This window comes from Pleuronectes platessa, chromosome 7 (assembly GCF_947347685.1).
Source record: "Pleuronectes platessa chromosome 7, fPlePla1.1, whole genome shotgun sequence".
NCBI classification, from domain to species: Eukaryota; Metazoa; Chordata; class Actinopteri; order Pleuronectiformes; family Pleuronectidae; genus Pleuronectes; species Pleuronectes platessa.
This window is the reverse complement of record NC_070632.1, coordinates 20,409,023-20,469,970: the sequence shown is the minus strand read 5'-3', so window position 1 is coordinate 20,469,970 and position 60,948 is coordinate 20,409,023. Positions and strand designations below refer to the sequence as shown.

General features: G+C 40.5%; 2 protein-coding genes across 6 annotated transcripts; one reads left to right on the top strand and one right to left on the bottom strand.

Moving 5' to 3' along the window:
- Positions 1-572: 572 nt before the first annotated feature.
- On the top strand, positions 573-35,585 carry shisal1b (shisa like 1b). Of its 2 annotated transcripts, XM_053427303.1 has the most exons (5): positions 573-917; positions 18,909-19,116; positions 21,319-21,532; positions 24,164-24,466; positions 33,205-35,585. In XM_053427303.1, coding segments are annotated over exons 2-5 (585 nt in total). In that variant the 5' UTR covers positions 573-917; positions 18,909-19,049; the 3' UTR covers positions 33,206-35,585. The 2 variants fall into 2 exon arrangements, with proteins under 2 accessions (XP_053283278.1, XP_053283277.1); XM_053427302.1 differs by lacking the exon at positions 33,205-35,585 and having other exon boundaries at positions 24,164-24,470.
- Positions 35,586-46,648: 11,063 nt separating this feature from the next.
- Positions 46,649-58,676, bottom strand: parvg (parvin, gamma). 4 transcript variants are annotated; one of them, XM_053427298.1, is made up of 14 exons: positions 58,451-58,676; positions 57,891-57,979; positions 57,636-57,740; positions 55,876-55,940; positions 55,128-55,230; positions 54,821-54,964; positions 53,324-53,439; positions 53,143-53,204; positions 53,023-53,057; positions 52,847-52,908; positions 51,844-51,912; positions 51,654-51,755; positions 50,468-50,540; positions 46,649-48,031 (listed from the first exon to the last, which is right to left on the bottom strand). In XM_053427298.1, the coding sequence occupies exons 3-14, from the start codon at positions 57,697-57,699 to the stop codon at positions 47,958-47,960; spliced, it is 969 nt and encodes a 322-aa protein (XP_053283273.1). In that variant the 5' UTR covers positions 57,700-57,740; positions 57,891-57,979; positions 58,451-58,676; the 3' UTR covers positions 46,649-47,957. The 4 variants fall into 4 exon arrangements, with proteins under 4 accessions (XP_053283273.1, XP_053283270.1, XP_053283271.1 ...); XM_053427295.1 differs by having other exon boundaries at positions 57,636-57,755; positions 58,451-58,675; XM_053427296.1 differs by lacking the exon at positions 57,891-57,979 and having other exon boundaries at positions 57,636-57,755; positions 58,451-58,675.
- Between the last annotated feature and the right edge of the window lie 2,272 nt (positions 58,677-60,948).

Below are 60,948 nucleotides of genomic sequence, written 5' to 3'. Positions count from 1 at the left end.
GCACTGTCTCTACAGTGAAACTGTTTCTGTTCATTGAGTTGCCACTGAACATATTCTAACACAACAGTAGAACACCACATCCTGCGAAACCACTTTCACGAGTATGACATGCTGCATATAGGCACCATGATTAAATCATTTTTATACAGTTTATTTTACAGTAGTGTTGCTGATGCATGCACAGTGCGTCTGTCTCTGCTGAAGAGAGGGAGGACTGCTCGTGTTACTGCTTATAATTCTGCACAGTTCATATTTGAAATGAAATTGCAGCCCACTCCTTGTGGAATAACCTCTGGACAGGAATAGAGAGATAATGTGTCTGTGTGCAAAAGAGAAGGATGATACAAAGCCTGAAATGCCGGGTGATTTCACTCATGATGGAAGTTGAGTGGCGATAACAGGAAGTCCTTTCTCTCCAGAGGAAACCGAGGGTTGTTGCTGTAGAAGCAGCTGACCCCGTGGCTTCTGTCGGGAAGGAATGCATGCAGAGCAGACAGACAGAGAGATAAACAGGAGCTCATACAGTAGAGAGGATCACCCCCCCCCCCCCCCCCCCCCAGTGCACACACACACACAAGCTGGCTCTCCCTCCCTCTCTCTCTCACCCACTTACTCAGTATCGTTTCATCTCTCTCTCTCTCCCTCTCCCTCTCTCCCTCTCAGTCGCCGTGCTTAGACGGATGGGGATACACTGCCAAGGAGGACTCTGGTGCAAGAAGAGTGTGTTTCTTTCCCTCTCTTCCGCCTGGCTTCCCTCATGAGCCGCTCGTTCCAGCCCCCGGTCCCGAGGATGAGGAGGATCTATTTGTGAGGAAGACGCAGCAAAGGAGGAGAGAACAAGGAGCAACAGGGTGGTGAATTTATCCGATCAGGAGTGAGCGAGAAGATCTTTTTCTTCTTCTCCAGGCTCGACCAAGGTTAGTGAGGAAAAGCACTTATCTCTAAAACAAACACTGTTGTTATTGGTTCACCCTCTGATCTTTACTTTGTTATGTCTGACAATACATTTTCCACTCCAAGCCTTTCATATGCATGTGCTTTACATCCCTAAGTGTGTATTAGGGCTTAAATGGAATATCCTCGTGGAGTAGTCCTCTTTAATTGAGAGCAGCTTCTTTCTAAAAATTTCTCACAAACGCCCTTATTTACATTTTACAGATATTTATTTTCATGCAGTACGTAGGTTGGTGAAGTTTTACTCAACAGTACTGTGTGATTTCTCAAAGGTACAGTGTGGTTCTCAGGTGAAGTCTCTTCCTTGGAGAGGTAGCAGAGAGGGAGCCGCAGGAAAAGGACACCTCGCTCTCATCGCCGCTCCTCAGCCGTCACTTTACACAGGAGGCAATTAAGCAGGATTGGCAGCCGGCGCTGCTGGTAACTTGGAAACAGGCGTGTGGGAGACGCATGGTGGCACATGATGGGAAATAGGGAGAGAGGAGAAGAGGAGAAAGGAGATTCCCTTTGTTCATTCACACAAAAGCCTGCTCCTCTGTGAGCAGTCCTCCTCTCACCGTCGGCTCTGTGTGAAAACTGGCCCTGGGGCAGCAGTTGTGATCTTTTTATGATTTTTGCACGACAGTGAACATTGTTCAAATGTGTGTGTGGAGGTGTGTGTGCAGGGAAAGTGTGTTTGCTGGCTGCATGTGTGTTCATGCGCGCACATGGACAGAACCCTCCAGAGTCTCTCTGGCGTAGTGGAGGTAGGGAGTCTCTGAGGTGAGCCGTCATATTTAATTACCACAAGAAGAAGAAATAATTCACACTCAAAACCACCCAGACAAGAAAAATTAATAAAAACCTCATGGCCCCCTTTTCAAATACTGTGAATCTTGGATGAGCACCTCTGTAATTGTTGTGTTAAACAAGCTCCCGGAGGACTCTGCTTTTGTTCAGGTTTTATTTATTTACAGAATGTGAAAAATCCCCCTTTGAAACCAGTAAAGACCCATTCTGCTCATTATGTGACACAAAGCCTCCTCGCAGTCATTTTTCAGCACGGATAAGAAACGAGTGCCTGGAGACGTGGAGGTCTGCAGTGTCAACACAGGGGGAGGCATGGAGGGGCAATTATTCTGGACATTGTGTGTTGAGTGATGTGTCATGAGCCTGAGCCTTAACGTCCATTAATTTCAGTGACGGTGAAGTGGGTTGTGTTTACACAGATACTCCAAAAGTGAAGGTTTTGCTTTTAAAAAGAACCGTTCACAGGCAGAGTTGTGCCGCAAGTGTCCTTCCTTTGTGTTGAGTCTGTACTTTACGTGTGTGTTTGTCACATAATGACAGTCACTTCCATCGGAGTGAACAAACATAAAGGTCAGGAGAGTTGGGCTGTGGCCATCAGTCATCACCAGAGGACTGTTTCCTGTGTCACCTTGTGTCAGGCACACACACGCACGCCCACACACACTCACACACACACACACACACACACAGAGCGGCAGGGACAGTTATGTTGAGTCTATCAATGCCTCACTGACTTTACTGACTAGGAGGAGTCATTGACATTGAGAGCCTGTTAAAGTCTGCTTGCTGCTTGCTGCAGACTTAACACACACATACAGTGTGCATACCCCCCCCCCCCCCAGGTATATGCAAAAATACACACATGCATGCACAATAGCAGAATGACACACACAGCAAGTCTATGGCACACATTGACACCAGGGGAGGCGGAGCGGCGAGAGGCGTCGTGACCGGTGGCTTGGCAGAGGCCCTCAAGGTGAAAATTTAGAGCGAGCAGCATTTCACATTCAGAACAGATGATCAGACTGGTGTTGAAACTGCAAAGTAGCTGGCGGCACACGATGCAGACGATTCTATGGCGGGGGAAGAGTTTTGGTGCCTGAATCAGTCAGAGGAGCAGAGCTGAAATTAATACAACAGTGGTTATCAGCATCTCAAGGATGTTGGTTCTTATCACGCTCCGCACAACCCCAAAGATATCAAAATAAATGGTAACCGCTACACTGAGTAGCATTTTCTGTTCAACTGCCATCACAGTAAACCTAATCCAGCCACATATCTAGACATGTCAGGGTGCAGAGAGAAGAGGTTATTTAGGAGTGAGACCAAACAGGACGTGTTTTCAGAGACTATCTTTGGTCATGGTGAGACTGAAGTGTGTCTCTGGTTTATCACCCCAACACAAGAGAGTTTTCAGCGGGAAGTCGAACATTTTGTCAGCCAGATAACCTTACATTTCTAAATTCCTTTCAATATGTAAATAAATAAACCCCCAAAAAGAAAGTTTTTGGTGCCATTCTACCAAATCTTTTTGAGACATATAATACAAAAGGAAAAAATATAAGGGTCTTTATCATAATTAACATAATCTACTATTATTTTTAACTCTTAATAACTCTTATGTAAACGTTTTTATTGGACCCTCACCCACTGAAATCAACATATTCAGAATTTGCATTGAAGAATCAAAAGTGAGAACAAGACATTCAAACACTAAGTGAACATTACAAACACAAGAAAAGCACACAGGTCAGAGGAGAATAAAAGAAAGTGAGCAAACGTGGTTTTGTGCGTCACCTCTGCTGTAGAGTCAACTGAAGAAAAATCACATTGTGATTAGCTTGACGGATCTTGTGATATGATACAAGATGTCAGTGGGGGAATTTTTAAAATCTTATTTTCTTCTCCTTACAAAACTTGATGTGTGTGGGCTCCTGGAGTTTTGCAGAACTTCTTTATAGACAGAAAGAGAATAGGACTTGGAGAAAAGTCATCAAAACAACAGGACGCCCAGATTCTAAAATATGTATGTTGCTTGATTTAAATAATTGGCTGGACTTTTTTTTTCAGCACAGATTAAAAACAAAAATACACAAAAAAAGGCAAATAACCTAATAATATACAGTGCAGGGGGAGGCAGAAAACCTAATGGGCTTATTTTAAAGTTTCTACCCTAAATGTTATTCAACTTTCACAAAATAAGAAAATACAAAATGATCACGCAGAAAATAATGTGACTATCTATGAAAGTCAGTAATTGAACAGGAACCTCAATTGTGAGTGTGAATGTTACCTCAAATGTACCTCCGACAGCTTTAGAAGACATTGATAGAACAAAATATATAATAAATAAAATGAATACAGAATAAACAGCCAGTTTGAAAGGCCATGGTTGAGCGGCTGTGTGCTCTTTTATTCTCTCGCTGCATCTGAAAACAGATCTGAAAACAGAGATTTGTTGCATTTCAAAAATCAACAGAAAAGCCTAAAGTGCAGCACAGAGATACTGTACGTCTCTTTGCACATCCACCACAAAGGCTCATGTTTTTCCTTGTGAGCTCACTCATCCCATCGTCTACTGTAACCGCTTCAGTTCCTCCATTGTACATCAGTGCTGTAGCCATTAGAGGCAGGGAACCAGCACTTTGTCCCATTATCCCGTCGATGCTAAATAGGAGTGGCACACTTTGTCGCGGTAACTCTATGCATCCTGACCCCTTTGGGCATAGCTGCAACACTTCTGCTCTCAACTGCCTAACAAGCCAAAACAAAAACATGGCTGCACTTTTTACCCTCCGCCCGCTTCGACTGTTTTCATGATATCTAAACGTCAATGAGTCGAGGTGCATTTATTTTCACCCTCCTCCTCCTCCTCCTCCTCCTCCTCCTCCTCAACACGTGCACGTTCATGGCTTTGAGCATCGCTGCTGTGATTTTGCGGGTGTTTATAAGCGTCTGGGAAACATTTCCTCCTTTAGCACAGCTCCTGAAATGAGAGGAACACGCTGTTTAAATTCATGCACAAGTTCACCCAGTGGCTGCTTTGAATATTAATGTATTGTTTGCTCTGTGTATGCATGTGAATCTCTGGTCAACACTAAGGGAAGAAAAACTACATTGATTCATGCTCTTGTGAGGCTTTTGTCGTATTGACCCAGCTGAAACAGCCAAATCATGCATGAGCGATGTTCACAAAGCGGAAAAAATGTGTTCTTTGGGGAAAATATTTACTGGAGTGGCACTCTCATGCAAATTAGTATCTATGTTTTTTTTTTTGACCACACAGAAATCATGAGCTCCATCTATACACTGTCCTCCTCCCACTGTATTGAATTTCTTGAACACTTGTTAAAAACCTTAACTGGGGGAGAAGGTCCAGGGTCATTTCTCAACGGACAAACTGCTCAGAGAATCAATTTAATATTGACATGCTGTATTGACATTTACATCTTTATGTGTGACCTCACTCTGTGTCATTTCTCATTATTTGGTGTGCCTGCCATCTGACCTTTGACCTCAGCAGCTGAGTCACATTGCTTCCTCCTTGACCCATGTGTAACCTCCAGTTGACTAATTGCCCTGCATCGTCTCAAAGATCGGTGTTGACCGATCAACCCAATCATTGTTTTAAAAGTACAAATGTATACAATATTTTCTAAAAGAGACATAAAACTGCTATTATTAATAATCTCCACTAGAATTTGAAATATAGTTCTGATAGTTTGAAACATAGACTGTGTACAAATATTCTCTGACGACTTCTTTGACTTTTCAGTTGAGTCCTTGTCCCTCTGGAGTAGACAGGAATTATGACCTAGACCTCAGCCATCCACCAGGTGGCGATCAAGACGATTTGGCTTCACTTTTGGGGAGCATTCATGTCGGCCATCTTTTCATAACGTTTAGGGTTGAAATTTAGCTAATTAATATGACTTCATAGTGACTGATGCAAAGGTCAATGGGATCTAACAGGTTAAGATCAGTGCCCACTGTACATGACAGCTTTCAGCTTGAGGTAATCAAAGGATAAGACCGACTCTGTGTCTTTGTAGAGCGGCTGGTGCTGATTCGTCTCGTAAAAGAGCAACAGAACTGGAAAACGGTATAATCAAAGACACACAGCTCTTGATTTCATCTGTGGTATAAGAAGCAAATACTGCTTATTGAAGGTGCCACGTTGGATTCCTGATGCCTCAACAGAGTCTCAAAAAGCACACGGTCCATTAAGTTCTCTGCTGACCTAGCATTACAAAGTTGTAAAAATGACTGTATAATGTATACTTTAGAATTGCTTCAGAGTTAAAAAAAAAATACTGAAAGAGGCCAAATGAGAAAGAACAAGCCGTACACCTACAAATCCTACAAGACGGACTGTTTATAAAGATGGGCAAAAGGACTGCTCCCCAAAGGTGAAGTCAAAGAGTCTTAAACGCCCCCTGTTGGCTGGCTGCATTATAGTTCATCAACCCGACCTCCTCTATGTTTGTGGATGGAACACAGTTTAAACGAAATAGTCAAAGTACATGACAAATCTATTTCTCTCAAAAATGGGTTTTGTACTTTTAGGAAGTTCTCATCACACTGAAGTATTTTCAAGTGTTAATATTTCCAGTAAGATTAGTTTTAATTTGTCATTTGATTCATTAAAAAACTGGGTGAAATGTCATGATTGACAGACAAGACTTACTCACAATTGTTCGAGCATATGTATCGGTGGGATCTTGATATCGCAGCTTCATCCCTGAGCGCAGCTACGTCTTTGGCGCAAGATAGCTGCATTCGTGTGTGGGGTGTTTTGGCTCCATCTTTTAATACAGTCTGTACTGACAGACTAGACTAGACTGTATTTAAAGATGGAACAACATTTTTTAACAACAAACGTAGTAGGTCACACATTTGTCTGACCTCCCTGACCCGAGATGCAGGGGGAGTGGACGAAGGGTTAAAGCACTGGGGGTTCATTTCTGAGCCTGAGACGCAGCAGAGCCCCTGTCACTTTAGCTCAGCCTTGCTATGTAGAGAAAAAGCTTTTATCACCAGATAAGAGCAGCATGTTGAGGTAACTGCTTAAATGCATCTGCAATGTCAATAAGAATTGGCAAGTTAAAGGACCCAAGGAGCAGCTGAGAATGTATCATCTAGACGAGCATGTAAGATGCTCACTTTATTCTTTAAATTCATTTTTTTTAGGTTATAAGGAACATCTCTGTTCTGTGTTTACGTTGTGTGTGGGGTATTTTTTTCCTGGATGGATGATGAATGAAAAAAGCTGTCTGAACAGGGGAGTTGATTCTTGATGTTCAGAAACAGTAAATACAAAAAAGCCTACTTTCAAAGGTCCTCTTACAAGCGTTCTGAGTTTTCAGCCATACTTCATAGTTTTAATTTAATGAATATAAATGAAATGTAAAATCCCGCTCAAATTTCTCAGCATAGAATTTCATACGAGACTGTGAGATACAGGTACAAAAAATTGATAAAGCAAGAGGACTGTGGAGGAGATCTTTTCCATTGCATTTGTTTGTTATTCAGTTAGATGACTCTACTTCGAGCTATTCTAGTCAATCTATTTATTGATTAGAAGTTCAGCAGGTAAATCAAAATCCTGTGCTTACAGCCTTTGAATTTTTTTGGACTTTCTCAGTTTCTTATGAGAGAATATTTACAAGGACTGTTGTTCGATAAAATAACTTAAGAGCTAATCACCTTGGAAGCGTGACAAATTGGGATGGATATTTGTCACGTTTTTGAATTGTTTGACCAAGAAGCATCGAAACCAAAACAAAAAGACAGATAAAGAGGACAATTGTTAGTGGCAGCCTTATTATCTTCTTTTCCTTCTTACCTAATTACAATAAATGGACTTGTTCGTGGAGGCAGGAGAAGCATGAACGCAGGTGAAAGTTGTCTGCGTCAATAGGAGATTGAGCTCTTGTCTCCTTAAGTCAGCCGCCACTGAGCCAGAGGCTTCACATATTCAGAAATTCACATTATAGGGGTTGTGAACTCATGCTCTGTATATACGTATGAACATTAGTCTGTATTGTAGAAACATATATGTGCTCATTACGCTGAGAGATAATGTGCTATATAAAGCCTCACCATAATCCATGAGTCATTACGGCCTAAATGACTATAATTTTTTATTCACCACGTAATGTAATGGCTTACTATAATCCCTCTCTCCAATAATAACTAATCATTTAAATAGACACATTAATCACGTCCACATATTATCAGTGAATAACAGCAGGTAACTCTGCCCGTTGTTCATTTCGATAATAAAAAAAATTCATTCCACAGTCACAGATATATCGGCTCAATGGGACCTTTTTTTACTGGAGACTTCACAGCACTTAGCACAAAGTTGGAATATTAGAGCTCAGAGTTGAACTCACTGGCATTCAGGGAGAATTTGAGTACATAATAGGAAGTTATTATTCACGGCGAATCTGCCAAAAAAAAAGCGCACACCACGGTGAGTTCACTCTCCGTGGGTCAAAACCAGAACAGCCTCATTAAAGAGGTGCAATCCCACCATGACAGCCAGTCAACCAACGCTCTTGTAATGATCGCTGTAACGCATGCACAAACAGTTCCTTGCAATTTTTACGTTTTTTTCTAACAGGCCATATAAACCGGCTGCCATAACACCATTAGCGTTTGGATGTGGTGCAGTGTTTGATCATTATCCGACCCCATCTTAGGTATTCTTGGCAGTGCGCAGTGAAGTTGTGACCTCTGCTCTCTCTGACCCTCTGAGACCTCTTGAAACCTCCTGAGACCTTTTAGGTGTGTGAGAGCTCTGCAGGTCTCCACGGTGTATCGCTCATGGCTATTTCCGGACTATGCTGCTTGGGGTTTTTGTCTGGAGTGTCAAACCTCTCAGGACAGGAGTGTTCCGGGAGGTTATCTGAAGGTTAACGCATCTCACACACTGAATTAAGAGCTTCTATTGATCTTTTTTGGCAGACATGGACAGCTACTTATCAGGATCAGGGTCATTCAGTTTAATCCAGTATGTAATGAGTTATATCCTCAGGATGCATACTGTACACCTGACTGAATATTGATCATAATTGGGCAGCATGTTTTCCCGATATCTCCGGGTAAGATTTCCTCTGCGTAAGACAAGCAGCTTAGGTTAACTGGAAACTTAATTATTCCCTGTAGGAGTGAATGGTTGTTTACCCTGTGATATGCTGGCAAACTGTCCAGGATGCACTCTGCCTATCACCGATATTGACTGGGAGTGGCTCCTGCCCTGCCCACAACCCTCAGTAGAATAAGCAGTATCGATTATCATATGAATTATCACAAGATAAAGTTAGGATAGAGTTTATATTCTCTTTTATTCAGATCTGTCATCCTTTGTTTAGGGGGTTTTCTGCAGCAGTTTCCATTGCTTCCTTTTAAAGCTGGCAAAACTATAAAACTATTTAAAAGATAAATCATCCTGTGCATACAGATTATGATCTAACAGAAGAGTTCAACGAATCTAAAATGTGTCATTATTTCTTTAGCAATCTCTTGCAAGTATGAAGGAATAGAGTGTACAGACAAACAATTTAACGTCCATCATTCACTTTGTCCCTGTTTTGGAGTCACAAGCAGTTTGAGTTCTTGTTACATATTTTCTTTGCAATGCACTTTATACAACAAACTTTAACATATATGCTGCACTTCCGATTGTTCAGATATTTTATTTCTGTCTTGTTTGTTGTGGTGGGGAACACACAACGTTATATTTTTGCACTTCTGGTGCAGTGTTGCCTCAGTTTCTGTGCAAACCTAGAATATTAATACAGGCCATGGGGGAGACAACAAAGACTACTAACCTGCTGCGATGAGCGATGTGCTGTGAGATGCAGTTTTGTCATGCATCACTGTCCGATGTCTTGATTTTCTCTTTCTTTATATTTGAAATTCCCACCAGGCTATTTGTCTTCTGTTAGAAGCTATTTAAATCCAGGGTCAGGCCGATGATGACAGCCAACATTTCCAAGAGAACCCAACTAAGCCCAGAGAGGGAGGGGTGTTAAAGCAAATCCAAACAAACACTTCCTACTTGTGTCTGGGAGACACTGTCATGTCTGTCTGCATCACAGACACCGTGCAGTCCATGGGATTAGCCTCCTAGACCCTGGAGCTAAAGAAGTCCAGCTATTCTGCATGAGTCCCTGTCCCGCTATACCAAAGTGCAGATGTGTTGACAGATGAGGACCTGTGCAGCCTGCAGGCAGCTCAGGCTTTTAATGTTTTGGGCGCTGCTGTGGAACAATTCCTGGAAGGATTCCTGTGGCCTTGAAAGTGACTTAGCTTTGACAGCTCCTGTCTCTCTTTGACATTAAGCAGTCAAATTCACCAAAAACACCCAACCCACCTATCCGCTGGATCCAAGACTGAGTGGTAGAGACGCTGCTCAGGGACAGCAGGCTCCAAAGACAAGCAGGGCAGCCACTCATTCCTACTTTATATTGGTTATAAATCTGTCAACTTTGTATTGGTCAATCAAACAATTATTTAATTCATAAAATGATATACAATTGTAACAATCATCCATTACAATTTCCCAAATCCTAGTGTATCATCTTTAATTTGTTTGTTTTGTCTGATCAGCAGTCTAATTGCTAAAGATATTACACATCCAGAACAGGTTACCAAAGAAGCTCGTACTGAGATTTTTCAAAATTGTATTTCAGTCGCAAACTAATCCTGGATTCAGTGTTTTTATTTGACACCCTATCTTGAAGCAACTCTGAACTAATTATTTGACTTTTATTTATTAATTTGACAAACAGTTTTTTTTAGGTGGCTGCAGAAACAAAACTACACAACACAAAATAATCTTTGGCAGATTTTTCATTTACCTTGAAATTCATCTTGTCAGCCCTTGTGTGGTCTGGCACTCAGGTTGGGAACCACCAGTGACAACTGGACAAACTAAATGAAAAATACAATCAAACCTGATACAATCAAAGGATCCATAATTACCAGATGGCCCTTTTGGTTAAACTGTTTTATCAAATTGGTATATCAAATAATATCGATATACAGAAAAGAGCAGCTAATCTTAACATTCGCTTAAATCAGCTTGAAAACTTGAACTTGATTAATAAATGGTCAAAATTGTCAAATTCAACAATTTTGACAAATTTTGATTTATCAACTGATACCTTAGTTACCAGTAAAAATAGAGAAAATAAGTAGAAACAGCTTTTTTTTCCTACTGTTTAACTAATGTTTTATTAATACATTCATATCCTCTAGGATGTGGAAAGGATCATTTAGCATTAGTATGCTGGATTCATTTATACTGCATCACACGATCTTTGCTCTGTAGATCTGCATTATGTTCGAAATCTTATCCCCCAGCTCACTTTGAGATCTTGACTGTATAATGAATTTGACTTATTAGACTCCAGTAGCTGTCTCATTAGCTGTCTCTCACTCACTGCATGCATATATTTATTGCCAAGAAGTAATTACTAATGAAAGAATTGTACCATTAAATTTCCATTAGGTCAAGAATAGACCTTTTACAATCTACAATACATGATACAAACATCTGGGGTGTGTTAGTGCATTATAATAATCTTTAGAGTATACCAGTATATCCTCAGTGTGACAATGGACTCAGCAGGTCCTGAGGAAGATCCTTAAAAATAACCTACAAAGGGTTTAAAAACATAAACGTGAAATATATCGTTGGATCCATGGGGGGTTCTCTGAGACATACTCCTATAATTTTACGGCCTGCTTTTTGGGATATCAAAATTGATGATGAATTACCGGTGTGAGACAAAGAGAAGGAAGAGGCACGATGGTTTCCATCAACACGACAGCTCCCAGCAGGTAGAAGCACGGGGAGCCTGCTTCCCATCCAGCTTGATTACAGCCCTTCTCTCATCTCCTGCTCATGTTAAGTTAACAAACCACTACAAGTCCAAGGCAGAAACAGACCACCCATACAGGGAGGCCTCCGCCACGCACAATAGCCCGGCTCGTCATGCTGCCATATTTGCCAAACTCTCGAACAACAAGCTCTATGGCAACCCCGCTGTGTAATTCTCTGTTGTCTTTATTTAGAACCGTGCTCACGTGCATTCACCTCAACACACGGTGAGCGCTAATTACTACACGTTACAGCCTCTTCTGTGGTGTAAAAATCTCAGGCGATATCAAGCCACGAGACCAAAGCATGTTGCTGCTCCTGCCTCTGGGCTCTCTTCAGGTTATTTGATCTGGAGAATGTATTCAGGGGACTGATTATATAAATGAAGGAGGAAACCCCCGATCAGTCAAATGTGTGTTTCGGTTCTGCAGCTCTGCTCCCAGTATCGCAGCACAAGTGAACAGGCAGTCATGTAAAAATAAATAAAACATCACAAACAGATATTTAGTTTTGATTTAATTGGCGGTTATGCGCTTGAATCATCAATTTGATTATTTTTACAATGTTCAGATTTTTTTTTACAAATAATTGATCATTTAAGATTTTCTAAAAGATATTTAAAATACCTGCAACTTACCCTTTTGTCTTCATAGACCAGACTCTACGGGCAACTGGTAAACAACTGTTTATATAAAACCTTTCAGGGCAACAAATAAATATGTGTAATCATCATGGGATACATTTCCTTCTTCCAGCCTGTCAGTGCTAAACACAGCAAATCCAATTTAAATCAGCATCATGCAGCCCTGCATTAAAGAGAGAGCCTGGGGTTAGAGCTGGCACTGAGGGCCCATAATAACAGTGTATATAGAATAAATCTTTTTCACAAGTGTAACCTGTGGTCAAACCAAAAGAAATAAATCTAGAGGCAAACAGAAAGAAGATTAGCAAGCTCACTGCAAATACAATGTAAAATATCTTGATTTGCTAATTGTTTTAGTCAGATCGTTTAGAGTTTAAGAATTTGAATCATATCTGGGGAGAAAATGAGTGTTCGTTCAAGGGATTAATGTGCAGGACAATATGTGTGCCTGTGTTTATCAGTTAGATAAGAAGGAGACTAATGAGCGCTGTTGTTGTTGTTCAGAGTCTGTGGCTTTTGTTCTGCTCGGCAGGGCTGATCATTGCATCTGACTATCATGGAAAAAATACTGATTTATGCAAATATGGCAAATATGGCAAGTTATCTATGTATACAGGGACCAAACAGTCGATTTTTAAGATAAGTTAACGCAACACCAGGGGGCGCCATCAAGAATACAAAAAACATTAACTTAGTGATTTATTTTCTTAAAAGAAAACAAAGGACAAATGACATGATTCACTAGTTATCACTAGAACAAATCTCTGAAAGACAACTTTCAAAGCAAAATGACTTAATTGAATCACAGATTGATGATGTGTCTCCACTTCCTCCTACTATCCAGAAATAAACCCCAAACATCCTGGATAAGAACGAGGTTGAGATGATTTGGCGTTATGAAGAGTAGTCATTTCGTCAATGGTGATATTCAGTCTGTGGTCGTCATTGTCTGAATTGGTAGCATGATTTGCAGTGGAGCTCTACTCACTGGTTACTGATAGTTGTAAATACTGCTGTAAATACCTAACTGAAGTCTGATTGAATCTGAGTTAAACATTGTGCCAGATGAACGGTGATGTTAAAGGGAAAAAAAGGGAAAATCATAGTCAGTGACCTCCGAGTTGAGATTTGCACCTCTAATGCTGTTGCTGGCTGAAATTACATGCGACTTTAATGTAGTCTTTGTCACGTGGTATCCACAACTCTACCTGTGACACATGCCATAAAACACAATGTGACCAACCTCAGCCATCTCCGATTGCCTCAGGCTGCCGCTCTGAACTCAGTGAGTATTGTGTGGCACACATTTCACTCCTCCGAGCCAACTATGATCATTATATCACAGCTTTGAACCGTCCAACACGCGCGCATGTGCTAATGGAGCACAGTAGGGCTTTTGAGTGAATCTCTAATGTCATCAAAAGTGAATGAAGCCCAATTTATTATGATGACAGTCAAAGGAAGCATCAGCTAGACTCAGGGCTTATTGCAGCAGAATACTGATTAGTATTGTGATGCATTCCCATCAGCAGACCCAGATATCAGATGCAGTCATTTTGCTGGTGTGCAATCATCCCTCGTGTGAAGTGGGAAGTCTCATCTCTAAACTTTGCTTCACTCCGCATGCTCACAGACTTATGTGTTTTAGTGTGATTGATATAGCACATTAACATGGATTAAGAGCCATTGAGCGTGGCAGTAAGAGTGTGGTTGTGTTCTGTGAGGAAAAGCCAGACCTAATAACGAGGCACAGGGGGTGCATAAACATCCATCAAGATCCGAATCCCCGAGGGGGGGGGGGGGGCCGAGGGCATAAAGAAAACACAACCATTAAGGGCAAACTGTACGTTACATCAGGACTTTGGCTGAGTTACAGCTCACATTGTTATCGTTGACAAAATAAAAAGAAAGTGATGTTGAACTTGTAGTTTTAAATTGTGATGGCTTCAAGACTGCTGTGATTAATCGGCGCAACGTTCTAAATAAATGCGTAATTTATTTTCTTTTATAACAAAAGTTTTTATTTTATACCACCACCTTTTTCCTGCGTCAGTTGTTTAGACTCCAGGCTTTGTTGGCTCCAGTCAATGCTCCAGTTTTAGAAAAGGGCATCGTGTCACTGGCCCGGCTTCGGTCAAAGAACACACAGCAAAGGGCAATGAGTCATCGTGAGCTATTACGATTGAGCAATACAAACAGTGGAAGGAAAAAAAGGCGATATGGCTAATTGGATAGCATTTAGTTTTTCCCTTACATTTAGGTATGGCAGAAATAAATTGAAATGTTGAATAAAATTGGTATTTCTTTGAACATTCTGTCTAACATTGTTAAATAAAAAATGATAATGTAAGAGTCAACAACTATAAAACAGAGGTTCTTTTCCATCATTTTGATGGTTTAATTAAGAATTGTTACATATTATATGTAGTTTTTTTAATTGTCAATATGATCTTTTAAATCATTTAGATTAATCAACAAATTGATGGTTAGCATTTGCTAAATCAAAATCAATACATCAATATCAGGCTAATTAACAATTGCAACATTTGACATATCATTATATAAGTTGATTGAGGTTATCATAATGCAGTCAGAAAGATCTACACCAATCACATGAATGATCTATTTCACCATACTGGGAGAAATAAAAGATAAAACTCAGACCAAAGGTCCCGAATAGATCATTTGAAAAACAAAGTTAAGCTGAAGAAAGTTGTAATGTGGAGTTTGTGCAGACCTGAAAGCCTCTCACATTCGTGTCTCCAGCTGCGATGTGGATAAAAGTGTGCTGTTCGATTCACAGCGGTTGCTTCAGTAATTGGGCACTTCATGTTTCCACCCTCTCCTGGGCAACATCACTGAGTAACATGTTAAACAGTCTCTGCGTTCTCTCACCCCGGGAGTGTGTCAATATTTTAGATATTTTCTCTCGTAACCTTTACATTCACACCGAGCTGTCATGGTCTTTATGTATATTTTAGTTTGATCGAAGATGTAAACACAAAGGAAGTAGACCATCCATCTGTGTTGAATGCATGCAGCTGGGCAGTATGTTCTATTTTCAGAGCACACACTGTGTGCCGTGCCCCGTGTGTGCACGTCTGTGTATTTACAGTACATGTTCTGCTTGGCAACCATCAGCCTCATTACACAAACCCCTTCACACTTACTTGTTTCCCCGCAAACAACTCAGACACAGTGTTGAAGTGAACCTTGCCCTTTTATAGCCTGCACAGCACAGCTCCGGGAGTAATGTGACAGTGATGCTACTTCGCGTAAAAAAAATTGCTGCGCAATGAAGAATTAATGTACATGAAACCCCTGTAAGAAAACAACAGCTGCAGGGGGAGAGGAGTTGGCTCGTGGGGAGATTTGAGAGTATGGGAATCCCTTGTCATTCTGCTCATGTTGTCATCTGACTGTACTGCGACGCTCTCACCAGAAGTGAAAAGAGTGGGAGAAAAAAATATATAAAATGCCACTCTAACAAGTCTCCTGGGACCTCAGCCGCCTGGCTTTCTAAAGAGGGAACAGCTTGTCTGATATAAAATGCTCTGAAAGACTCGCAACAGAAACAGCCCGCTGTGCACCTCGTACATGTTCTGTCCATAGTGACGGTTTTATCTATTGGATTGTTCATGTGCAAACATCAGCCTGCACTGTTACATAAGAAACATGGCAACAAGTAGGAGCTGGAACAAGCACAATAACACTAACTAGCATCGTCACTGACAAGACAACGGGATTCTCTGAGGTGTTTGCACTACTTCAGTTTCTTCCATTACATTTCTGTTTATCCACCAGACCATAATTAAACAGGCACATTCTTTTCAGGAAAGCTTGACTACATATTTATAACTGTAGCTGGAAGCTGCAGCTCAAACAGGGTGAAGACACAGGGGTGTTCAGTTCGTGTGGAGAGACGGTAGAGGTCTTCACAACTCTCTAGGCACTTCTAGGAAACAGAAGCTCATTGTGTCGTTGTGGGTCTCATGTCAGAATATGTGTAACACTCCAAAGATGCTGGCTCGGATCACATGATGATTCTTGATTAACCACTAGACAGAACATAGGGGTTTTATGTGAGGACCAATGTGTTTTGTGAACTGCTGTGTTTGGTTCTGATGGATCATTCTCTTCATTAAATTTCTCCACAGGTCCAGATCTAATCAAGTCCAAAATCTAAAGCTTGCGGAGAACCCTAATTCACAGACCTGCATCACGTGTATGTTTGTGCAGCGTTATGAAATGACAGCTATACTTTCTGTGTGCATCAGCCAGGCATGCAGTTTGTCTGCTTTTCCAGGGGGTGAGGTTAAGCTCTTATTCTAACTCATGGAATATGTCAACCACAAAATGACTTTATTAAATGTCTGGACAGCCGTCCGACCCATTTCAATAACACTTTACCACTATTAAAAACCAATTTGAGAACCCTCAACCATTACATATTTGATATTATGAAATATAAAAAAAGAATTTTTGCAAGTTGACTTTGCAGGAGCCAACGCAATCTCGATGAGTTCTAAATATCAGGCAGGAAAAACACTTCCCATGTGTTCGTATCACAGATCGATTTTCGGAAACGTTTCTTAGAAATTTAATCAGAGGTTGATGATGCAACGTTAAGCTGGACATCATCCAATGCTCTTTTCCGTTCACCCTCTCGACCCTTGTTGTTGCTTTATATATGGTTCCTGCTCTGCTGTGTGCTCCTTCATAATTCAGGACTTGAGTTCTGTAATACTTTGCATGCTGCTCCCACACAGAAGATGTTCACGTTCCTTTGCACATACAGCACACGCCTCTAAAGCCCACGATGGCCTCAGATCACTAGTTGAAAATGAATCATGTCATGAATATGAGTAGTGCAGGTTTAATGGTTTGGAGCAGTGAATGCTTTTTTCAGGGCTGAAATGTGAAGACAAGATAATTTCTACACTATTCCCACTCCCTCCAGCTTCAGCCATGTTCCTCTTTGATACGTGGCTGACACTAATTCAATTAAATGCAAATGCTTCACTGACAAAGTTAGCAGGACATTAGCATAAACATCCTCTTAAACGTATGCAGGGACAGGGAGCGTTTATGTATAATTTCCTCTGGTCCTTTTTGTATAATAAATCAGACTTGGACATGAACAGCAGTTCTCTGAGTTTCCCTGGCAACCCTTACATCGTTTTATCAGTACTGTAGTCTCGGCCATTACATTACTGATGGAATAAATTTGCCAAACAACAGAAACAAGCGTGGCAAAGCAAAATGTGCCCCCGCCCCATTAATCTCACTTAGCATCAGTGTGTGTGTGGTGGGGGGGCAGCAGAGGCTCAAACTGAAACCAAACAGTGATACTCAGGAGGAAGAGGGAGAATTCATCATGTCCTACAAGGCGTCGTTTACAAGTGCTGCTCCTCAGCAGTTCCTCAATTTAAACTCTCCAAACTTTGCTGAAGGTGCAACTTCTGTGTGATTAATTCAATATCTGGTAAACAACACTTCCTCAGGCGCACCATACATTAAGTGGGTTTATTCGATTTTTTGCTTCCAAGCATAGATACAAGTAAAACATCTACTGGCTATTATATGTTGTTTAAATCTCAAAATAGGATAAAGGGATTTTAAGCTTAAAACATTCATAAAACAAAGTGATTCATAAAATAAATACGTTTGTCCGTTCTTTGCTTTGTCTGTATTGTGTGGAAGTTCTGAAATGACGCTTCAGTGAGCATTTTGTGTTCTTACAGAGAAATGTAGTCAAAAGGGAAACTTTGCATTATCAGGGCTGCAACCAACAATAACACTTTATTTTATGGGACTCCAATATTGTATTATGCTTTCTGGAAATACCTGTGCATTATATTATAATACAAATAACTATAATTAACGGTACATTAAATAATTTTTTCTAAAACTATGAAACTAAACTTATCAATTACAGACTCCTGAAATAAAGCCCACCACAATTATTCATTTTATCAATTCATTTCTGACTCAATTACAGAGCAACTGTTTGACTCATTAAATATATACGTTGAAATAGTGAAAAAAGCAAAGCAGCAAATTGTATTAATAGACAAATTGTAACTTGATGTTGTATAGTATATTTGATTAAAACCAGTCAACTGGGAATGAAGGAATTGTTTCATCTCATGGAATTATGATTCCTTATTATTGCCACTATCATTCATTATAACATGCACTTATAAGATGTGGCCTGCACTGATTAATACCTGCCTGTCCTGATCAATATGTCCATAAAATGTGTGTATATGTATACTGTATATATAAATGATGACGTTCAGTTGAAATTTACCTCGTCAAACCATTTTATCACAATAATCAATGTGTATATATAAGTGCAAACTTTTCTCTTATCAAATACAGAGAAACTTTATTCACTACACAAATTAACAACACTACATAATAGCCCCAATGTTGTCAAACTGACCATTCTAATTAAAACTAATGCCCAAGCCTTTCTGTTATGCAAACCAAAGGGACAGCTTTCAGATGCATTCGGGGCCCTCGCTGTCAGACAAGCTGCCCGCACAGTGGGGCGGAACTCCCAGAAAAGTCCAAATTAGATAACTTAATCTTCTATCTATCTGCTTGTCTTGTTCCCATCAGGAGTCCTGACTCCCAGGAACAGCAGCCATGTGAGCGGAGCTGTCCGCGAGCAGATGATGCCCACATCCAGCTAAAACCCAGCAGCTCCCCCCTTCCCTCTTGCTCCTGCACCCTCCCTCCTTCCCACATGAGGACAAGAAGATGACTATCACCAGCCGGCAGTCCTTCAATGTCCTGACGGTCATTTTCCTGCTGCTGTCCACTGCAGGTCTGTACAGTTGCTTATCAGTGAGTCTGCCTGTCTGGACCATCAAATGTTGTTTTTCTTGGTTATAGGAGCCTCCGGAAGCTCAGATACGAGTCAGGGTGAGCTCATATTAGACATGCTACGAGCGGTTTCTACATACTCTCAAAATGTGAGTGTCAGTCAGTTACTGAGTGAGTCACTGGTGAACTAATGAACTAAAAACAGGAAGCGACCCCAAAAGACAGCGTTCTATGGAAAGAAGGAGATCCATGTTGACATCTGATGGCCAGAAGTTAAATCAGACACACTTAACATCAAGGGACTTCGAGACATTTACTGCCAGGAAGAAATAGTGAACTTGGCAGGAAAAGCTCTGAACCTGAGGGGGATCTCTAAATGAGTTCGGTGGAGAACTGGGAAACGAGCACATCACAACCCGAAAGGTACAAACAGAAAGTCCCTGCTAACACACACACTGTCCCTGAGATATGGTGTTTATATTATGCAAGAGGGTGAAGATGACAGCTCAAGTTTGAAAAGGAGAAAATAAAGCACCAGGAAGAGGATTTAGAGTTGGAGGGAGAAAAGAACAGTTCCAGCGTCGGGTTAAACAGCACATTCATAATAACCAGCAGAGTGAAAGTGACGTTAAAGACGACCACATGAAAGATTAACTTAACACCCTGTCCAAGCTTGAAAGGTCGTCCTTCATTCAAGCCAAGCGAAACATTGATCTCTTTTCAAATAACAACTCCTGATGAGAGTTATGTAACTGTGGTGCTGTGAATTCTGGGTGACGGCCAGAGAAGAGATGTAATACCCTGGATTTCTACCATCTTTGGTTGTCAGGAACTACAGGCAGAGAAGTGTGTGTGTGTGGGGGGGGGAATTTAATGAGACACCCTCATTAAATTACAATGATATACAAAAAGAGAATAGCAGAAAATCCTTAGGTTTGAGAAGCTTGAATTATTGTTAATGTCTCAGTAAGTTGATGGTTTTCAATACTTTTTATTTCTTGGTGCTTCATTTGCTCACTCACTCTCGGTTGATGCCCATATTTAGACATTTCTCATGTATTGTACTAACAACAAAATTGTACACAATAAAATATTTTTCATCAGAAAGATACATTTTACCGGTCACAAAAAACCCAGCACCGAACACAAATAACTGAACACTAAATGAATAATAAATACATCATCATCCATGTCACAGAGCAATGTCCTATTGATATGATGTGTGCACTGACTGATGTTCTGATGCTATGTGTCGCTGGCTGCACTCTGAGCTGGAGCCATAGCTCTTTTCAGACCACAGGTTGCAAACAAGAGCAAAGCTGTTTACTATATCCTAAATTTCAAGAGGTGTTAATAAAATTAAGCAGGCAGATTTTGGTTCATTTGCGAAACCGGAGAGTTTCCCTAAACTATTTTCTTTAACCTTTGGCCTTTAATTTAACAATGTGAGTCAATGTTCCAAAGTGTATAAGTGCGTAAAGGCAGTTTGAAATCCATTTTAGCTTAACAGTGGAAAAGAAAAGGGTTAAAGGTTCTAAAAATAATCTTGGGGGTGTTTTGGGCCTAATATTATCAGAATACCAGGTTCCATTCCCTTTAAAAGTCAGGTGTAAATGCATTGTAATGGACGTGGGTGCTAAGATGGGGAAAAGTACATTTGCTATTTAAAGATCATGGATGCTGCATTGGAAAATGTGTCAGTCAGAAACTAGCAAAGACACTTATGTTTATTGACGAAAGGGGGAGATAAATCTAGGCGATGCATTGCACTGCATGTAAGACAGTGCCCGTCAAGTCGATGACTTATCCAGTTCACTTAGAACAATGCTGACCTCCTCTTTAGGTGTGAGGATTTACAGTTCGAATAACATGAGCTGTTGCAGAACCATGTCACTGATTCACCAATATGTAAGGCAAATACAAAGCTCAATCAAAGTCTTCTTTTACTAAATAAGCCGTCCTTTACTTCTAATCATACAGCTTCCTTCAGTACGCCTTCATTCTACCCCTCCTCTGCTAAAGGGAAGATGGGCAGCCACACCAAGCTCATTATAACCTGAGAGATCCCTTTGCCTTTCAAATGCTGACCTGTCGGAAATTAATGAAACGACGTCTATCATCCGCCAGCGTGTCTAGATCCTTCCTCCTGACAATTACTGACTGGTTTTCTACATCTCAATCTTTGTCCTCCCCAACACTGCAGCTCTCTCAGCTCATTACCGGGTGTGTGAGCCCTACTCTGACCACAAGGGGCGCTACCACTTTGGCTTTCACTGCCCGCGCCTGTCAGACAATAAGACCTACATGTTCTGCTGCCACCACAACAACACGGCCTTCAAATACTGCTGCAACGAGAGCGAGTTCCAGATGGTCATGCAGATCAACCTCACCACCACCTCAGATGGATACGCACACAAGTAAGTAACACTCTGCTGCCAGTATAACCCAGTCTGACTCATTTACACTTTCTAACTTCCCTGTTAACCACCGGATTTGTCTCAGTCTCATTTAAGATGTTGGTTTTAGTTGGATTTCTGTTTTTGGAAAAAATTGAAATCTAAGGTGCAGACAAACAGGGTATTTCCTTCTCACCACAGGTGGCCGCACAGCTGTGAATAGGCTACTAGGAAGAGGTCATTATATTCCAGGCATATACCGGATGACCTCCTCTGTGACTTCATTATGTCCTATCAGGCCCTCTGGTGCCCCACACAATTTATCCAAACGTATTGGTTTAATAACAAGTCATGTTGCAATTTTTTTTGTTGCAAGAAAAATAAATTCTAGCTGAATGGTTAGGACGCATACCACATGGGCTCAAATTCCCTGAGCAGCAAGTCCCCTGATTGATTTCCCTCCGGATGGACAATCTGCTGCATGTCATTCCCCATGCTCTCATTTCCTGACGTCTCCACTGTAACCACAGAGGCATAAAATACTGAAACGATTGCAAAAGTAAAAGAAGGAAGAAAACATTGCGTTGCTGCAGAGGATTAAGGGAAAAAAGTAGCTTGTGGTGAATCGTGATAGAATGATAGGATAGAACAGGCAGTTTCAGAGAAGTGACGCCTCCTCGGATCAGATGAAGTCTGCAGACTCACAAACAGTTTCCCTCCATCCACAGTATCACTGCCATTGACACCACTTGCTTCTTGCTCAGAGACTTTCGTTGACATTGATCTCCACCTTCGAAAAGCATTAACATGCAGCACGGAGAGGAGCAGAGGCTGAGAGCGGGACGCCTCCACACGGTAGCTCACAAAGGCAGGTGTTAAGTGTTGGTTATTATGTGAAGTACCACCATGAGTGTGTCATAGAGATTCACACAATAAATACAGGTGCACTTATACAGTATTATTAATAGTAAACTATAAGGTGGCAAGAAACGTCAATATATTCACTATGTGCAGGTTTGTCTGAGTGAAAGACAAAGAAAAACAAGCCTCTCGATCGCTGGGAGCTCTCAATGGGAGGTTGGGGTGACAAAACCACAGCTCTTTGTACAAATGCCTTCCCAGCAGGCCTCTGTCTGGGACGGTTCACACTGCCCTGCAGCCGGTCATGATATTTCATTTTCGTGTCAGATGGCCTGTTGGGCCGCTCTTTGATCCGAGCTCAGCGGAAGATGGAGAGCAGGTTTGATGTTTAACACCGGCCAAGTGAGTTAAACCGACCATTATTCTGCTCCGCACTCACACTGCACGGTGAAAATTGTGTTACAGTTTGAGATTTATTGAAGTATGTGGAGTGAGACGAAGGCCTGTATGGGTTTTTTACAGGTCAATGCATTGTATTTATGGCCTTTTATATATTTACAGAGCAGCCAAAATGATGCAGGGGCCCAATAGATGCAGAATAAAAGTCATCTGAGACCATGTTTTTAAAAAGCAGCAAGAAAAACCACAACCCTTTGACATGATAATCAATTGCATGTGCTTTCCCACATTGAGACGGCTGTTAAAATATTGAATAACACAACATCATTTTAGTTGTGTGGTCCAGATTGATCCCTCAGAACATTGTGCACGTACAGTTTGCTTACCCTGGTTGACCCAACTTTGAAAACCCTGCTGGTTACTCAATTCAACATAACAGACAAACAAACTAGATTTGTGCTAACACAGACACGATGCCGAAAGGTAAATGCTTTTAAACGACAAAAATCTTGGGCATGTAACAAAAGGCACTCAAGTCATTTACTCACTTTATAAATTGCATTGTTGTGGACTCTGATGTACTGATGAACTTGTTGTGTGAATTGACTGGTTGTTTTTGTATTTAACTGATCATGAGGAAACTCTACTGTTTCCTTCCCCCCTTTTTATAGATGTAAATGTTGGAGTTGTCAAAAAAGATTAAGTCTATGAAAAAAATGTGAATTCTTTTGATTTACTGAATAGAAAGCACAAGAAGAGCGTTTCAAAATGTGCCAAGATCACATAAGAGACAGGATTTCCTCCAGAAGAGTTGATTTTGAAGTGACATCTTGTTTAATCTCTTTTAGAGTCAAAATATTTCTTGGGAAAATCATCCAGATGGGACTGAATCGCCTTCAGTTTATCTGATGTTCCCCCAACAAAATGTTCTCAGCATCATAAACAAAGACGTTGCCTTCAGAAATATTAAGTCGCTCTGTTTCTGTCAGAACTCCTGCTGAGTGACCTGGTTTTATGTTATGAATGTGGATTGAGTAAAAGAAAGTACAAATTAAGTCCAGATGGATCATGCAATACATGGTGAAAATGTATGACAGGTGAAAACAAGGAGAACAGATTTTAAGAGGCACAATAAGGAAGCTGAAATGAAATAAATTTTAAAGTATTTTGAGCTAATGAAAGTCTTAAAGTATCTATAAATAGCGAATGGGGCAGATGGAGGTTTCTCTGTGGTTCTCGTCCTTGCCACATGAAGAGCAAACATTCACACCTGGCAGCTCTGTCATAGCCACAGCTTAAGGGTATCTGATGGTAGCTTAGAGCATGTGAAGAGTGGTTATGATCATTTTACCAGATTACACTGTGCTAACACTCTCTGTCTGTCTCCTGAAGTAATTATACTGCCCTGGTCGGCGTGTGGATTTACGGCTTCTTCGTCATGGTGCTGCTGGCGCTGGACTTCCTCTACTACTCAGCCATAAACTACGAGCTGTGCCGGGTCTACCTGGAGAAATGGGGTCTGGGCGGCCGCTGGCTGAAGAAGGCCCGGAGTCAGTGGAACAGGTCAATGCCGGAGGAGAGTGAAGCCCAGACTCCAGCCCAGTCCATGGTGCCCAGCCACTACCAGCCCCGACACAGCCTCCGAGAGGAGAGCCACAGCCCGACGCTCCTGCCCTACAACACATCCACCGCATGGTGAGTCACTGTCTGTCGCATGACCACTGACAACCCGCAGTCCAGTTCACATGTCTGCTGTGGAGCTGCATGAACCAAGATTTGCCTCATAGAACATGTCTGGGTAAATAGCCTTCACAGAAAAGTCTTGATGGAGGAGTTGGTTCTGTATAAATGATCATTAATGAATAATAGACAGGACGCCGCATGAGGCGGTTTATGTTGGTTTGGCCGGGAAATATATTTTCCTTCCTGGGGTAGTGGTAGACAGAGTGTCCACAGGCCCGTTACTAAAAGCATAGTTCCTTGTCGGTCTCGAGCTCTCTGAATTCAACTGGCCCAGTCCCCATTGGTGGTTGCCACAGCAACCGAGGTCGTGGCATAGACCATTAGAGATAGAAGAGATTTTCCAATGAAAGATAGAGGTATAATAAGTATAAAGATTTCTTTTAAATTGTAATTAATATTAGAACACTAAACGTCCTTCACAAACAAGTAGTTCAGCCAGGCTTTTTCTACTATGTAAGACTTAGGAGCGTTTTCAGGACAGGCCGCTGGTACAGGTGAGGTTTTATACTTTAAATTTTTAAACTATTATAATCCAGCATAATTTGTGTGTTATATACTGTTTTATTAATCTTAATCTTCAAGCTAACATAATCTGTTGAGTGACGTGTTGTAAAAGTAGAATATTTGCTTCTGAGATGTGCTGGAGCATTGGTAGTGGAATAGAAGAATTGAGTAGCTAAAATGTAAATACAATAGGAAAGTAAAAGCACCTCAAAACTAATGAATTCAGCTGAACTGTAATGGATTCATGTTTGCACAGGGGAGAGGGGCTGCTCACTGACAGGTCTGTTGTCTCATGTGACGCAGATAAAGAACAAGTTAGAGCCTGCTCTGCATGCAGCTCTACAAAAAAAGATAAAAAATGGTCAATGTTAATATTGTAGCACCACAAGTGAATTTTTTTTTTTAAATCACTGTCTGGAAGAGTGCAGTCTGAATAACAGTTCCTTTCATTTCATTTTAACATTGAGTCTCTTTGTGGCTAATGTTTTTTCTTGTTGCTCTTGGTTCTCTGTGTGTTATTATGGAGAGCTACATGGCAGAGAGACAGTGTCGACAAGGATACATTTCCCAAAGCCAAAATGGAGGAAACTCAGACTTCAGGCTCTCCATTTACTAGTTTGTTATTAAAAGTGTATTGCTCACATTTAAGCACTCAAACACACATATACACCTGACTACAATGATAATGTTTAATCTTCTATCAACATAGACCAGGGGTTCTCAAACTTTTGCAAGCTGGGCCCCCCCAAAGCTAGTTAGGGGCTTTTATACTCGGAAGCGTACGTGCAACTCGCGTTCAAATGATAACACTCCTCTTTTGATTGGTGGATCAGGAACGAAACAGTATTTGATTTGTTTGTGTCAGTCCAGCCCCTAGCATTTCACGTCGTCTGTCTTTTTTTTTTCTTTTTTTTCTGTGACATTGCGCCCCCCCCCCCCCCCGGAGAGTGCGCGCCCCCCTGACATAGACTGTTTATAAAAATGGACGACATGATTTCCTCCCAAAAGTTAGTCCGAAGTGCCTCGATCGCCACCTGGGGGCTGGCTGTGGTATAGGTCATGAATCCTGCCTCCTCCACATTAGTGGATCGAACATGGACCAAGCTAAAAGGTCAGGGAAAACGTCAATAAGTTTGGTTTCAATTAGTTATTTGATGCTATAAAAACGAGAATAAACATCATGATTGCGAGCTGAGACTGACTCATGATTGGTCGAGGGCTCCCCCCACCATTATGCAAAAGATGAGGGCGTTCATATCTAGGATATTTAAGCTTCGTAGTGGGAGAAAGTAGAGATACATTGTCCATCTTTATATATAGTCTATGGTTAACAATATCAAGAATTTAATCATTTCGATACATGTTTTTTTCTCTGAATAAGTAATAAAGACTTTATCAATATTTTACGAACCCTTCCGCCCACTAACGGACATATTTCTACACAGCATCTGATATGTATTTGTCTTTCATCTGAAAATAGCTGCACTGTCTCCACACGTGACACTTTGGTTAGAGAGAAGTCCTCTTAGTTTTAAGTCTGGCTGTCTCATTAGGGATCTGTCATCATTAATGATTACAAAAGAACAGAATAATGTGAAAGCCTCACTGTCCGCCAGGGGCCCCTCACCCATATTTAACCTGAATGATTCCACTCTGAGTCACATAAGAAACCCTTCACAGAGTTTTCTGTGGAAAAACACCATCTGCTGTCCTGTCAGTTTATCTGTTTATTACCTTTGAGAGCCGTCACAGGCGTCTCAAGGTGTGTTAGACTTTTGATTTGCAACCCCAGGAGTGAACTATAACACACCACTGGGAACTTAGCCGGTGTTCAGACTTGCATTACACAGCCAGACAATCATCAGAGCACAGCTTGGACAAACCTACATTTTTGGGCAGTCAATTTTTCATTCGGGGTTCCCTGTCTCAGGTGCTGTGCCCCCCCGATGTCTGCTTGGGACTTAGAGACTCGCTAGAGGTAGACAACTCTCTCAGGTCATGATAATTTACTGCGAACAGAGATTTGACAAATGGCTCTGAGAAGCAGTGTGGACAGAGGGAGCCTGAGATGGAGGAGCAGGGGTGCTGGAGAAGGGTCCTGGGGCTGCTCTGCTGGTGGAAATGTGGTTAGCTGAGACTCGACACATCCACAGAGCCTCCTCATTAGACACAAAGTCAGTTCACTATGATAGGACTCATCAATCTACACCCTGGCAGAGTTGACCAGCTCAAGCTTAAACTACAGGATGTCTAAAAAAAAAAAGGTATTTAAAACTTCTGCAAGACGCTCAGTGACAAAGTGGGCCTGGGAAATGAGAACACGCTTGTAGCTCTCATGCTAGTCACAGTAATTCATGCATATTGTAGTGACAGAAACTGCTTCAGGATGAGGGGCTGTTTGGAGTAATCGTACATGCAACATCTTTTTTTAACTTTTTAATAAACAGGACAGCATTTACAAAGAACAAAAAATATTCCTGTGTAATCGTTCACTTCTGGGGGAAAAAAGTGACAGATGCTGGGAGCTAAAAACAGTTTCTGGGGCACGATTAGAATAGCGTGCATTTTCACACGGGGAGGCACTTCTCACAGTTCGGTTAATAATAACGCCTTTTCTTGTTAAGTGTAAGTCGCCACGTCAGGTGATTGTGTATGTTTACCACAATCTATGCCGCCCACACTGTGCGTCATGAAATATCCCATGGCTAGTTTGCGGGGGTACAGTATCCCCAGCGAGGATGCTGGGTAACGGCTCAGAAAACTGCGTCCACTAAGTTAAACATCTGCTCGCCATGTGTAAACAGAGATGGGGTCAAGTTGCTCAGCGTCTAAAAACAAACCAGTTGCACAGGAACTCGGGAATCCCACATAAATGGCTACCAGTGCAGCAGAGCAATCCTGAAAAGCAAGTGAAAGTATCATCTCTCCACATGTCGAGATGTGTTTCTTCAGAGAGAGGGCAGCTCCGCATTCAGCATGTGGGAAACCTCTTTACCATATTGCTACCTGAGCAAGATGGTATCTACTGCTGCTGATCTGCTGGGGGGTTTTCAGTGAGGGCAGCTTCGGAAGCAGTTATTACTTTATCTCTGTGAATAACCTTTATTAGTTTCTCCTATTCATGTATTCACCTCAGTTAAAACAAATAAAAGAAGCTCAACTGGTGTCATTTCCTACCAGGGTCTGCTGAGCCTGATATTAATTGTTTATCTTAGGAAGAGCACTTTTTTATGAGCGTGGAATTGCCCGCAGATGAGAGTTTACTCGCAGAGTAATGTGGCTGTCGAAAGGCAGCAGCAGCACAGAACAGGCCTTTTTCACAGCTCAGTCTTTGACAGGTATCGGTAGGTAGGAGAGTAAAGGTGTAAATAATGACATGAATCTCTGTGAGGGGTGAGTGGAGCAGAGCCATATAAATAATATCAGGAACACCTGTGCTTTTCTTACATGTCAAAAATGTCTGCAGTGAAAAAGACAGGATTGTTAGAAAGAGACAGTTTTTGAAAGCAGACTTGTTATTTACAGAAAGTCCAGAGGTCGCAGTTTTTCTCTGTAATAGTGTCTGAAATGGGCAGTGGCCTTTGTGTGCCCTTCCTCTTCAGGCTGTGCTACACAGGGCCGCAAACCAGAGTTACTCTGAGCCAGTGAATACAAATCAGTGGTATCTGTACCCGATGGGGAACTTTGGCAGTGGAACTTTGGCAGTTTAAAGATTGTAGAGTAGCTCAACTGAATCCCCTTTGACACTGGATGGAGCAAAAACACTCTGCCACTAGCATCTGACGTTTTTACTTTCAGTGTGAACGGGCACAATTCCTGGTTTAAACGACTCTGCAGAGGTCGTGGGTAATTATTGGCTTCAATTCCCATCGGCAGTCATAGTGATATGATTCCCAGGCGGACACACTAATCTTTGCCCCTTGGCAACCACAATACTATGATGTGCCTCATGTAGGAAATTAAGGTGTCGCCTCAATCGGGTTCGTCTGCCGCCATCTTAGTCCGTCTCTGTTCAAGCAGCGATCCAACATCATACTACTGCTGCTGAGTTTGAACAAACTGAAATAAAAGATAAAGCTGGGGTTAGGGTTAGTAGGTTGCATTTGAAGACCGTTTAGCACGATTATGCTGTCCCACTGTAGCTAATGAGTCAATGTTTAGAGCGGGACAAACTGGTGACAATCAGGTAATCCCCTGTACACCAGAAAGCCTCATTTCAGCTCTGCCTTTTCAGAGTGCTCGGTCTACAGAGGCCAACATCATCAAAGACCGAGTGGACCAAATCCTCCGAAGGACACAGCCCATGAATTGGGACCTTCATGCACTAGTGTACTCATTTTCAGGCATGTTTGGAACATTGAACATGGCACACTAGAGAAAGAGAAACAGAAGGGCAAACAGGAATCCCCATTTGTTTAGTGTTTTGTGACCTTAAAACATAACCAAATCCATACATTTGGTGTATAACTTAATTGAAAAATAGGTATGAAGGTTTGGCAAGTACATATTTGCATTTAGGAGGAAAAAACACAAAACTAGGATTTGATTTTGAACCAATTTAATACCAGCTGCATGAGATAGCACGAGACACCCCTCAAGGCAGCCTGATCACCACATACTGCAGGAGAGAGCATCAATAACAGTTTGCCAGTATGCAGATGGAAGGCAGAACCACTTGCTGTTGGCCCTTGTTTTCACTCTTATCTCTAAGCTAACCCAACAGCTGCAGGCTCCGGTTAAAAATATTCACCATGCAGACATGAGAGTGGTATTGATCTATTCATCTAATTCTCTGCATGAATAAGCAGTGTTGAACTACTCCTTTTAATCCAGCTTAGAGTCCATTTAAAGTAAAACGTACGGAACATGATGGGTTTTGTTACTGAAGGGGCAGCAGAGCTGAACTGACAGGCCTGTGATGGTACACATCTATTGCACCCAGCTCAGCTCCTTGTTTTAGAAAGGAATATAAACAGACATTTTGGCATTACAGATCTTTAATGGGTCCTTTGAAAACCCTTTAAATGGTAATAAATGTCCATGTTCCTCGAAGCTCCTGCTCTGGTTCCACAAAGCACTCAGCAGCATTTACGCTGCAAAGGTCGTCCACTTTTGCTATTAGGACATTAAAAGTCTGGCCGGCATCCCAGTTTGTGCCAGTCCTCTTAGCCAACTTATCCACCTTTTGCAATTAGTAACACTGGGGAGCAGCAGAATCTTCTGAATATCCCTTTAAAAAGAGCTGGCCGGGAGGATCCACTACATTATCACTTATTTTACAATTCCCTGTGTGGCCTGCCCACTCTGACACTCATAGAACTGCGAGATAGTTTTGATCTGCTGCCGTCAGTGAAGTCTGGGTTCACTGCACATTTTGAATAAATCACATCAGATTTAATAATATTCTGCTCCTTTGCTCACATATTTAGTGGCTAAATTAAAAATGCATTGTCTTGAAGTTGGTTTAAAGCTTTATAGGCAAGTGTTTAGTTTAAAACATGCTAACCATCTAGGTGCCAGCCCATCCCATCTTGCAATACAACTTACTACCTCAAGAGGTGATAATGAGTCACTGTATGAGTCATGGTAATAACGTCCATCTGACCAATCATGACTTAGTCTAAGCCGTCAATAATGATGTTACATCCCATTTTTATAGCATCTTATTAAATAATTAAAACTGCACTTGGATATACATCATGTGATACGAACTGCCTTAAAATGTTATTTGATGTGTACTTGGACTTTACTTTGGTCCAAGTCCCATCCACTAACATAGAGAAGCCAAAGTGTATGACCTATATTGCATCCAGCCACCAGGGGGATGATTTGGCCATACTTTTGGAGGGCTGTCATGTTATCAGACTGTGCACACACTTTATGGTCAATAGCAATAGCAAATGCTTGTGTGTAAGACCTCTTATCTAGGCTGATCATCATCCAGTAGATAATGGTGGGAGAAATAAGATGTTGGACAACATTCAGTGACACTGCTCATAAACCAAAACAGGTCATATAGTCCCTGTAGTGGTTCATAAATGCCTTGGCACCAAGTGGCAGCAGCAGCACATCATGCCGTTCTCCATCCACTCACTCAAGGATGGTAAATTACTGGGACAGCTCAGTTTAGCCAGGAATGGAGCGTTATTTGTGAGGTGGCATGTGCCATCATATTCAAATATTTGGTAACCAATCAATCAATCAAAACTTTATTTATGTAGCACCTTTCAAGCAAAACAATTGCATTTCAAAGTGCTATACAAGTGTATAAAGTGATTGACATGGACAAAAATTAAAAAAAACAAAAAACAATGAGACCAATGCACTTATATATTGTCAAATATCACAAAGTAAATGATAGCAAACACAATAAAATGTTAATAAAACCAGAAAGAGATTATAAGATAGAATGCAACGCATATGTTTTCATCCAGTACAACACTGGCTCCAACTCAGGCATTAGTTTATCAGCGTGATATTGAAAACAGTCTCACATCACTTGGTAACAGATAACAGCAGTTAAACAGCCGCTGGTCTGTCTGCAGAGGAAATGACTTTACACAGGAAACTGAAACAGCAATTGGACTTTTTTACTGGGTCAGTTTTCTGTCAGAGTTTGATCAAAGCAAAGCTCCTGCATATTCACACCCATCCTTGGCTTGCTGTGGTCATAATAGAATTGTACATTATGATATTATTCCTGGCCTGTCTGTCCACAGAGCACCATGCCAAGAGCTTGTCCAATTAAAGCAACACTCTCCATGCGGTATGAGTTAATTAACATCATAGACTCTACAAAGGCAGTCATGCACAGAGTCCTGCTGCAGGCTAAAGGGGAAAAGCTGGGGAGTAGTTTTGCTCTCTGCGAGTTGTAGAATGACTTTTGGCGTAGCCGCGAACCAAAGAGCTCGCTGCAGTTTTTCATGTTTATTTTCGGGCAGGGGTTGTGATCTTTATTTAGATCTGTTTTCTCATGTTAACTGTGCATTTTAGTCATTTTTCTGGAGTGCAATAAAATACCTTATAATCTTAAGAGAACAGTGAGCACAAGCATGAATGTCCTGATGATAAACATTCCTCTGTTCATCTAAGAATGCCAAAAAAAAAAGCAATAAAGTGAGGAAAACTTTTATTTTCCAATTAGCAATGTGGATCTATTATTTTGGGCAACAGAAGTGAGTGCTGCAGATTTTCTTAATAGAGGTGGTGTGAGTTTACGGTTTTTACAAGAATCAAACATTATGAATCAGATAGCTGTTTGAAAAGCAAAGCTGTCCCACTTTATTGGGGTTTTCAGGCCTGGTTTTGAAGCCAATATATTTTCCTATAAAGATCAATAAAGCTCATGAAGCATAAAGTACAGACATTATGATCTGAGGCCGTTTCAGCCGTGCAACTAAAAGCCTCGTGTTGATCCACCAGATTTCTACCAAACATGTTCTTTGGCAATTTGGTAGATTTTGACATTCACATTCAGGATGATTGTACGAGATGTTATTATTGATATATGTGAACAATCTTTTTTCTTTTTCATTTGATCAGCTCTCCTAAGCTTCAACCACACTATGCGGCCTTCATCAGTTTAAGGAGAATGGTAGTTGTTATAGATATGGTTTAGTTGTAAGGGCCGCAACTAACAAATATTTACAGTATCTACAAATCTACAGTTTACTATCATGCAATACTGATAAAAGCGTAACAATTTACCAGAATCAGTTTGAATAGTTCGAGTACATTTTCTCTTAAAGAGCGATCTCTACATCTTTTCAGCTCTTTCATTTGATCTAACTATGGAGTCGAAGTTTTATTACTCCAGTTCTCCATTTATGCTGTTTATTTTCGCAATTTCTCACGGTTGCACCAATGTAGAAAAGATCCAGAAACCAGACTGAAACCAGTCTCACAATCTGCTGCAGAACATTTGTGATCTCTTATCCGTAAATGACCAGTGACACCTCCCTGGCTTTTCCCTTTTTTCAAACTGAGCCTGCGGGACATTGTTAAACCTCTCTCTCCTCTTAGTCACCTGTCATGTCCTCCACTACTGCTGTGAAATAAAGATGTAGTTTAAAGTTTCCGGATACAAGTGGACACTGTCATGAAAACATTCTTGTACAACTACTCTTTCCCCGGTAACAAATGTTTCTGCTCAATTTCTTTCTCTGTCTGTGTTTTGTTTCTGGCAGAGTGATGCTGCGAGTGGATGAGCTGAAGAGTTGCAGCTTCTTGTTCCCTTACATGGCACAGAGGAGCTGCCCCCTCAGACGTCACTCTCTGGACCACAGTTACAAAGACCACTGGTGGGCTAGCCATACTGTAGTGGTTAGAAGTGACTACTGCACCTTTCTAATGAGCACAAATCACCCAAGGACGGACAGAAGCAGGTTGATAAGGAATTTAAGCAGTGAAACACACACACTCAGCTGCTTAAAGATGTTCAGTGATCCCCTGAAACGTTCGCCAAGGCCTGGAGTACCCGCAGTTAAATCCAAGCTCAACTGGATAAACTGTACTGTACTGGCAAGCGAGGAGGCTTGCCTGTTTTTCGACAAAAGAAAAATAAGCTCATCTTTCTAGATATAACATGTTTATTACACTGCTGTGTCAGTTTGTGTTCGGTAGCAGTTAGACACAGTCGTGGTTTATCTATTCGGTGATTTATTTGTGTGAAGTAGTGAGAGAAATATATGAGTGGTTGACATTCAGAACATGTAACAGCTTAGGTCGATGCTGAGCATCTCGCTTAGAGTAGAACGTCTTTTGGTACTCGCTGAAACCAGACACAAAACGTCTCTGCAGCCATGTTGAAAACAGATAATGTTTTGAAATACGTTAGTCTCCTTTCTGCAAAACAAGTTGGTTCCCTCTATTGGAACATGTCTGACAAAGACATGATGCTACACAGTTATGTAAGGTTTTACATTAGGTTCATCATGGTCTCTCTGTGGTTTACAGTGACAGTGAGGAAAAGGAATCCAGGGTCTGAATAAGTCATTTCAACTAAAACATTAATAAGGATCAGGGAAGCCTTCAGCAAAGCAAAGAGTGTTGTGATAAGTTAAACATAACCTCAACCCTTGGCTATGAGTGTAAAAGCCCATTTGAGATGATAAAATATAAAGTAAGTCTGCGACAGTTGACTCTGTAAATTCATCCAAAGACTTGTTTGCCCTTCGTCATCACAGGAGCTGCCTGAAAAGCAGCCCCATTAGCAATATGATGCAAATGATTACACATTATGCGATCTTTCATAAGCTGCACTCTATATCCAACATTGGTAACAGACAATTACAAGTGATTAGCCATAGTGGAAAATGTAAAGAACACATAGAAAATCTCCTTCACTGTCAGCAATAATGTACAGTAGCTTAAGCAAGAGGATGAAATGAGCTGCCAGCCAAACGAGCCCTGGGTATTCAGTGAGATGTAACGCAGAGGCTTCTGAAATGAAGAATAAGTCGGTGAAACAGACGTACAGTGTTCTTGGGTAATGAACTCGTATAGAAAAAGCTCTCCTACCGTCTCTGTGTCAGACTCATGAGAAGAAAAGTTAAAACAATGTTCACATCCTTTAAAGCAAAGCTTCTACTTACATGGTTTCTTAATATAAGCCAATTATTTTCTCAGTAAACCAATCAATAATTTGCTTTAAAAAATGTCGGGAAAATTGCATAAACTTCCCGTTATGATTTGTGATGGATAAAAAACCTAAATATTTATAAATCCTCCTAATTTGGAGCCAGCAAATTTTTTTTTTTTATTGATTATCTTAATATGTGAAAATCTCAATTATTTTCTCAGTTAATCAATTAATTATTTAATCTATAAAATGTGAGAAAATAAAGAAACTTCCTATTATTATTCCTGACATGTGAGTTCAGGTATTCATGAAAGGCTTAGAATCCTGTTGGAACAGACGGAAAATTACTAAAACAATGAATTGATCATTAAAATATAATCGTTAGGAGTTGCAACTAAAGACTAATCAAATTATTGGTTAATTAGTAAGTTATTTTCAAAATTATCTATTGTGCAATGAAGTGTCAGTAAATAGTGAGAAATGCCTGTAACAATTTAACCACCTCAAATTATTCCTTTGTAATGTCCAATATCAAACAGATATTTAATTATCATGTAAGACAAAGAAAAAGAGTGACTTGCACTTAAGGACTGTTTGGGGTGTTGGGTGGTTATGACACGCTGTCCATTCGGTCTAAGCAGAGCAAACAAAGCAGCTGTTGATGCCAGACTGTGTATGAGCGACCTTGTGGAGAGCAGGTGGACAGAAGGTGGGCACAGTACAAGAGAGGGGCCTGATCTCACATCTGTAGTCCAGCAGCTGCCAAGCCTGTACGTGCACTGAATTCTCTAGTCCTTGCACATATAGTGCAAACGTCCTCGTCTAAAGCAAACGGGATAAAGCGTTAATCCTGGCACTGCAGTGGTGGTGGTGGTTGTGGTGGGGGGGTTCCTCTGAGCTGCCTCAAAGGGTCTTGCCTCCATATTTATCTCTCTCTGTTTCATGAAGTGTAAGTGGACCCTAACAGAACTCCAGTTAAGTGGGAGGGGGGGGGGGGGGGGGGGCTGCTGGCCGTCATCCTCGGTTATCAGCAATAATATTAACATTTGCTGAGTATTTAAGAGCGAGTTAATTCCCATTTCAGTGGCATCACGCCATATCACTTTCAGGGCCACAGCACCCGAATGTGTCCGAGGGAGATAATTGGCCTGGAGATCAGCAGCGGCTCTAAATATCACTGCGCTTTGCTATAGCTGCCTTCGAATCCCCCGAGTGTGAACAGCCGAGCAAACAGGGAAGAGAAGTTTGAACAGGTGCAGACGCACTAAGGGGTTTTAATTAGTCCCCGGTGCTGCATTGAATGGGAAAAAATATAATACGTAAGAGATCGTGTCTGGTTTTTCAGGGCGCTTTGCTATGTCTTCTGAAGTGTAGTAAGGCAAAGTAGGTCTGTTATTATCACCAACAAAGTAATAATAAACACATAGGAGAAAATAAAGCTTCATTTCCTTCCTGACGAGCGGTAGCAGGGTCGAAAATGATTCCCTCCAGAAACAAAGGAGGAATCTCTCGCTATAGTTTCTTACAATGTTACAGCTGGGTTTTGTGATGTTTTCTGTTTTGTTGAAAGCAGTCTTGACTCTGGCCTGATGTGATGTAGTACTGTGAATTGTATCAGCTCAACCCTCTTCACCCCAAAAAATAATAAAAAAAATTATATATATAAATAATTAAACTGATGGGGAAAAGCGAGCACACATCTGTTTCAGTCTCTCTCTCTCCAGGTTGTCATGGTAACAGTTGCCTTACAGTTGAATACACACCCGTACACACAGAAGCTTTGTAGTGGTTGATACATCACTTTTCGGGTGTGGTGGTGGGGACGTGCACCACGTTCTGTCTATGTATTCACTACTAGATAGAATGTACCGTTTTCAGTTGGATTGTTATTGCACTTGTTGACTTTGTATTGTCACAACAGGGACGAATAAAGTTTTATCTTTTCCAGTGTGTTTAAATCTCTCTGTGTCAAGTGCTCTTTGGAAAAAACAACACCTTTATTTCATTAAGCCTTTGCAGACCTTGATGTTAGTGAAATGTTATCAGAAAAGTTGAAAATAAAACTCAGTATATCCTTTAATAATATATTCTAAAATGAAAAAGTGTATAAAAGTGCCATTTAATATGTTTTGCTTTACCTACAATGATTTGATATGAAATCAAACTTTATTTAGTTTTGCTTTTAGCCTTCACTTGCTAATTTTATTTATAATTTCTCTATTTCCTATTTTCCACCACATTCACAGTTCTTTTCTGTTGCTTATGATAGTGAGACGGCTGTGTCAATAATGAATAACATTCTATTCTTGATATCATATTTTCAATATCATTTCTTGAATGAAAACAATCGGTTTAATTTTCAAAGTGGCTACACACATATGCTACAGTGGTATGTTGTCCCTTGCAAACAAGTCAGCATCTTCACCAGTGAATCTGTGCAGAAGACAAACAATCAGTATATATTTTTAAATGTTGCACGTTTGGATGTTTAGAGAGTGGTCGTCCTCCAACCATAAGTTTCTAGTGGGGGTTGTAAATTAGTAATTCAGGCATGCTCAAGTTTGGAGCTTATATTAGAGCAGATAAACACACTGTTCAATCAATTTGCGACATGTTTATGCCTCTATGCCGGCAACAGCCAGCGACTGGAGCCTCTATTTCTTCAGGTTGTCCATCCGTCTGTCAGTACGTAGGTCCTGGTGGTCAAAGGTCCAAGCTCAAGGTGTATGTTGAAATATGAACACAGAAACTGCATTGGTTGGCGGAGGCCTACAACCACAGTCAGGTAATTCAAGTCTACAGCTTTTATTGTCTTGACTCAAAAGAATTGTCAATCAATAATCGGTATTCTGTCAATCAGCTTCAAAAACATTTACACATTAGCCTTATTTATTATGCACGTTTTGAAAAGTTTTATTGAACTTCACCTTGTTTCATTCTGGTGTCATATGAAGATTTTAGCTTGAGATTTAAGTTTCAGTCCTGTATTTTCTTTTAGGACGGCAGGTCACAGTGGCCATTTAGCACTGAGTATGAAGATCGATGTCTTTATTGATATTATTGTTGTACTTATATTCACTGCAAATATTCAAACACTGTCCCGTGTGACTCACTCAACTGTTCATGGTAACACCACGTCTCTGAAAATATTTCCAAAAATGATAAGTAGCAGATTTTTCTTAAGGTGCTTTGTCAAATTAATAAAATTTGTAACTTGTGGTTTTCACTTATCACTACACAAAAATTACACACAAACAGCAAACAATTGGACAAAGGAATTGTACATGTCAGATTAAAAGCTTTAATGATCAACAATATTTACTTAAGAACTCAGAAAACAACAAACAAACAACATAAGTGTAGCAGACAATACAGGAATTTAAAAAGGGAAGACCTTTTACTACAATAAATAAATAGTAATAACAACAAAGACTATGAAGCAGCTGTTGTTAAGCATAGGCAGACAATAGAATAGAATATAAATATTTTTTGACCACTCCTAGTGCACGACTCATCTCTGGGGGTTCTTTATAATCGTGTGGTCTGTGTAGTCTTAACCAGGCATTTCCCAAGTCTTGAATAGATAGTTAAATATTTTTTTACACCTTAAAACCCTGGGTCCCTCCACTGTTACAAATTTGCAAACTGGAGCTTGGAGGCAGTAGAAGTCTGAAGGTTGTGTTACATTGACAATTTTGTAATCATGAATCTTTAAAAAAAACATGCCATTAAAACCTGCATGTCATCAGAATCTGGTAGTAATGGTTGACGATGCTGCAGAGCTGTTGCATTGCATGTAGCTCAAACACTTTAAAAGTGCCTGAGCTTATAAAGAGAAATGGAAATGAAAATATAAAAGCTGAAATCAGTTTGTCAATTAAAAAACAAATACATAAAGAATTTCAAAATATAAAATAAATTCTTGAAGTGCAATTACTACAAAATATGTCAGAATAGATGAAGCCACAAGATAGAAAAATCAAGTTGTAATTTAAACGGCAAGAAGTCAATAACGGTTTAGTAATAACTACAGTACTAACTCTTATAAACTGTGCATTATTTCAATTGTGTGCATACTTAGTACAATCTACATCTCTTAAGTGACATTCATTTGTATGCACTATAGCATCAAACATATCTTTATTTCTAGGAAATCCAGTGAGAGGATGTGATGTTTCCTTTCAGACATACACAGAGAAAAAAACTTTTGGCTTTCAGTTAATCGCTGATTTAAGTTCCACACGCAAAGGCAGGATGCATTAAACCGAATCAGATCACCTTCTAAGACATCAAATGTGACTGTAAGGTAAAGTTGTAATTTGCTGTGGAGGATGATAAAAATATATTTTTAGTTGTTCTCCAAAGGCCACTGAACCTCCAGCGTTTAAGAGGCAATTACGCAGGCAAAGTGCTAATTGGTGCGCTGTACATTGTTATTAGCTGTGCACACTGGGATCAGTGTTGTTGAAACTAGTACCAAAAGAAAAAATGTTATGCCTAAATGTCATTGTACGCCTATTTCAGCCCGATCATGTACAGTATCAAAACCCTGAAACCAAATTTTCAATTACACTGGTACTTTCTCTCCTCTGACAAGTGAAAGTTTCTCATTGAAAAATACCTCATTTCATTTCTGTACAGTTGCCATCCTAGTGGTTGTATCCACTTGTTTGCTGGTTTGTTTTTTAAAGAGATGAGATGAAACAAAATATGTTTTTCTTGAAGACTCTAACATTATGTCCACCATTCAAACTATACAGGGTAGCACTCTTATGATGCATAACATTTTAGCATCTACAGAAATAAAGACTTAATATTTCCTGCCATGCCTGGTTATGGTTGTCATTTGTCTTCACAGGAGAACTCTGGGAAATTCTCAAATGAAGAGTAAAATATAGTTATCATTTATTTATTTATCAAATGTTGTCGGCTAAAGGAGAAAAAAGTATTTTCTTTATCAACTGATTAGAAGATACAGAAAGAAAAACATATTTTGTGTGTGAGGGGCTTCAAAGGATTATTTTTTCCATTTAGTCAAACCCCATGACATCACAAGTCTAGTCTCATAAAGCTGCGCTACCTCAAACTGACAGAACCATGTTGAAATAGTGAAATATCACAAAGACATGACGAAAAGAAACTAGGTTGAAAGACAGAACATCAACAGGACGAGTGAGATCTCAACACCTGGTTTCAAACCAGACACCTGCTGCTTCTCACAAGTGTCAAAGTCCCCCAGCAACCCACATGTTTGTTACCAGTTTGTCAAAGTACCTTGAGTTTTCCCATTAAGTTCTGACTTCATATTTTCACCAAACCCTCATCCACCTGTCGATCACCCTGCCAAGGTTCAGCTCGTCACACTGCTCCTTCAAGCTGCCATCTTTCTCCCCCGTTCACTCCATCTGCGTCCTCCTCCTTCCTGTATGCCAGTAACCAACGCTCTTCCCATCTGTGCATATGAAACCAATTACTGCCATCCATCACCATTTAAAAACCATTGTCCGGGTTTCCACATCCTGCTGTTATTGAGGAGCCTGAGATACATCCTGCCAACATCTATTAAAACCCCATTAGGGTTCTTGTCCGTGATGTCCTCGCTGCTTGGGCCGGATCTTCTGTGGCCCTGACGCTGAGTCAAGATCCGTCTGAAGAAGCCCAAAGTGTTTCCGCCAGGATTTCTTCTTTATAGCAGGGGGCAGCAGTTTAATGGGATTATGGGTTTTCCGACAGTCCACTGGCGCAGCAGTGTTCCAGTTAGGGTGCTCCGATCCATTGGGTATACTGATCATTTATCAGCTGATATTTGTTCTGATTAGTTAGATTAGAGATCTCTATGCAGGCCAATCATAGGAGCTAATCTCATTGCATATAACATATTCAACAAAATGGTTTCACTGAGAGGCAGAGATGGAGCGAGACCATTGAGCAACTCAATGCCCGCTCTCAGCTGTTACAGAGACAGGGCCACGGCAAGAACCCTACAGCAAGGACAACATGAAACTGCAGTACATTAAAGGAATTCATGTGTTTTGATCACCAGACACTGTCTATTGAGGAAGATGAAGGCTTTGGGGCGACATTTTTCCCGCTGAAGATCCCACTACACTCTGTCACAGTTTACATGTTTCACTGATATATGTCTGCAGCAGATATAACAAACAGTGTCATGAGGAAGGACAACATCTGAGCTTTAACTTGCCTTCTCCTTGAGAAAGTAGTTGAGTTGCATGTTGTAAAAACACAGATAGCTACATTGTCAGAACAGATTCCCTGACATTGAAACTGAGAACCACTGCTACTGCCGTCCTCGATCCGAAGTGAGAAAACATTAATTTACCAAATAAAAAAAAGGTTGGACAAGACTGTTGTGTGACATTTCCTTTAAATTTTGAATAAATTGCCCTGAAAAAGAAGCATTCAGAGGAGTTAATAAATTTAAATGCAAATTTTGAGTATGTCCGGGCCTTATTTTTGGTGTTTTGTTGACAGGATTAATACACATTATCTGTACATTTGAATATTTGCTGTCCACACCTTCTGATAGCATCCGTAAATGAAATCGTGTGGGGAAAATATTTCAGTGTCTGTGGTCAGAGTCTGCGCAAAGCGGAGAGACAGACACCACTGATGCACAGACAATAGCCAGAAGTTTTTGGGCCGTGATTTTGACAAGATGGTCGATAGGAGGGAGTGGGAAGTATCAGTGACAAACTGAGGGCTGATCTAGCTAACCCCTTCCAACACAAGCTTTAAATATACCTTAAAATAAAGTAAGCGGGACAAATCTACACAACAACCCACGTGATGTACAGCAGCAGGCGAAGACACCTCATCTGAATTATTCATAACTCACAAATACACAATATTTTGAGCAGATAACATTGTGTGAAATGGTGCACTGATAAGCAGCAACTTACTGTTGTATGAGTTGTGGTGTGGCTGAACGTAGAAACGGGAGCTCAGCAGGTAGGATGTAAGCGATATGCTGATATGAAGAATAGTAAAGCGAGCTGTCACATAAACCCACTGCCCTGAGTGGAAAGGGTTCTGTAATGCTCAGCTGAATATGAAGTGTGCTGAGGAAATGTGACCAAAGCCATTGAGCTCCACTGGAAGCCAATATTACAGAGATAGACTTTTGTGAATGATCTATGCGCAGGCAGGTTTATAGCACTAAAGCCAATATACCACACAATGTTATTTTCATCATCACCTGCTGTGTGTGTAGAACCCCAATTTTTTTTTTAAACAAGCAAGAGGGAATTAATATTTAAGATACAAATAAAACCAATTTAGCTGCTGAGTTTTCAAATTTCACCACAATGTAAAACAACAGCATGACAGCATCGTAATGTAATGGGAAACTTCAACAGAGAGAAAGATGTCATTAGTTTTCAGTTAATATCAGTGCACAGATAAACAGCACTTGGAATAAAAAAGAAATAAATGAGTTAAGTCAATATCAAGCTGATCTGATCAGAAAAAATAAAAACAGCCTTTTCACCTCATACGTTACTGATAATTACAAATAAAAACTGACACAACAGGACCAACAGGTGGCGTCACAGAGTACAGAAAGCTTGCAACAAAATGGCAGTTTTGATTTGTGACATGTGACTAATGGTCAACTAACACGTAGATGTGTAGGTGCGATTTTTGGTCCACAACTCCTTCCTAAGATGACAGAACATATTCTGCAGCACGCATTTTAAAGGCTATTTTACCTATAAAGGTGTTTCAATAAAAAAACTAGCTAAATGAGCAAAAAACTGTGCAGGAGTACATAGCTTTACGTAGTTCCATATTTCCAAATAATTTAAATTATTATTATTAATGATAACAATAATCATATTTGAAGTCAATGTAAACTGTGAATTGCAGCCCTGTTGAAGACCAGATGATGATGATGATAGTGGGGATTGCTGCAGCAGCCCCTGCGTTGCATCACTCCATCGATTGGGTCAATGTGTGTTTTTCCACTTTACAGTTTGAACAGGAGCTCGATACAGCAGCTCGCAGATGGTTGAGCCACAATCTTTCTCAGACTGGGGCCATTACCTCCTTACTCCAGTGCACCACAGGAACAATGTGATAAGGACAAACTTGTACAATGAGAGTACTGTATGGACCTTGTATGATCTGCTCTGTATTTATGAGTTTGTGTGTTTGTGACCTCCTGCTTGAGAAGATGACCATGTTTGGTTTCAGCTGCCAAAGCCGCGGCTCACTATAAATACTGAAGATGGCTCAAATTCAGAGGACGTGTTTCCTCCCCAGAGAACCAGTACTATAGCAAAAAAAATAAATGATGGTAAACAGAGCTTACTTTAAATCACTGTTCATTATATCCTAGTAGGTCACATCTCCTAAGAGAGAGTGTGGATATTCAGCGTAATTTATTTTCATTTCTCCTGCTGAAAATACTCTGGGGAGAGGGAGCTAGTTATTTGTGTTCTTATTTTTTAATGGCACATACCGGTGGTGTGTTTTTCTTTTTTAGAGATCAAGGATAAAATGGCAGCAGGCTCAGAGGTTCCTTTACATTCACTTACTGCTCTCAACTTTGAAAGAATCAGATTAGATACAAACGAATTCAAGTTTTACAAGATTGAAAAATAAAAAAGCACAGACCCTGATCGGAAATGACCACTTTTAGCAGCTCGTTCATAATAACATGCAAAGCCACAGGGGATGTTGTGTTGAAATGAAAGAGCCGAGGGATTTCCCCCTCTGCCTCCAGCTCCACAATAAGTGCATTTGAAACATAATCATAACTTCCATTATAATAAGAGTGTAGCAGCACACATGAAACACTTGTGTTTCTTTAAGACTGATGCAAGATCTCATTAGGGACAGAGAAAAATTGAAACAGTCTGATGTGATACCAGATCAAATGCTGTCACTGGGCTGACACGTCATTGGATGTAACATGTGGAAAAAAGCCTCTTTCACTGGTTCATTCAAAACAACAGAGGGGATGACCTTTGACCCCTTAGTATCTGACCTTTGATCACTTGCCATTACTATGCAATGTAGACTGTATATGAATTTGGATGACATGACTGTTTCACAGGGTCTTGATCGCCCCCTAGTGGCTGGCCGTAGTATGGGCCATAAACCCCTTCCCCCCTTTATTGTGATTGGTCAGATTTGTTTTTCTCAAAGAAAGTTTCTGTCATTTAATGTCGTTCTTATAACACTGATATTTTTTCAAGAGGTTGTTTTTCGTTATGTTTGGTTTTAACTTGTTATTTGATGCTATGAAAACATCAAGATTGATGAGACTGACTCCCGATTGGTGGAGCTTGTGTATCAGTGGAACGTTGATACAACAGCTCCGTCCCTCGGTGGCTACTGCACAGACTCTGGCTCCAAATGCACAGGAAGGCAGCGTTCGTGTCCGAGGATATTGTGAAAACAACCAGTTGATCATTAAGGTTTCTTTTGTCTCATTTGGATCGAAGGCAGTTTGATCCCCTGAGCTGTCTGGTGTGAATGACAGACAATTAATCCTTTAATTGTCTTCTTTGCACTTTTTTTCCCTACTCTCTTAATACCAGTGCTGTTACACCATACCAGGTTATTTTACTTAAACAAAAGTGTAAAACTATTATCTGCAGATCAAAAGTAATTATTCTGTAGTGAAATGTGCCCAGTGACTGAGATATTATAACTGTATCTAAATTTTGTTGTTAAAGCACAAATGCTTTTGAAGGATTTCACTGTTGCAGCAGCTCTTAGTAAAACATTTTTTTGGGGACTTGGGGGTCACAAAACATTCTTATAATTTAAGTATGAAAATAAACTGCAGCCGTCACATCCCTTTCTCCTAAAAGTTATACTCCCTCACAACTAAACTGCATTCTCAGGTGCATTTCGTTAAGTAATGTATTCCTCAGGGATTACTTTCTGCAAATCACCTCACTTCTCAGATAAAAAAATTTACCGAAAAATTATAAACCCGAGAGCTGGATTAATAAATGTTTGAGGGGATTGCAAGAAAGTAGGCAAGATAATAAATGGCAAAGATGGGTTGATTATAAAAGAACAACCTATACCTGGGGAGAAAACACATTCCTTACAGAAACATAACGCAGTTTAGTTGTGTAGGAACAGGGTTGCACATACGTGTAATGGGGGAAAAAATACAATATTTCTCTCTGATATGTTGTGGAGTAAAATAAAATGTGAATTCTAAGGTTGAGTAAAATAACCTCAGAACTATATTTGAAATGGATTATTTGTTTTTCCTAAGATATGTAGCTTTAGCGTCTGTCTTTTAGCACAATGTTGTGTATGTAATATTTAGAGGATATCATTTGCCTGATTCCCGTTTAAAGGTAAGTCAGAAATAGATGTAAAAGTCAGCCAGTTATCCATATCTGTGTTTTTATCAGGAACAGATGATAAATATCTTTTTTTGCAATCCCTTCAGACATTTTGACGGCCTCAAGCACAAGTTAGTCATGATTTTGGCTGAGGTACGAGAATTGGGATCAAGTCTGTTGAAATTTGAGTCTAACTCTCTTGTCACACTGATAACTAAAATAAACACAAACACAAAGCAGCAGCAGCAGCAGCAGCAGCAGAGGAGCCTCCAGTTTTTACTCTGCTCTGTTGGCTCTGCTCCTCTTCACGAACAGGGATGCATCTGTTCCGTGTGACAAGGGAGGCAGAGATTACTCATGTTTCCTGTCAACACGGCGGACGGACTCTATTTGTCCACTGGGTCTCTGTGCACAGAGAGACCATTTGTTGTCATCAGAAAACCTCACTCCAGACACTAGAATATTCTCACAGTAGCCTCAAAACAATCTGTTAAATTATACCTGAGATACTCTCAGCACCTTCTGCATAATAGGTAAGAAGTTTTTCTTCTTCATACATTGCAGAGTGGCTGCTACGCTGTTGAGGAGTTAGTACTGGTGCTGTGTCGCCCTAATGGGAGAAGAAGAAGGTGTCGTCATTCGAGCAGAACAGGTTTAATTTAATCCCCTGAAGATTTATCCTGGATTTTATCCGTGTGTGTTCTAATGGATTAGAAAGTGGTGACAGTCAGAGCTCTGACCTTATTAATATGTACGGTGGCTACAAGACATTCATCTTATATGATTTACACTCACTGTCACACTGTCCATCAGTGAAGATGGCCGTCAAAGACGCACAGATGCTTGCACATAGCCATAGATGGTTTTATGATTAATCCAGCTTGTTTCAATATCGTTTTACACATTTTCATAAATGTTATTATTGTGATCTTATCATGGTCACAGGCTTAAAAGTACAAGTATTCACAGTATTTACTCTAATAAGACAGATACAGTAAAGGATGATGCTGTCAGTTATGTCTGAAATATACTTAATAAAAAACGATTACTGATTCAATTAAAAGGCTCAGTTGTCTCATTGTCTGTCTGTCTGTCTATCTGTCTGTCTATCTCTATCTATCTGCATCAAACAAATGAGAGAGCTATATTGTGATCCATGGATATAAACTTTTTGAAATGTCAGGGGTAATGAAATATGAATTAATGTGAGAATGTCACAACCGTAAGACAACTGGAGGGAATAACAAGCGTTAAAGTGTCTGCTGCTGCTCTTTATTGCTGTTGCCCAAATTTCATACATTAACCTTCAGACAAAAACAAAGAATGAACTCTACAGTTTGCTAATACACACACAAACACAACACACACACACACACACACACACACACACACACACACACACACACACACACACACACACACACACACACACAAAATGTCCAGAGAGGCAGTTGTATTTTTTGTATCATTATTTGGAACTAACTTTCTTCTTAACTACACTTCCTTACCACACAAGGTCATTACGTTATCTGGTCAACTTTTTTTTAATCCAACACATAATTTATATATTACGGTTTAATGGAACCACAGCAATTTTTTTTGTCTTTCATTCTCAGTACTTCCCTCCGTGTGCTGCACTATTCATACACTTTTTATTATACATGACAATAGCATTCAGACTAGAGGAGGTCACAGACTGCGGGCAGCAACACAGGAAAGGAGCAGAGAAAGAACATCGTTTATTGAAAAGCCTCCAGCAAAAAGACCCCAGACCCATGTATCACTTCAGAACATGAAGAAAAATATCTTTAAAAAAAATTAAATTGGGTTTGCGTAAACAGTTTATTGTCCTTAAGCTTTCAACAACATCGAAGAGACCCATTATATCATACATTACTTGTGGTGGCACAGCGATAATATATCAACTAATGAATACACAATGTATGTAATATGAAGCAAAATAAATCTTACATTTTGTAAACAAGGACACTGAACCAGCTGATTCCAGACAACAGGTCCACAACAACTGCCAATAACGCAGTGCCCTCCTGAGCCGGACTTTGGGCAAATGCAAGCACAATTTTGCAGTTAAACAAATCAATAGAAAACCCTACTGACGCTCAACCAAGCTTTGGCTTTTTGGACAGTTAACGACTTTGCCGGCTTGGTAGTTTTAGTTTGAATCACCATCATTTTACAAAGTAATCAGTGCTGTAGGCTTGCTGGCGTAGTGACCATAGACTGTAAATCAAAATGAGCACAAGACTTGTTTCCCCAAATTCCCGCCAATATCCTGGATACAAACGCTGTTAGCTTGCGCCAATAGCGTCACTTGGACCCAGAGATTCGGGCAAGGAGCCACGTTATCAAGGTCGTATGATTTTCAAATTTTTACCAATTTGATTTACCAATCGTGAGTCAATCTCAGCTCTCAATCATGGCATTTCACCCTATTTTAACACAGACACCGACGAAGAGGTCGGGAGAGTTTATGATATGAGGCGACGATGGTGTCTGTGTGTTGTCAATTAAATCACATGACAAAGGGAGCCGACTTAAAAAGACGTTTTGGGTTCTCTTTTGGGAGCTATCATTTGTTTCATCTTTATAAACGATCTATGTGACCAGGTTCAAGGCTAAGTGGTGCTAACAGGGTCGCTAGGTGCTGACAAATTGACCTGGTTGAAACTGAATGGGTTTATTTGTACCTTTGGTTTTCTCTGTTTTGAACTCTTCGATTTTTTTGGAAAATATTTGTGTCTTTTCAAAGGTCCTCAGAGCTACTGTGAGTAAAAAGTGTGTCTATTAACTTAGATTTGTATCAACCCTGCTCCAGTATGCTAGGTCGACTGGTGAACGCTACTTAAGCTTCTTGCAAAAACTTGGGTGAGAGGATCAACACAATTTTATGTCACTCTTTGAATAAGAACATTCACAGTATTTGCGACAGATGAAACCACAAGCTGGTCAAACCACCTTTCTTCAGCTCTTTGCACTTCCAGCTCCGGAGCTCCTCTCCGAGCGTCTCTCATTTCTCTTTGTGCTTCTTGAACAGGGCGTACAGGACCTTCAAGGTGGCTTTGACGTCCTGAGAGACAATATCTGTCACACACAAGAAAAACATTCAGCGCATATTCATAAAGCAGCATCAGCTTCCACAAGGCCACTGAGACAGTGAGAATAGGAGGATGCATTAAGCACCATTGGCTTATAACATTAGCTTAAACAAACTATTTTCACAATCCGTCCTCGCAGGTCATAGATCAGGGGGACAGAAAACAACATTAGATGGAAATTAAATCAATATGTCCTTGGTGAGATGAGACCCCAACTAAATTACTCTCCGTTGTGAGATGCACAGAGTGAAGGTGTGTGACATGAAGATTGACTCCATGACGCTTTAACCTAATCATTGCACGCAGCACGCTCCAGTATCAGACCCTGCGTGCTGGGATTCCTTATTCCATCAAACCAATTATGTTGGTAATTAAAAAGATACTAAAAAGCAATTAAATTCGTCATTTGCTCCTGGCTGACATTAATTGTGCCCGTCCTTACATTAACTTTTATCATGTCGGGGATTTATATTACAGGCTATAGTGTAGGGCCGGTAGCTGACATTGTGGGGACGTCTCGGTGATCGGGAAAGGGAGACAGACGCTGAGGGGGAATATACAGCATTTTGTCAATAATGGATCTGCAGGGAAGTGAAGGCGATCCATTTACTATTGATTGATTCACACACTTAGACAAGTGGGTAGCTGACTGAGATAGTCTCTCTCTTTTACTCTTCTCTTCCTGAACTGACTGACTCTATAGACACCAAACATTGCACCAGTATGTGGCTTTGTACAGCTCAGTATAAGCCATGAAGCAATGTTATTCTTCTATTTAAAAAAAAACAATAAAAAGACGATGAAAACGATTCTGAGGTTGCCAAATACTTATCGTCAAATTACAGTAAAATACAAATACATTCTTTCAGCAAAGGGGTGTGTTTCTTTAAAACAATTCAAGACCATAGAACAATTGAGTACAGATGTATTCCTGTTCTATTAATGTATGGTTTAAATGTGGTTTTATTAAGAAAGCAACCTACTGTATATTTATGGCATTTACACTTTTAATATATTTTTTACAGTGTATGCTGTTCAAGCAGCCTTCTGCAGCCTCTGCTCTTCATTGTTTTTTAAAACTGACTACTTGGACATGCTCACATTCAGCCACTAGAGCATCAGTGCTGTTGGCTGATGATTTGTCTTGTAGTGGCTGTTTGTGTTCATTCCTGGTTTTGAGTTCAGTTGATGTGCTCTGGTGTATTGTTCTGCACTGGATTGAAACCAGTTCACATGATCTCTCCATTTCCAAGCTCGAGGTTCCGAGAAGTTAATCCTCACTAAGGGCCTGATTCAATAAGATCCCAAATAAAGAGTGATAAATTGTGTTTGCATTATAACAGATTGCCTGTTTGGTTGGTGGGCGTTTTGCAGGTGATCTAGTAAGCATAATTGGTATAAATGATAACAGGTGCAAACATGGTAGAGGCAATAGTTACTGTTTTTCCGCCATGAAGCGAAATTGAATGCCATGGATTTGTAGGTTTTAGCTGAAGAGGCAAACAAACATGTTCTTGAGCTACAACAAAGAAATATTAATAAAACTAGTACAATTTTACAATTCAACCATTCACATAAAGAAAAGTTTGTTTATAAATGCTGAAAGAAGCAAAGCTAAATAACATAGAACACAAAATAAAGCTGTTGTTAAAAATGTGTTTTTAGATTTTGCGGGTCTGAGTTTGTCGGCCAGGTTGTTCAGGTGTGTGAGCAGCTGAGGCGTTCTTCATTCTTCAAGCAGAATTGCAAAACACTCTCAATCTCAAATGTGAACATTTCACTGCACAGATACAATCAGTCTATTTCTGGGATCTGCCTGATAACTCAAGTGCTCATGAATACAGAAAACATATCTTCTTGCGGACAAACACACACATACGCACACACACATACACACAGTAGATAGTGTATGTTGAGATTAAATCCCTGTGTATCGGCAGGCACCACAGAAACATCGTCCCCTTGGGACCGTCTCTCTTGCTGCTCTTCTAAATGAAAGATGATGACCTCGGACTCAGCCAATCATCCGCAGTGATACTCATGGAGACACCCAACGCACTCATTTATATTCCGCAAGCAATTTCACCTTTCCCTCCGAAACACTCTCCGACCCACACTCCGCCAGGCAGCTGAGATTGAGTCAAACTACCAGAGCGATCCCCCTCCTCACCTGCCACACAAACAGACTCTGGCATTTCCCCATCACTCTGACAGATGCTCCTGATAGAGGATCTCATCTGAATTAGTTTGACGCTGTCGTCTCGAGGCTCCGCTGTTTTTCCTGTAACAATCATTTTACTCACGGAACGTCTGTTTTAGTTTTCTCATCCTCTGTGCCTGGCATTTTAATTCAAGCTAGATCTTAGAGTGTCTGTGCGTGTGTGTGTTTTGTGAGCAACGAGCAAACAGTGATCTTTCTCACCTTGTGGTTTAACACTGGACAGAGTCAGGCCTGTATCATTCAGGAGGTCGAGGGCCAAGGTCACATTGTGCAGCTGAAGATAAGAGACAAACAGGTCCAACAGATAATCACCTTTTGATTTGAGCCATTTAACAAATATGAGGATCACCCAACTAACTCAGATACAATCTGTTACTTGTATATTTCAATACCAGATATAATAATAGATATAATAATATCTGAATTATCTTTGAGTCTCAGCCTCACATGCAAACAAACAAACTCCCCACAGAAAGACATTCACCAAACCAGGACTCCAACCAGTAACTTTGAGACAACAGTCCTAACCATTGTACTTGTATTGTAAAAATAAAATTCATAATGAAGCCAATCTTAATGTATTACACTATATGATGTCCTTTTAAAGAAGTTATGGTGACGTCATTCATACCATGTGATAAATTATTTAGTGATCTATAAAATATATACAGTAGGTCTATAGTTTTAATTCAAAGATCCCTAGTGATTATTTTAGGGTTGTGTGATGTTAAAACTGCCAGATTTAATATATTTCTAGAATCCAATATTCATGCTGATTAAGCTTATATATAATATGTTTATAGCCAGAGATTTTTTAAGTTTTTAAGGAATTTAGAAGTCTAATAAGAACTGTCCAAATGTCTCTGTACAATAAGTCACAAGCTCATCACATGAGTCATAACTTTTTCATTGACTCCTCCTATTGTATCCTACAGTAAAGATAGAATTTTAGTGAGCCATGACTCAGTACTAATTATGCATCTACTTTTATCACGGGGATAGTAAAATATTAATTGTACCACATAATTGAATGTAATGGGCATGATTTTGGATCAGGTTTCAGTTCTGTAGCTCATTATCAACAGAGCTCACAGGGAAATTCAATTAGCTGAATTTGATTAATGGATTGTGTGTATGTCTTCATTTTAATAAAATATCAGCATAAGTGAATTCTGACTGAAATTGGTCATTTATCTTTTACGTGATATTTTTTTGATAAATAAATGAATCAAATATTAAAAACATATCATCTGCGAGCAGAATAATGACGATGATGATGAAGTGTGCGTGTATGTGTGTGTGTGTGTGTGTGTGTGTGTGTGTGCGTGTACGCGAGTGTGGCTGTCCAGTAGAACTCTACCACGTCTCTGCAATGACGTGTCCGTACCATCTCGGAGTGATTGACAGGGGTCAGGTTGAAGTCACAGAGTGGGATGAAGAAGCCTTCTAACTGTCCAATCATCAGCAGCAGGATGACGCCATCGGCAAACTATGCACAGACAAACGCAGGAGGTGAAATCATCTGGGGGGGGAGTGGTTTACTATTCTTTGTTTCCAGCTGCTGCTTCTCTTATCACCTGTTTGTCCAGTTCAGAGACCTGCAGACCCATCGACGACATGGTCTGGTTGACAAAGTGTAAAATTGCCTGAAAATAAAAGGATTTAATTAATACAACTTCAACTTATTTTGATGACATTTTGAGCATCTGGCGACTTCAGTGCATTCAATTAGTCAATTAATAAATGAGCAAAAAAACTGTAAATAAACCCTCAACTAATTTAAAAACTTGCCGAGTTACTTAAAAGACATGTTGGTCAATTTGAAATACATTTACTGGAAGGAGAAGTATTGCGGACATATTCTTGATTTTAATTTGGGTTTGGGTTTACATGCAGCAGTTTTCAGAGAACTCATCTCTTTCCTTTCCTAGACGGGTAGACCACATCCTCCGAAGGAAGCTGCCCCTGAATTAAGACACAGCCAAGGTCGGCCTTGATTTACCTGGCTTTTGTTACGGGGCGTGACAGTCTGGCTGCTCGGTCTGCATTATGCAAATGGTGGGGACTTATGTCATGTGAGATTCAGGAACAGAGGAGCTACCTTAGTCACGGCACCAATGGCTTTTAACCTTACAGAACTTTTACATTCAAAGAAAACTCAAAAAAACAAAAGAAAAAAACTTGAAAAAGCCATTTAGGACTGTGACTATAATGAAGCCCTGGACAATAACAAAAGTTAAGAAAACCATCTGGTCCATTTACAACATGTTCTGGGAATGTTTCTGAATATAAACATTTGAAGCTCGAGTACACTAAACCAAGACAAGTAAGATGTCATTCTGGGCTGTGAAGATTATACTGGACAGACTTGACTATTTTGATATTTTAAAGATGTATAAACGGATTAATTAAAAAAAAATCATAAAAAAACATAGCTCCCTACATATCTGGTCCGTATTGTTAACCCACATTCACAGGCTTTGTATTGCAAGTCAAAGTTAAGCTCACAGCTCTTTGTGTCAGCTGGGATGAGAGTTAAAACCCTAAACTACTTCAGCACTTCTCCTCTCAGTTTTATACCTTCTTCACCGTGTTGACCTTGTGAGCCTCCAGCCTCAGCAGTTGTTCAATGGGATCTTCCCCTGGGAGAGCAGACAGCAGACAGAGACGTGTGTTAGGTCATTGTCGGCTGTAATGCTGTTTGGATGACAGTCAAGATGGTGGCACCGACTCAGCCTCTGACCACTCGTACTCACTTTCAGTACTGCTGAGGGAGTCGGAGCCTGTGTTGCTGTTGGAGAAGCCAAAAATATATGAGCTGAACTGTGAGTTGTTCTCCTCTTCCACAGAACCTCACAGGACAGAAGTCTACTTACTTCGGCCGATCACCTGTCAGGACTTCTGTCTGTACGTCGGATTTGATTCCACCAATGTTGACCTGCAAGGCAAATTAAAGTTTACCATAATTTAACAGAGAGTCCACAAGGTGCATAAAGGACTAGATTCACGATATGATGCAGTGAAGACAGAAGTGCTACAGCTCGTGTTGAAACTCACTTCCAGTGACACGACTTCAACCGTCACATTCGATGGCAAATCCAGTTCAGGCTGGAAACATCTCACCATGGCAACCAGCAAATGAATCGTCGCCAGAAGGTCTTTGTTGTGGATGACTGACAGACAAACAACAGAAGCCACAACATACACACACACACAAACAAGTACTGATATATCATGGACATTTTCATGAAATCCCCAAAATCAAACCTTGTTTTTTATTTTTATGGTAAAAAGCTGCCTCTAGCACTTTTCTATTTTATTGACCACTCATAGTGTTTTACAGCAGAAGTCACATTCACCCATTCACACACACAGTCATACAGCTTGAGGCAGTTTAGGGTTCAGTATGTTGCCCAGGGACCCTTCGGCAAGCAGACTAGAGAGGTTCAAACCATCGCCCTTCTGGTTAGTGGACCATCTGCTCCAACTCCTGAGCCACAGCAATAAACAGCTTTTGCATTTAATGTTTATACTTTAGGATTACTGTACCTCTTTATACCTTTTGTTATTATTAGTGGTGGAGTTTGGAGCTGTTACAACTCCAGATATACTTAGAACAGCTTTTTATCTGTGCCACATTTCACTTGGTCTAGAACTCAACTCACACTATGTAGTATTTTTGTCAGCATGATTATTACTGACTGTGATTATTCAGTAATGATCCTTTTACAAAACAACATGTTGATTATTGTCCCTCTTTTGACAGCAGAGAAGTTTATTAGAGCAACTTGAGTTGATCGAGACACTGTAAATGAATACATCAGTTACTGCTCTGTTGTTGATGCTGCTCAGAGTTTTCACTGTGTTGTTCAAGGCACCAGCAAAACATGGGTGCTACCGGATCAATATGGTGAAATTGAACTACCACAGAATTTGAAGAGAGAAGCATTTTTTTGCCATCTCTCAAAATCTGCCTGAAATCATTCGGTTTGAATCTCCCTGTTTTCCATCCATTTAGAACGAAGCAATTCCCAAAATAAAGTAACAAATTGGAAAAATCTATAGTGTTTTCAAGCTGCTCGGAATCATCTGGTCTGTTTTTGTATCTCAAAATAAGATCGAAGCACCAAGTTGTTGGAGTTGGATTGTTGAAATTCAGAAAGCATGATTTAAAATCAATCAATTATCTGGGTATCTTTATTGTCCTATCAGGTGACGGTGTTTAGTCACACGATCCAGAAGAAGAAAATCAACTGAGCAACCAGAGATGCTGGACTGGATTGAAATTCTCAGTCACAATTGTTGTGGTTATGAATGATTTCTTTGCTACCATAACCAGCACTAGTAAATAATCAACTGAGAGACAATTAAAACAGCATATCCAAACGTTTGCACAATTTATCCTCACCGTAACCCCCCTCAGATGGTCCAAACTAACACGGGACTCTCGAGCTTTAGCACCAAATCCTGTTCTAATGAGAGAGCGTTGCCAGGACCGAACATTTGTTCACTTGTTGCTTCGCTGGTGGAGGCCAGTGAATTTGTATGACTCACGTTGGATGTTCCATTTGATCTGGCTGCCGTCCTGCGGGCCCAGCCTCCTGTCCAACTCCTCCAGGATCAGTTCCAGCTTGCGTATCTGAGCGGCACTGGTCAACGCTAACTCCTCCACAGGCAGATGCACGTCGGCCAACGTGGCTGGAGAAACCAGGAAATGATTATTTGCAAGGTCAGACGTGTGCTGTTGATATTTGAGCTTTCAGAGTTTAGGAAAAACACTCGTTAGTTTTGAATGGTCTAATTAATAAGTGAAAGTGTGTTAGTGTTAAATGTGATCTCATACAAATGTGCATCAACTCACCCAGCAGATGATGAAGCACCAGTCCATCGTACAGATCCTCCTGCAGACTCTGAACCACGATGTGCTCCGGTTTCAAAGTCCCATTGATCCAATCAACTAATGCCTAACAAGACACAATTCATCAAACAGCCAGATACATCAAACACCCTCATCCCCTCTCACACATGTTCTGTTCCCAATGCAGCAGATGAAAACCAGCATGAATCCCTCATTTAAAAAAAAAAATCCTTTCTAATCTATTTTCAGAGATGATATGAGGCTGAGGTAGATGGAAAATGACGCCACGCACTCTGTGCTTCCCCCTGAAAATTATATTATAAAAATAATGATATTTTATTAGACATATTACACCTGCCAGGCTTATATTGGGCTATTTACTCATGCATTGCCACTCACACAAACACTTTGAGCTGCTATCCTTTCCAATCAAAATGTGTTTTAAAGTCGGATCCAGGCGACTGTCTGCTGCTCACTGCTGTTCTCATCTGTCTCCCATCATCTCTGATAATTGTGCTCATTAAAGTTTCATTGATCCTTCCACCTTTTTTTTTTCCCCGCCCTGCATCAGATATTATTCATGCTCCTCACTGCACACACATACATGCAGGCTCTATAATGTATTTTCCCTGTAGGATTTTCCAGCTCACTAAAGACATGCAGGAAGTGTTGGATGTGTGTCACAGTCAATGTTGAATGCAGGACAGAGAGACAGAGGTCTGTCTGTAGATAACAGGAAGTCCTCTCTTACCTGCTTCAGCTTCTCAAGGTCGGGGTCTTTTAGAGACTTCGGCTGAATCAGCTTCCTCTTCTCTCCTGTGTGAAGATAAACAACCTGCACTGTTATTTATACCTCATCAGGGTTGTGACTGTAAGATGAAGCTCCTATGCTACTGTACAGGTATGGTTTACATTTACACTGACCACGTTTCAATCGTATTTGTCCAGTCAGACATTGATTCACTTTAACTTCTATACTATATGAAATCCAAATAGCAGAGTGATGAAATGTGCAGGACTTGTTCAATTCATTACACTTATCATCAAAGAGATGTTTTAGTGTCAAAACCAGTTGAACAAGTATACAAAACGTTGGTAGGGCCATTTGAGGAAAAGGAAACCCTGAGATTTTGAGAATAAAGTTGTAATTTTGTTAGAAAGAAGTTGTAATTTGGGGCTATGGGTCATTTCAGACGGGTGGTCATCAACAGGTCTGTCGCCTTCATTAAAATGAGAAATATGGAGCCTCTTGTTAAGTTGGACTTACGTTTCACAAATAGTGAAATCTGCAAAGTTTTGGCTCATCGGTACAATGTCATCGTACAATCCGACTTTGAAAAGATTATGTTAGAAATTGTCTCTATTCTAAAGAAAGAAACAAATGGACTTGGAGGAAGTTGCCTCTTTTATTGAGGAGGAAGTGTGTGGTAGAGGTCGACTGTAAGACTGTCATTGGTTATGTCATTGTGTTATTTAATGGGTTTCATAGTTTGTCAAGAAACAATGAGATTGGTTCCAGATTTTGATTCCAGGAGTGAAACTGCTGAGCATCATTTTATTTTAACAACTTTATTATATTAAGTCTCAAATTTAAAGTTTGTATTAATTAATTTGATTGAATAATTATCAAATTAAATAATAATTTAAATATATTTATATGGCCTTATCATTTTTACAATGTAAATAATAGATACAAAGAGCTTTTAACCTCTTTCAGCTCTTTGTTTTGATTACACAGCGAACAACTTTACTTTTTAACATGACTTTCAACACTCAGCAGTCTTGTTTCCAGATGCAGTCAGCTGTGTTCTCACAAACAGCTCAGATAAACCCAGAGACTGTCTCACATACACAGTGACCCGCTGCAGCTGAGCTCGCTGGAGAACTGAGCTTTTGAAGAAGCAGATATTTCCCTCAGGAAGTGGTTAGAAACAAAAGCTATTTCAATTCATGAGCTGCACAGAAACACAAATGAATGCTGATGTTTTTCACTGGCTGCAGGAAGTGTAATTACACAACAGTTTGCCTAAGTCAACTGCAACAACTCACAACATAGAGAATGTCAGTGTCGTGTTTAGAGCAGATGGGAACTAACAGATGTTAAAGAGAAACTATTGGACACCAGTGACTGTGATGGTTAGAAAAACACACTCAGTGGCCTGTTTATTAGGCACACCAAATAAAAAGTAACAACAGATTTACATATATTTCTCCGTAATGGAGGTTATAATGTTCTGTAATGCATGTTGTTGTCACTGCATGTTGTTGTACTGTTGAATGAACACAGACGTTATGGTGTGTCTAATATTTAGTCTGTTCCACATTCACACTGAGGCTGGATTAATAATTAACACCTTCTCCTGGTTCTGATATATAAATATTGAAATGTCCACGTCATAACAGTATGGTTTGCCGTGGTGTAAAGACAAATTGTAAAGACAGATTGATTTAACAGGTGAACAAGTGAATCCTGTGACAGGATACTCAGCAGCTCAGTAAATGCATACACACCCTGGAAATACTCAGCGTCCACAGGGTGCTCTTCTCTGTGAGAGTCAAAGATGTCCGCCTCCATCAGTCCTCCTCAAGACGAGTTCTACCTGTCCGAAAACAAACCTGCAGAAGAGTCAGCTGTGCACACCGAGAGAAGAGGAAGCGCTTGGAATTAAACACAGCAGGATGAAGAGCCAGAGAGTCTCTCTCTCTCTCTCTCTCTCTCTCTCTCGCTGTCTTGCTCAGCAGGGCCTCTGTAAGTTTTGTTTCTACCTTTATCTGCTGCAGAGGAGTCACACACTGACCAGAGGCGGAAGCAGTGATTGCACTGACAGAACGTTTTGTCCGTCCAATTTCCGACCCTGTGTGGTGTGAAAGGATTTTTTTTATTGTGACTGGAGGACGTTTTAACTTTCAGAAAAACCCAGAGAAGCAGAGAAGCCAACTGAAACGCAGTCAACTTAAGAGACAAGGATGTTTAGTTTCTAAACTTCCTTTTCTCTTGGTTTTCGATCGGCACAAATAACGGTTCAAGCAGAGCACTGTTGATCCCCGCAGATTTGCAGGGGCTGCACCACCTCTCCCCTCTGAACACGTTGAATCACATGGTCTGGATGGAGCTAAGCAAACACAAAGTAACGCCGGCTGACAGAGCAGCCGTGACCTGGAGCGTGTCAAACTGTTGAGACGACAAATGCTTTTTTTCTCTACTATCTCTCTCTCTCTCTCTCTCTCTGTGTTTTATGTGAGTGTGGCTTCCTTTTTCTGGTGTCGACAGTAACTTTCAAACACGGTCATAGACAAGAAGTCTGAATGAGCTTGAATGAGCTTACCTTCAGCTCTCTGACTTCACAGAATCAGGTGACTTCAGCTGCACAGAGATCCTTTACTGATGTCAAATCCACAAACTGTCAAAACACTGATATGAAACGCTGTGCTCAATCTGAATGGAAGCTCTCGTGCACTCCATTTCAAACCGTGCACGGCTTTGATAGCAAATCACATGGGTCCAAAAGAAGGAAGCTCAAATAAGAGGATGTGGCTGACAAGAAGGTAGCACTTCCTCGGTACAGGCTTTTGCAGCAGGGCGTTCTCTGATAAGGGCGTTTATGTTCTGTGAAGCGTTCCGCGTTCGAGACTTTGATAATAAGCATTTGTCAAGGGGATCTGAAGAAGGAGGACTCTTTGGGATACAAATGTATTGTTTGAAAAACCCACACTTCAGGAGGTGCCGAGAGAAACGTGACATTTGGAGGTCTCAGCAACTCAGGCTCGACTCACACGTCTCCATCTGTGACCGGCCGGATCCGTTTGCTGTCATCTGGTCTCCCCGTTCTCCGATTAACACAGACACACACACACACAAAGACACACACAGACACACACACAGCAACAGTGGGAAGAAATGGATAGAGAGACAGGGACAACCAAACAACAAGCTTTCTGTGCTTGTGCGCGCTGGCCTTGTTGAAGAAAAGAAGAAGGACCTCCCATCTGCCATACAAAAGGGGCAATTTGGTGGATGTGGAGGGTTACCATAGCAACAAAGGGAAGAGACAAGAAAATAAAGGCCTAAAATAAGCCCATAATTACTTTAGCTAAACCCAAATTGCAGGAATTGCCAGTTCCAAAGCCAATCTCGCTCGAAAGCCAAAGCAAATCAAACCTCTCACACAAGTACGGGATGAGATGAAATTCTCCTTCTGTTTGATTCCAGGCATTTATATCTTGATCAAACAAACAGGGGTGAGACATCCAGTGCTGGCCCAGTCTGGATTGACTTATCCACTCGTAATAATTCAGTCTGGCTCTAAAATGCATCCAAGCAAGTCTCCAGGTGGCACTGTGGGTTCCAGGCTTCCCCGGGGACATACTCTGAAAGGCCGGTCCATATGAGGGTACTCTGACCTTTCTCCTGGGAGGACGAGAACACGCCGCACTAAAGGCAGAAGGCAGCAGGAGCAGCTTGTAAATAAGGCCTGGGATGTGGCCTGCACAGTTCAGGGTAAAGAGGAACAGTTTGCAGTTTCCTCAGTTACTCAAAAACAGTTTCAGTATAAATAGCTAACTTTGTACACTACATCACCAGTGGATGTACTGACTGCCTTAAGTTTTGTGCACTGCCTGCAATCTTTTTGTAATCGTCATTGTGTCTTGTGTCTTATTGTTCCTATATAGTTCTATTTTATTTTATTCTTCTTCTATTCTATGCCTTTTACCTGTACTTATTCTGTACTTGGGCCACTATCTTATCATATCTCAAATATGTAGTATATGTATAGTGTAGTTGTAGTAGATAGTTCACCTAAAAATTGAATTCTGCTCAGTTCTGGCCATATGAGCCAAACCCAACTGACTAACAACCCACAGGTTTTAGAGTGTTTTGGATTATTCTGTGTGCATGGGCCAGATATGACTGATAAGAGTAAATAATTATTCATGACTAAATAAAGCATCTGACATAAATCTCAATAACCTGACTTATCTATAAAAACAGGATGTCAAGCTACATTGGTTTAAAGCCAGGTTAATAGTTATACTTTGCAAGTTAATATCCATCAGAAGTTGTTCTATTTGTTTGTCTTTTTTAACTCACAATATTAAATTATCATTTAAAGTTAGAATTTTTTTGTATAAGTTGAACTCCACTCGCCCAAACTCCTACATTGTGGATCTCTTGGGACAGGGAGAGGTGGAAGTGGGTCGCAGTAAATGGTAAAAGGAAAATTGCAGAATACTTCAGTGACTCTGAAATATAAAACCTCTGTGTGTGTGTGATAATAGAAAAGGAGAATAAAGTCTGGGGATTAGTGAACACTTGTGCTGACTGACCGCCTTGGAAATCATGGAGACACGGTAAGAAATGTTTCCTTGGTTTGCATCAGCTGTGACTTTCTCTGGCTGAGGAATTACACATCTGGTGTGAAAGGACAAGAGTTGAATACTTTCAGGTGTTTATCATGCTTATGGTTCATTTTTTTATTTCTAGCAGCCATTTTGGCTCTTATATGTTGTACAGCCAAGCTCCCACCAGATAACTCCTATATTGTGGACCATGGGAGGGACAAAACAAGAGTGTGACCCCCTGCTGTTTGGAGTGCAACAGGTGTTTGATGACAGAGGGATGGTGTCTGTCTCATTCTCGGTCTGTCTATCCATTGTATGTGTTGAAGTCGACTCTGTGATTTCCCAATTTGCAGCTCTGCAGGACGGCAAAGACAATGCTTCAAAGATATAACATGGCTTTTTTTTTAAAATCTGGGTTTGTTTGTTTCTCTGTCGGATTGTCAGCAGGATCACGCAAAATCTACTCAATGAATTACCGCAAAAC

Excerpts from the sequence above, each read along its gene's own strand:
- parvg (XM_053427298.1), bottom strand. The coding sequence starts at position 57,699 with ATGGAGGCGGACATCTTTGACTCTCACAGAGAAGAGCACCCTGTGGAC. Across the intron at positions 53,440-54,820 it reads GATCAAATGGAACATCCAAC|TCATCCACAACAAAGACCTT; the intron begins GTGAGTCATACA and ends TTTGTCTGTCAG. Across the intron at positions 50,541-51,653 it reads CTGTCAATCACTCCGAGATG|CTGCACAATGTGACCTTGGC; the intron begins GTACGGACACGT and ends TCTTATCTTCAG.
- shisal1b (XM_053427302.1), top strand. The coding sequence starts at position 19,050 with ATGACTATCACCAGCCGGCAGTCCTTCAATGTCCTGACGGTCATTTTC. Across the intron at positions 19,117-21,318 it reads CCTGCTGCTGTCCACTGCAG|CTCTCTCAGCTCATTACCGG; the intron begins GTCTGTACAGTT and ends CCAACACTGCAG. Across the intron at positions 21,533-24,163 it reads TCAGATGGATACGCACACAA|TAATTATACTGCCCTGGTCG; the intron begins GTAAGTAACACT and ends TGTCTCCTGAAG.